General features: G+C 45.8%; 2 protein-coding genes across 2 annotated transcripts; one reads left to right on the top strand and one right to left on the bottom strand.

Annotated features, from left to right (window-relative positions):
- Positions 1-33,300: 33,300 nt before the first annotated feature.
- LOC123065233 (uncharacterized) lies at positions 33,301-36,691 on the top strand. Its single transcript, XM_044488574.1, has 3 exons — positions 33,301-34,697; positions 36,199-36,307; positions 36,466-36,691. Exons 1-2 carry the CDS (start codon positions 33,503-33,505, stop codon positions 36,273-36,275), a joined length of 1,272 nt encoding a protein of 423 aa, XP_044344509.1. The 5' UTR covers positions 33,301-33,502; the 3' UTR covers positions 36,276-36,307; positions 36,466-36,691.
- A 3,973-nt stretch (positions 36,692-40,664) lies between these two features.
- LOC123069373 (tRNase Z TRZ3, mitochondrial) lies at positions 40,665-56,931 on the bottom strand. The gene is made up of 16 exons (XM_044492221.1): positions 56,540-56,931; positions 55,654-55,743; positions 55,119-55,163; positions 53,217-53,271; positions 53,074-53,117; positions 52,564-52,950; positions 52,094-52,359; positions 51,363-51,501; positions 51,224-51,274; positions 50,006-50,514; positions 49,319-49,922; positions 48,749-49,036; positions 45,761-46,513; positions 43,985-44,140; positions 42,875-43,777; positions 40,665-41,111 (listed from the first exon to the last, which is right to left on the bottom strand). Exons 1-16 carry the CDS (start codon positions 56,912-56,914, stop codon positions 41,076-41,078), a joined length of 4,701 nt encoding a protein of 1,566 aa, XP_044348156.1. The 5' UTR covers positions 56,915-56,931; the 3' UTR covers positions 40,665-41,075.
- Between the last annotated feature and the right edge of the window lie 15,158 nt (positions 56,932-72,089).

Raw genomic sequence — 72,089 nt, 5'->3', positions numbered from 1 at the left:
ATCGTGTTGGTTGCGAGGTTCTTGCTGTTTGTGTAGGTACGATGGACTTGCATGGAGCCTTCTACTGGATTGATACCTTGGTTCTCAAAACTGAGGGAAATACTTAAGCTACTTTGTTGCATCACCCTTTCCTCTTCAAGGGAAAACCAATGCAGTGCTCAAGAGGTAGCACTAGCGTACCGCAGAACAGAGGAAACGGCCTTGTGTTCGACAGGCCACGGTCGAAACGGGATCCTGTTCATCGGGAGGGGTCTGGCATATCGCAAAATGGAGGAAATGGACTTCTGTTGGACCTCCTATGGTTGAAACGGGGTCCTGTTGATCGGGAGGGGTGTTGCGTACCGCAAAATGGAGGAAATGGACTTGTGTTGGAGCGCTACGGTCGAAACGCGGGTCCTGTTCATCGGGAGGGGTGTGGCGTACCACAAAACGGGACTCCACGGGATACTGCTCATCTCCAGCGTCGACCTCCTCTAGCCTCCACGGGCTACTGTTCATCCACCGTTGACCTCCTCCAGCCTCCATCTGCGACTGTTCATCCACGGGCTCCTGTTCATCCAGCCTCCACCACGCGCTCCTCCACCGGCTACTATTCAACCAGCCCTCTCCATGGGGTCCTGTTCAACCACCCCTCCACCGGCTACTGTTCAACTAGCCCTCCATCGGCTACTGTTCAACCTTCCCTCCACGTGGTCCTGTTCATCCAGCCCTCCATGGGGTCATGTTCATCCACGCCCAACCGGCTCGATCGATCAGGGTCCTGTTCATCCAGCGGCAACACCACGGGGTCCTATTCATCCAACCCCCACCGGGAACTGTTCATCCAACCCCCTTAGCAACACTCACTATTCATCTAGAGGCAACATCGATCGGCTTCAGTTAGCAGCAGTAGCGAAGAAATTGCTCGATGGCTCGGGTTTAGTAACGCGTAGCCTGTAGTGCAATCGCTCGGGTTCAGTTAGCGACGCCTCGCTCGGGTTTAGTTAGAGCCCAACGCCTCTCACCCACGCGCGTACGTGTACGAGGGAAACACGCATCACTCGGCCCCTGACCACCCACCGTGACTGGGAACTCCCCGATATTTTCCTCGCCCTCGCTTCTACCATAGTTTTTTCCGTCATGGACGACCCAAAGAATGTCATGCAGCTGCATCTCCGGCCCGCCCAGGATGAAAAGCCCATTTTCTATCATGATTTTTTGTCATAGAAGTAGGAGCCCACCACATCTATGATGATACCGGGTTTTGTCACAATTATCGTCATAGAAGTGTCATAAGTATGACAGAAAAAAAATTGTTCGACCCAAAATGTCATGGATGTGTCTTTTTTTGTAGTGAATTAGCTAGGAGTTTATAATGGTTTACCTTGCGTGCCAACATGCTATTAAAATGGTTGTGATGTGGTATGATAGGGTGGTATCCTCCTTTGAATGATTCTAGTGACTTGACTTGGCACATGTTCACGCATGTAGTTGAAACAAAATCAACATAGCCTCCACGATATTTATGTTCATGGTGATTTATATCCCACTCATACTCGCACTCATTGTTTATTAATCTTAATGCATGTTCATGACTGTTGTCGCTCTCTAGTTGGTCGCTTCTGAGTCTCTTTCTAGCCTTCATTTGTACTAAGCGGGAATACTGCTTGTGCATCCACTTCCATAAACCCTAAAGTTATTCCATTTGAGTCCACCATACCTTCCTATATGCGGTATTTACCTGCCGTTCCAAGTAAATTTGCATGTGCCAAACTCTAAACCTTCAAATGAAATTCTATTTTGTATGCTCGAATAGCTCATGTATCAACTAGGGCTATCTAATCTTCCATGCTAGGTGGGTTGTTCTCACGATGAGTGGACTCCGCTCAACATCAAGAGAAAGTGGCCGGTAACCGGGATGCCCAGTCCCATGATCAAATCAAATAAAAATAATTGCAAACAAAACTCCCCCAGGATTGTTGTTAGTTGTACGGTACCCATTGTTTTGGGCCAGCCATGGATTGATGCTCATTGGTGGTGGGGGAGTATAAACTTTACCATTCTGTTTGGGAACCGCCTATAATGTATGTAGCATGGAAGATATCGAGATCTCTTGGTTTTTATGTTGACAACAAAGTATGCCACTCAAAATATTATTTATCTCAATTTCAAAACTTGAGCTCTGACACCTCTGCAAATCCCTGCTTCCCTCTGCGAAGGGCCTATCTATTTACTTTTATGTTGATTCATCATCCTCTTATTAAAAAGCACCAGTTGGAGAGCACCGTTGTCATTTGTATGCATTGCTATTAATTTGCATTGAGTATGACTATGACTGGATCTTTTTTGCCATGAATTACAATGTTTAGTCAGTCCTTGATCTTCAGCGGTGCTCTGCATTTATTTTTTGCGTTCTCAGAAAGGGCAAGCGAGGTACCATCTTGTTATATCATATTATGATTGTTTTGACAAAATGTTGTCATCCGAGATTTATTATTATTGCTCGCTAGTTGATTAAGGCATTGATATGAGTAAACATGAGACCTAAGTGTTATTGTGAATATGGTTAGTTCATAATCTTTGCTGAAAACTTGAATGCTGGCTTTACATATTTGCAACAACAAGATCAAACAGAGTTTGTAAAAGTTTTTCTTTATCACTTTCAGTTTGTCAACTGAATTGCTTGAGGACAAGCAAAGGTTTAAGCTTGGGGGAGTTGATACGTCTCCAACGTATCTACTTTTCCAAACTCTTTTGCCCTTGTTTTGGACTATAACTTGCATGATTTGAATGGAACTAACCCAGACTGATGCTGTTTTCAGCAGAATTGACATGGTGTTATTTTTGTGCAGAAATAAAAGTTCTCGGAATGACCTGAAAATCCACGAAGACACGTTTTCGAATTAATAAAAAATATTGGCGAAAGAATCAACGTAAGGGGGCCCACACCCTGTCCACGAGGGTACAGGGTGCGCCCACCCCCTGGGGCGCGCCCCCCTGCCTCGTGGGCCCCCTGGACCTCCACCAACCTCAACTCCAACTCCATATATTCACGTTCGGGGAGAAAAAATAAGAGAGAAGGATTCATCGCTTTTTATGATACGGAGCCGCCGCCAAGCCCTAATGTTCCTCGGGAGGGCTGATCTGGAGTCCGTTCGGGGCTCCGGAGAGGGGAATCCGTCGCCATCGTCATCATCAACCATCCTCCATCACCAATTTCATGATGCTCACCGCCATGCGTGAGTAATCCCATCGTAGGCTTGCTGGACGGTGATGGGTTGGCTGAGATTTACCATGTAATCGAGTTAGTTTTGTTAGGGTTTGATCCCTAGTATCCATTATGTTCTAAGATTGATGTTGCTATCACTTTGCCATGCTTAATGCTTGTCAGTAGGGCTCGAGTGCCATGATTTCAGATTTGAACCTATTATGTTTTCATGAATATATGTGAGTTCTTGATCCTATCTTGCAAGTCAACATTCACCTACTATGTGTTATGATCCGGCAACCCCGAAGTGACAATAATCAGGAGCACTCCCGGTGATGACCGTAGTTTGAGGAGTTCATGTATTCACTAAGTGCTAATGCTTTGGTCTGGTACTCTATTAAAAGGAGGCCTTAATATCCCTTAGTTTACAATAGGACCCCGCTGCCACGGGAGGGTAGGACAAAAGATGTCATGCAAGTTCTTCTCCATAAGCACGTATGACTATATTCGGAATACATGCCTACATTACATTGATGAACTGGAGCTAGTTTTGTGTCACCCTATGTTATAACTGTTGCATGATGAATTGCAGCCGACATAATTATCCATCATTGATCCATTGCCTATGATCTTTTCACATATTTTGATCTTTGCTTAGTTATTTCTCCGTTGCCATTATTACGATTGCTACAAAACCGCTACCGTTACTTTTGCCACTGTTACCGTTACCTCCATACTACTTTGCTACTAAATACTTTGCTGCAGAAATTAAGTCTTTCGGTGTGGTTGAATTGACAACTCAGCTGCTAATACTTGAGAATATACTTTGGCTCCCCTTGTGTCGAATCAATAAATTTGGGTTGAATACTCTACCCTCGAAAACGGTTGCGATCCCCTATACTTGTGGGTTATCAGTGTCCCAAATAGTGGGCGGGAGCGATTTTGGCCTCACGCATGTGTGCTTAGGCGGCCATTGTGTATGAATGTTTTTCGTAGGCGGTTGCATGGCGTCCAGATGAAGCTACAAACCTACCCCAGTTTAGACCTTTGGACGTCTGATTACCCACAAGTATAGGGGTTCGCAACAGTTTTCGATGGTAGAGTATTCAACCCAAATTTATAGATTCGACACATGGGGAGCCAAAGAATAATTGAAGGTATTAGCAGCTGAGTTGTCAATTCAACCACACCTGGAGATTAATTATCTGCAGCAAAGTGATTAGTAGCATAGTAGTATGATAGTTTTGATGATAGTAGCAGCAGCAATAGTAATGGTAACAGTGATGACAGTGATATTGTAGCAGCAAGTATAGCAGTAGCAGTAGTAACTTAGCAAGAACTGAAGGAAATATGCCCTAGAGGCAATAATAAAGTTATTATTTATTTCCTTATTTCATGATAAATGTTTATTATTCATGCTATGTATTAACCGGAAACATAATACATGTGTGAATACATAGACAAACATAGTGTCACTAATATGCCTCTACTTGACTAGCTCGTTTATCAGAGATGGTTATGTTTCCTAGCCATGGACAAAAGAGTTGTCATTTGATTAACGGGATCACATCATTAGGAGAATGATGTGATTGACTTGACCCATTCCGTTAGCTTAGCACTTGATCGTTTAGTATGTTGCTATTGCTTTCTTCATGACTTATACATGTTCCTGTAACTATGAGATTATGCAACTCCCGTTTACCGGAGGAACACTTTGGGTACTACCAAACGTCACAACGTAACTGGGTGATTATAAAGGAGTACTACAGGTGTCTCTGGAGGTACATGTTGAGTTGGCGTATTTCGAGATTAGGATTTGTCACTCCGATTGTCGAAGAGGTATCTCTGGGCCCTCTCGGTAATGCACATCATTATAAGCCTTGCAAGCAATGTGACCAATGAGTTGGTTACGGGATGATGCATTAAAGAACGAGTAAAGAGACATGCCGGTGACAAGATTGAACTAGGTATTGGATACCGACGATCGAATCTCGGGCAAGTAACATACCAATGACAAAGGGAACAACGTATGTTGTTATGCGGTTTGACCGATAAAGATCTTCGTAGAATATGTAGGAGCCAATATGGGCATCCAGGTCCCGCTATTGGTTATTGACCAAGAATAGTTCTAGGTCATGTCTACATAGTTCTCGAACCCGTAGGGTCTGCACGCTTAAGGTTTCGATGACAGTTATATTATGAGTTTATGAGTTTTGATGTACCGAAGGAGTTCGGAGTCCCGGATGAGATCGGGGACATGACTAGGAGTCTCGAAATGGTCGAGACGTAAAGATCGATATATTGGACGACTATATTAGGAGTTCGGAAAGGTTCCGAGTGATTCGGGTATTTTTCGGAGTACCGGAGAGTTACGGGAATTCGCCGGGGAGTATATGGGCCTTATTGGGCCATACGGGATTAGAGGAGAGAGGCCGAAAGGAAGGAGGCGCGCAGCCCCCCTTTGGTCCGAATTGGACAAGGGGTGCGGCCCCCTTTTCCTTCCTTCTCTCCCCCTCTTTCCCCCTTCTCCTACTCCAACAAGGAAGGAGGGAGTCCTACTCCCGGTGGGAGTAGGACTCCCCATGGCGCGCCCCCTCCTAGGCCGACCACCCCCTCCCCCTTGCTCCTTTATATACGGGGGCAGGGGGCACCCCATGACACACAAGTTGATCTTCGTGATCGTTCCTTAGCCGTGTGCGGTGCCCCCCTCCACCATATTCCACTTCGGTCATATCGTTGCGGTGCTTAGGCGAAGCCCTGCGTCGGTAGAACATCATCATCGTCACCACGCCGTCGTGCTGACGGAACTCATGCCCGACACCCTGCTGGATCGGAGTCCGGGGATCGTCATCGAGCTGAACGTGTGCTGAACTCAGAGGTGCCGTACGTTCGGTACTTGGATCGGTCGGATCGTGAAGACATACGACTACATCAACCGCGTTGTCATAACGCTTCCGCTTACGGTCTACGAAGGTACGTGGACGAACACTCTCCCCTCTCGTTGCTATGCCATCACCATGATCTTGCGTGTGCATAGGAAATTTTTTGAAATTACTACGTTCCCCAACAGTGGCATCCGAGCCTAGGTTTTATGCGTTGATGTTATATGCACGAGTAGAACACAAGTGAGTTGTGGGCGATACAAGTCATACTGCTTACCAGCATGTCATACTTTGGTTCGGCGGTATTGTGAGATGAAGCGGCCCGGACCGACATTACGCGTATGCTTACGCGAGACTGGTTTCACCGTTACGAGCACTCGTGCTTAAAGGTGGCTGGCGGGTGTCTGTGTCTCTCACTTTAGCTGAATCGAGTATGGCTACGCCCGGTCCTTGCGAAGGTTAAAACAGCACCAACTTGACGAACTATCGTTGTGGTTTTTGATGCGTAGGTAAGAACGGTTCTTGCTAAGCCCGTAGCAGCCACGTAAAATTTGCAACAACAAAGTAGAGGACGTCTAACTTTTTTTTGCAGGGCATGTTGTGATGTGATATGGTCAAGACGTGATGAGATATAAATTGTTGTATGAGATGATCATGTTTTGTTGAAGTTATCGGCAACTGGCAGAAGCCCTATGGTTGTCTCTTTGTTGCATAAAGATGCAAGTGCCAAATAATTGCTTTACTTTATCGCTATGCGATAGCAATAGTTGCAAGAGCAATAGTTGGTGAGACAACCATGTGATGACACATTGATATAGATCAAGATGATGAAGATCATGGTGTCGTGCCGGTGACGATAGAGATCATGACAGTACTTTGGAGATGGAGATCAAAGGCGCAAGATGATCATGGCCATATCATGTCACATATTTTGATTGCATATGATGTTTATCTATTATACATCTTATTCTTGCTTTAATTGACGGTAGCATTTTAAGATGATCTCTCACTAATTATCAAGAAGTGTTCCCCCTGAGTATGCACCGTTGCCAAAGTTCGTCGTGCCCAGACACCACGTGATGATCGGGTGTGATAAGCTCTACGTCCATCTACAACGGGCGCAAGCCAGTTTTGCACACGCGGAATACTCAGGTTAAACTTGACGAGCCTAGCATATGCAGATATGGCCTCGGAACACGGAGACCGAAAGGTCGAGCGTGAATCATATAGTAGATATGATCAACATAGTGATGTTCACCATTGAAAACTACTCCATCTCATGTGATGATCGGTTATGGTTTAGTTGATTTGGATCACGTGATCACTTAGATGACTGGAGAGATGTCTGTCTAAGTGGGAGTTCTTAAGTAATATGATTAATTGAACTTAATTTATCATGAACTTAGTCCTGGTAGTATTTTGCAAATTATGTTGTAAGATCAATAGCTTGCGTTGTTGCTTTCATATGTTTATTTTGATATGTTCCTAGAGAAAATTGTGTTGAAAAATGTTAGTAGCAATGCTGCGGATTGGATCCGTGATCTGAGGTTTATCCTCATTGCTGCACAGAAGAATTATGTCCTGGATGCACCGCTAGGTGACAGACCTATTGCAGGAGCAGATGCAGACGTTATGAATGTTTGGCTAGCTCAATATGATGATTACTTGATAGTTTAAGTGCACCATGCTTAACGGCTTAGAATCGGGACTTCAAAGATGTTTTGAACATCATGGACCATATGAGATGTTCCAGGAGTTGAAGTTAATATTTCCAGCAAATGCCCGAGTTGAGAGATATGAAGTCTCCAACAAGTCCTATAGCTAAAAGATGGAGGAGAATCGCTCAACTAGTGAGCATGTGCTCAGATTGTCTGGGTACTTCAATCGCTTGAATCAAGTGGGAGTTAATCTTCCAGATAAGATAGTGATTGACAGAATTCTCTAGTCACCACCACTAAGTTACTAGAACTTCGTGATGAACTATAGTATGCAAGGGATGACGAAAACGATTCCCGAGCTCTTCGTGATGTTGAAATCGACGAAGGTAGAAATCAAGAAAGAGCATCAAGTGTTGATGGTTAACAAGACCACTAGTTTCAAGTAAAGGGCAAAGGGAAAGAAAGGGAACTTCAAGTGGAAAGACAAGCAAGTTGTCACTCCCGTGAAGAAGACCAAAGCTGGACCAAAACCTGAAACTGAGTGCTTACACTGCAAAAGGAAATGGTCACTGGAAGCGGAAATGCCCCAAGTATTTGGCGAATAAGAAGGATGGCAAAATGAACATAAGTATATTTGATATACATATTATTGATGTGTACTTTACTAGTGTTTATAGCAACCCCTCAGTATTTGATACTAGTTCAGTTGCTAAGATTAGTAACTCGAAACGGGAGTTGCAGAATAAACAGAGACTAGTTAAGGGTGAAGTGACGATGTGTGTTGGAAATAGTTCCAAGATTGATATGACCATCATCGCACACTCCCTATACTTTCGGGATTAGTGTTGAAACTAAATAAATGTTATTTGGTGTTTGCGTTGTGCATGAATATGATTTGATCATGTTTATTGCAATACATTCATTTAAGTTAGAGAACAATTGTTGTTCTGTTTACATGAATAAAACCTCCAATGGTCATACACCCAATGAAAATAGTTTATTGGATCTCGATCGTAGTGATACACATATTCATAATATTGATGCCAAAAGATGCAAAGTTAATAATGATAGTGCAACTTATTTGTGGCACTGCCGTTTGGGTCATATCGGAGTAAAGCGCATGAAGAAACTCCATAAAGATGGATTTTCGGAATCACTTGGTTATGAATCATTTGATGCTTGCGAACTGTGCCTTTGGGCAAGATGACTAAAACTTCATTCTTCGGAACAATGGAACGAGCAACAAACTTATTGGAAATAATACATACTGATGTATGCGATCCGATGAGTGTTGAGGCTCGCGGCGGGTATCGTTATTTTCTGACCTTCGCAGATGATTTGAGCAGATATAGGTATATCTACTTGATGAAACATAAGTCTGAAATAGTTGAAAGGTTCAAAAATTTCAGAGTGAAGTGGAAAATCATCATAACAAGAAAATAAAGTTTCTGCGATCTGATCATGGAGATGAATATTTGAGTTACGAGTTTGGTCTTCAATTAAAACAATGTGGAATAGTTTCACAGCTCACGCCACCTGGAACACCACAATGTTATGGTCTGTCCGAACATCGTAACCGCACTTTATTTGATATGGTGCGATCAATGATGTCTCTTACCGATTTACCAATATCGTTTTGGGGTTATGCATTAGAGACAGCTGCATTCACATTAAATAGGGCACCATCTAAATCCGTTGAGACGACACCGTATGAACTATTGTTTAGCATTAAACCTAAGCTGTCGTTTCTTAAAGTTTGGGGCTGCGATGCTTATGTGAAAAAGTTTCATCCTGATAAGCTCGAACCCAAATCGGAGAAGTGCGTCTTCATAGAATACCCAAAGGAAAGTGTTGGGTACACCTTCTATCACAGATCCGAAGGCAAGATATTCGTTGCTAAAAATGGATCCTTTCTAGAGAAGGAGTTTCTCTCGAAAGAAGTGAGTGGGAGGAAAGTAGAGCTTGATAAGGTAATTTGTACCTTCTCCCGAATTGGAAAGTAGTTCATCATGAAAATCAGTTCCAGTGATTCCTACACCAATTAGTGAGGAAGCTAATGATGATGATCATGAAACTTCAGATCAAGTTACTACAAAACCTCGTAGGTCTTCCAGAGTAAGATCCGCACCAGAGTGGTACGGTTATCATGTTCTGGAAGACATGTTACTAGACCATGATGAACCTACGAACTATGAGGAAGCGATGATGAGCCCAGATTCCGCGAAATGGCTTGAGGCCATAAAATCTGAGATATGATCCATGTATGAGAACAAAGTATGGACTTTGATTGACTTGCTCGATGATCAGCAAGCCATGTTAAATAAATGGATCTTCAAGAGGAAGACGGACACTGATAGTAGTGTTACTATCTACCAAGCTCGACTTGTTGCGAAAGGTTTTCAACAAGTTCAAGGTGTTGAATACGATGAGATTTTCTCACTCGTATCAATGCTTAAGTCTGTCTGAATCATGTTAGCAATTGCCACATTTTATGAAATCTGGCAAATGGATGTCAAAACTGCATTCTTTAATGGATTTATTAAAGAAGAGTTGTATATGATGCAACCAGAAGGTTTTGTCAATCCTAAAGGTGCTAACAAAATGTGCAAGCTCCAGCGATCCATCTATGGACTGGTGCAAGCATCTCGGAGTTGGAATATATGCTTTGATAAGTTGATCAAAGCATATGGTTTTATATGGACTTACGATGAAGCCTGTATTTACAATAAAGTGAGTGGGAGCACTAAAGCCTTTCTGATTAGTATGTGTGAGTGACATATTGTTGATCAGAAATGATGTAGAATTTTTCTGCAAAGCATAAAGGAGTGTTTTAAAGGAGTTCTTTAAAAAGAAAAGACCTCAGTAAAAGCTACTTACATATTGAGCATCAAGATCTATTGAGATAGATCAAGACGCTTGATAAGATTTTCAATGAGTACATACCTTGGCAAGATTTTGAAATAGTTCAAAATGGAACAATCAAAGAAAGAGTTCTTGCCTGTGTTGCAAAGGTATGAAATTGAGTAAGACTCAAATCCCGACCACAGCAGAAAATAGAAAGAGAATGAAAAGTCATTCCCTATGCCTCAGTCATAGGTTCTATAAAGTATGCTATGCTATGTACCAGACCTATTGTATACCTTGCTCTGAATTTGGCAAGGGAGTACAATAGTGATCTAGGAGTAGATCACTGGACATTGGTAAAGAATATCCTTAGTAAGGACTAAGGAGATGTTTCTCGATTATGGAGGTGATAAAAGAGTTTGTTGTGAAAGTTACATCAGTGCAAACTTTTACACTAATCCAGATGACTCTAAGTCTCAACCTGGATACATATTGAAAGTGGGAGCAATTAGCTAGAGTAGCTCCGTGCAGAGCATTGTGGACATAAAATATTTACAAAATACATACGGCTCTGAATGTGACAGACCCGTTGACTAAGCTTCTCTCACGAGCAAAACATGATCACACCTTAGTACTCTTTGGGTGATAATCACATAGCGATGTGAACTAGATTATTGACTCTAGTAAACCCTTTGGATGTTGGTCACATGATGATGTGAACTATGGGTCTTAATCATATACAGATATGAATATTGGTGTTAAATCACACGGCGATGTGAACTAGATTATTGACTCTAGTGCAAGTGGGAGACTGAAGGAAATATGCCCTAGAGGCAATAATAAAGTTATTATTTATTTCCTTATTTCATGATAAATGTTTATTATTCATGCTAGAATTGTATTAACCGGAAACATAATACATGTGTGAATACATAGACGAACATAGTGTCACCAGTATGCCTCTACTTGACTAGCTCGTTTATCAGAGATGGTTATGTTTCCTAGCCATGGACAAAAGAGTTGTCATTTGATTAACGGGATCACATCATTAGGAGAATGATGTGATTGACTTGACCCATTCTGTTAGCTTAGCACTTGATCGTTTAGTATGTTGCTATTGCTTTCTTCATGACTTATACATGTTCCTGTAACTATGAGATTATGCAACTCCCGTTTACCGGAGGAACACTTTGGGTACTACCAAACGTCACAACGTAACTGGGTGATTATAAAGGAGTACTACAGGTGTCTCCGAAGATACATGTTGAGTTGGCGTATTTCGAGATTAGGTTTTGTCACTCCGATTGTCGGAGAGGTATCTCTGGGCCCTCTCGGTAATGCACATCATTATAAGCCTTGCAAGCAATGTGACCAATGAGTTGGTTACGGTATGATGCATTAAAGAACGAGTAAAGAGACTTGCTGGTGACGAGATTGAACTAGGTATTGGATACCGACGATCGAATCTCGGGCAAGTAACATACCGATGACAAAGGGAACAACGTATGTTGTTATGCGGTTTGACCGATAAAGATCTTCGTAGAATATGTAGGAGCCAATATGGGCATCCAGGTCCCGCTATTGGTTATTGACCAAGAATAGTTCTAGGTCATGTCTACATAGTTCTCGAACCCGTAGGGTCCGCACGCTTAAGGTTTCGATGACAGTTATATTATGAGTTTATGAGTTTTGATGTACCGAAGGAGTTCGGAGTCCTTGATGAGATCGGGGACATGACTAGGAGTCTCGAAATGGTCGAGACATAAAGATCGATATATTGGACGACTATATTCGGAGTTCGGAAAGGTTCCGAGTGATTCGGGTATTTTTCGGAGTACCGGAGAGTTACGGGAATTCGCCGGGGAGTATATGGGCCTTATTGGGCCATACGGGATTAGAGGAGAGAGGCCGAAAGGAAGGAGGTGCGCAGCCCCCCTTTGGTCCGAATTGGACAAGGGGTGCGGCCCCCTTTTCCTTCCTCCTCTCCCCCTCTTTCCCCCTTCTCCTACTCCAACAAGGAAGGAGGGAGTCCTACTCCCGGTGGGAGTAGGACTCCCCATGGCGCGCCCCCTCCTAGGCCGGCCGCCCCCTCCCCCTTGCTCCTTTATATACGGGGGCAGGGGGGCACCCCATGACACACAAGTTGATCTTCGTGATCATTCCTTAGCCGTGTGCGGTGCCCCCCTCCACCATATTCCACCTCGGTCATATCGTTGCGGTGCTTAGGTGAAGCCCTGCGTCGGTAGAACATCATCATCGTCACCATGCTGTCGTGCTGACGGAACTCATCCCCGACACCCTGCTGGATCGGAGTCCGGGGATCGTCATCGAGCTGAACGTGTGCTGAACTCGGAGGTGCCGTACGTTCGGTACTTGGATCGGTCGGATCGTGAAGACGTACGACTACATCAACCGTGTTGTCATAACGCTTCCGCTTACGGTCTACGAAGGTACGTGGACGAACACTCTCCCCTCTCATTGCTATGCCATCACCATGATCTTGTGTGTGCGTAGGAAATTTTTTGAAATTACTACGTTCCCCAACAAGAACAATATATGATAAATTCGTAGGCATTGGATCAGTGACTCGTTTGATGATTTTCATCATGAGACAGTTATAACCTAGGGCGACACGGCACTAGCTCCAGTTCATAAATATAATGTAGGCATGTATTCTGTAAATAGTCATACGTGCTTATGGAAAGAACTTGCATGACATCTTTTGTCCTACCCTCCCGTGGCAGAGGGGTCCTATTGAAAACTAAGGGATATTAAGGCCTCCTTTTAATAGAGAACCGGAATAAAGCATTAGCACACAGTGAATACATGAACTCCTCAAACTACGGTCATCACCGGGGGTGGTCCCGACTATTGTCACTCCGGGGTTGCCGGATCATAACACGTAGTAAGTGACTATAACTTGCAAGATCGGATCTAGAACATGGATATAAAGGTGATAACATAAACTGTTCAGATCTAAAATCATGGCACCCGGGCCCATAGTGACAAGCATTCAGCATGGGAAAGTCATAGCAACATCAATCTCAGAACATAGTGGATACTAGGGATCAGGTCCTAACAAAACTAACTCGATTACATGATGAATCTCATCCAACTCCTCATCGATCAGCGAGCCTACGAAGGAATTACTCACTACCGGTGGGGAGCATCATGGAATTAGCGATGGAGATGTGTTGGTGATGACGAAGATCGAAGATCCCCCTCTCCGGAGCCCCAAACGGACTCTAGATCTGGCCTCGCAATGAAGAACAGGAGACGGCGGTGGCTCCGTCTCATGAAACACGATAAATTTTTCTCCCCGGTTTTTTTTCTAGAATAATGGGATTTTATAGTGGCGGTTTCAGCGTCAGCAGGGCCACCAGGTGGGCAGCACCCACCTGGGCGCGCCTGGGGGGGGGGGGGCAGGCGCGCCCTCGTGGGTTGTGCCCACCAAGGTGCTCCCCTCAGGTACCTCCTGGCTCTAGAAATTCTCTTACTTTATATAAAAAAAATCCTCGCAAAGTTTCATTCCATTCCGAGAACTTTTATTTCTGCACAAAAACAACACCATGGAAGTTCTGCTGAAAACAACGTCAGTCCGGGGTTAGTTTCATTCAAATCATGCAAATTAGTGTCCAAAACAAGAGGAAAATCATTGGGAAAAGTAGATATGTTGGAGACGTATCAACTCCCCCAAGCTTAAACCTTTGCTTGTCCTCGGCAATTCAGTTGATAAACTGAAAGTGAAAAAGAAAAACTTTTACGAACACTTTTGCTCTTGTTTCATACATAAGCTTAAATATCACCCAGGTTTTCAGCAAGGATTATAACTAACCATGTCGACAATAACTCTTAAAAATTATATTCACTCATATCAATGACATAATCAACTAGAGAGCAATAACAAGATATCTTAATAGCAACACGTTGTCAAAACAACCATGATATAATATGACAATAGTGGTATCTTGCTAGCCCTTTCTGAGACCGCAAAACATAAATGCAGAGCACCCCCAAAGTTCAAGCAGCGACTAAACATTTTAATTCATGGTAGAAAAGATCCAATCATGATGCACCCAACATTAGCTATACACAATGCGTCAGCATGAGAGCAGTGCTCTCAGGTTCTGGCGCTTATTTGAGAAGGTGATGTCACAACATAAAAGTAAATAGATAGTCCCTTCGCAGAGGGAAGCAGTTATTTGCATAGAGGTAAATGATATTTTGAGACATGCACCCTTCTGATTTACTTTTCACGACTATCAGTTATCGGTATCTTCCATGCTAAACATGCTAGTGGCGGTTCCCAAGCAGAAATGTAAAGGTTATGACTCCAGTGGGAGTTTTTGTTTGATCGTTTTTAAGCTCTTTTCTCTTTGCAGTTTGGGACTGGGCATCCCTATTACCGCCCTTTCCTCGTGCTATGGCAAGTGAATAAACACTCGACCTAAGAATAACCCGCTTACCATGGAAGATACCGACTACCTCCTATCGTTCCATGAACAATCCAGGCACACAAAAAGGATATTTATTTGAAGTTTTTAGAGATGCACATGCAAATTTACTTAGGACGGCAGGGTAATACCGCATATAGGTAGGTATGGTGGACTCGTCTAAAATAACTTGGGTTTTAGGTTTTTGATGTACAAGCAGAGTTCCCACTTAGTACAGGCGAAGGCTAGAAGATAGGTTGAGAAGCGACCAACTAGAGAGCAACAACGGTCATGAACATGCATTATGCATAAGTAACATTGGATACTAGCATGAGTAGGATATGAACACCATGAACATAAATATCATAGAGGCTATGTTGGTTTTGATTCAACTACATGCATGAACATGTGCCAACTCAACCCACTCCAACATTCAGAGGAGGATACCATATCATCATACTACATCATAATCATTTTAACGCAATGCTGATATCCAAGATAAGTCATTATTCACTCCTAGCTACTTATGCATGGCATGAGAAACTATAATCTCTAATTGTCATTGCAAACATGTTTGATCATAATAGACTGAAGCATGGATACTAGGTTAAACATATTTACAAAAACAGAACAAGTCGAGTTCATACCCGTTTCTCTCTGCCATGGCTAGTTCATCTAATATCGTCCTTATTGCCTTTCACTTGCACGACCGAACGATTTGAAAATGATAATAGTGCAAGAGTGTCGTGGACTAAGCTTGAATATGCAAACATTTTATTCAAGAGGAGAAGACAAGGTAATATTTGCTCTTTGTTAGATCAACAATAATGCAAATGAGAGCTACTCAACCTTTTCATCGTGGTCTTCTCCTTGGTATGATTCGATAAAGAAAAAGAAGTTCAGAGAAACACACTGAAATATTTTTGGAGTTTTTGGTTTTTCGAAAGTAGGCAAATGAGAAAGGGAAAAGCAAAAACGAGAAAAACTATTTACACGGGAAAGCTCCCAACAAATAAAAGAACATGGAAATCTTTTTGGGTTTTCTTTTTAGTGCTACAAAAAATTGAACTAGGAAGAAAAATAAAAAATAAGCAAGAAACATACTTTTGGGATTTTCTCAAAGTTTTCCAAACACTCAAGAAGAAAGCAAGACAAAATAATTTAAGCTTTTGGCCTAACTTGGTAAGCAGTCAATAGCCTAGATGTTAGTCGGCGTGTGGTGGCTCACGGAGGCTCTCGGTGCTGATGCCTCGGCCTGTCGTGCTGCCTCCATTATTGCGTTGTGAGCTCGAGCCTCGCTCTCAAGAACAAAATGTCTTCCTTTGTTGTGATAGTCAAAAAGAGCAGGCACAGGAAAATATTTGTGCACAACAGATGTTTGGTTAAACAACAAATTGAAAGTAAAGTTATGAACTTTTTTCTTTGAGGATCTTATGGCTTTTTAAAGCATCAAAGTCTAAATACTGCGTGGGTAGGATAGGGTCAAAGGGCAAAGGTGAAACACCCAGCCCTCGTGCTAAAAGCGTGGCATAAATTCCGCCATAGAAATAGCCACTGTTAGCGTTATGATGCAGTATGCGTGCAACGATCGCTCCAAGGTTATAGCTCCTTTCACCGGTGAGAGCAGTGCATATGAGGCTCAAGTCTGGAGCACAAAGCGTACTACAGTCTTGCTTGCCTACTATGCATTTTCCATTAAATAATGCAAAGTACTGAATTGCAGGAAAATGTATGCTTTTTATTCTACCTTGCGTAACTCCCCTAGTTTCACCAAAGCAAAGACTAGTCAAGAATACTTCAAACTCAACCCTAGGTGGCTCATCGAGCGAACCCTGGAATGGGATTTTGCAGAGGTGAGCAAACCTTTCTAGAGAAATGGTAAATGGATTGTCATAAAGTTTAAAAGACACCCTAGACTCATGGGGAAAGAATTTAAATTCTTTGACAAATGATTCGGAGAGGATGAGGTGTTGGTCGCACTTATCTGAAATGTAGGGACCGAGCTCGGCATTGTGAACATATTGCTCAAATTCCTCCTTAATACCCACTCTCACTATATAATTGTTGCATGGCCATAAGCATGTTTTGGTGGTGGCACTTCGAATGGAACTTTCACTTGGTTCAGCATAGGAGCGACGAACGGAGCTACTGCTAGAAGATGCCTCCGAGGATCTCCTCCTCGAAGAACTCCCTCCAAAGAAGTTCATAATGTTCGTGTACAATTTTCTGAAATTTTTTGGTCATGAAAAATTTATTAACAAAAACTTCACAAGAATGATAGCAACTACTCATAGGGATGTATAGAGGCCATAGCAAGCATTCAAACTACTTAGAACTCTAAGAATTCAACATGCAAGCTCATCTACAGCAGCACCAAGAGTAGCTAATTATTCTAAATATAAACCACTAGAACAAAAACTAATTGGACACATGGATGAGTCACATACTAAGCAACAAATCCCCAAAACAGTTTCGGAAACGGCGCTTCGAGCAAAGAGATCGAAGTCCGCGGTTTCAGAGGCAAGAACACGAGAGAGAGAGAGAGTGGTAGTGATTTTTTCTGGGTGAATGGAGTGATGTGGGAAGAAGAAGTAAGTGAGGGGGCCCACCGGGTGGCAAGCACCCACCAGGGCGCGCCTGGGGGTCCTGGCGCGCCCAGCTGGGTTGTGCCCACCTGGTGCACCTTCCTCTGATATTATTTGCACCAGAAATTCAGAAAAAATCATATCAGATTTTCAGAGCATTCTGAGAACTTTTATTTTTGGGTCATTTTTTTATTGCACGAAAAAAGCAGAAAACAGACAAAGCATGGCATTTTATTTTATTTAACTAATAAAAACAGAAAACAAAGGGTAGGGACAGAAGGTAGTGCTCACTAAATTCATCAACTTCATACCTCTCAAAAATGATCCATTAATAAGGTTGATCAAGTCTTATCAACAACCACTTTCGATTACCATGAAACCGAAGAACTTTCATAAATCACTAACTTACCTCAATGGGGATATGAATGTCCCCAACAATGAGCATTTCATATTTCCTTTTAACATTAGGTAGAGGTAGTTGAAAACTTCCAATAGTGATTGTTGGAGATTTTTCAATAACATTAATACCATTCACTTGGAATTGTTTCTTCGAAAAGTGCATCATATGCTCATTACCATTGATATGAAAAGTGACATTGCTTTTATTGCAATTAATAACAGCCCCTGCAGTATTCAAGAAGGGTCTACCAAGGATAATCGACATGTTGTCGTCCTCGGGCATCTCAAGTATAACAAAGTCAGTCAAAATAGTAACATTAGCAATAACAATGGGCACATCCTCACAAATACCGATAGGTATGCAGTCGATTTGTCAGCCATTTGCAAAGATATTTCAGTAGGTGTGAGTTTATTCAAATCAAGTCTTTTATATAAAGAGAAAGGCATAACACTAACACCAGCTCCCAAATCACACAAGGCAGTTTTTTAACATAATTTCTTTTGATGGAGCAAGGTATAGTTGGTATTCCCGGATCTTCAAGTTTTTTAGGTACTCCATCTTTAAAAGTATAATAGCAAGCATAGTGGAGATTTCAGCTTCCGGTATTTTTCTCTTATTAGTGATGATGTCTTTCATATACTTTGCATAAGGAGGCATTTTTAAGATATCAGTTAAGCAAGTTTGCAGAAAAACTGGCCTCAATGTTTCAGCAAAGCATTCAAATTCTTCATCATCTTTCTTTTTATTTGACTTAGGTGGAAAGGGTATAGGCTTCTGAACCCATGGTTCTTTTTCCTTTCCATATTTTCTAGCAACAAAGTCTCTTTTGTCATATCTTTTATTCTTAGGTTGTGGGTTATCAAGATCAACATCTGGTTCTATCTCAACATCATTATCTGGTTCTTTATCATTAGGTTGAGTATCTTCATGAACCTCATCATTATCTTTTTCGTTATCAGAAGGTGAGTGTTCATTATAAGATTGAGTTTCAGCATCAGAGATAGAAACTTCATTATCATTATCAGGAGGTTTTTCTATTTCAGGTTCACTAGAGGCATGCAAAGTCCTATCATTTTTCTTCTTCTTTTTCTTTCTAGAAGGACTAGGTGTACTAAGCAATCATCGAGAGTGAGGGCTCTCTGGGAGGAAGTAGTTATGAGAACCTAGAGTCGGTGTTAGTAAAATCATTTAACCCGAATAGAGGAGAGATCAGAGTCCCAGAGTAGGTCAAGGAATAAAAGATCCTAATACCACCCAATGGCGACGTGGGCCCGTAAGCCACACAGCCATGTTAGTAAAAGTTTTGAAATGACTAGACTCGACTTCGTCCAAGGAGTTTGGAAGGGGGATTCCTACAGGCAGTCGGCTCTGATACCAACTTGTGATGCCACCGATTCAATCATACACTAATCATGCACGCAAATGTGTACGATCAAGATCAGGGACTCACGGGAAGATATCACAACACAACTTTAAAAGTAAAATAAGTCATATAAGCATCATATTACAAGCCAGGGGCCTCGAGGGCTCGAATACAAGTGCTCGATCACAAACGAGTTAGCGGAAGCAACAATATCTGAGTACAGGCATAAGTTAAACAAGTTGCCATAAGATGGCTAGCACAAACGGGGATACAGATCGAAAGAGGCACATGCCTCCTGCCTGGGATCATCCTAAACACCTCCTCGTTGTTGGTGGCCTGAACATAGTAGTAGGCACCATCAATGTAGTAGGGGTCGTCGTTGACGGTGGCGTCTGGCTCTTGGGATCCAGCATCTGGTTGCGACGTCCGAGAAGAAGAGGAAAAGGGGGGAAGAGGGAGCAAAGCAACCATGAGTACTCATCCAAAGTACTCGCAAGCAAGGATCTATACTACATATGCATGGGTATATGTGTAAAGAGGCAATATCGGTGGACTGAACTGTAGAATGCCAGAATAAGAGGGGGATAGCTAGTCCTATCGAAGACTACGCTTCTGGCAGCCTCCATCTTGCAACATGTAGAAGAGAGTACATTGAAGTTCACCAAGTAGCATCGAATAGCATAATCCTACCTGGCGATCCTCCCCTCGTCGCCCTGTGGGAAAGCGATCACCGGGTTGTCTCTGGAACGTGTCTTGGTGTGTTTTATTAAGTATCCGGTTCTAGTTGTCATAAGGTCAAGGTACAACTCTGTGTCGTCCTTTTACCGAGGGACACGGCTATTCGAATAGATAAACTTCCCTGCAGGGGTGCACCAAATTTCCCAACACGCTCGATCCCTTTGGCCGGACACACTTTCCTGGGTCATGCCGGCCTCGGAAGATCAACACGTCGTCGCCCTACCTAGACACAACAAAGAGGTCAGCACGCCGGTCTAAATCCTATGCGCAGGGGTCTGCGCCCATTGCACACATGCACATTGCGTACGCGGCACGTGAGCAGACCTAGCCTCCCTTATACAAGGGCAAGCATTCCAGTCCAACCCGGCGCGTGCCGCTTAGTCACTGACGTCAAGAAGGCTTCGGCTGATACCACGACGTCGAGTGCCCATAACTATTCCAGCGTAGTTGGTTAGTGCGTATAGGACAGTGGCCAGACTTAGATCAAATATGAAGATCTCGTTAAGCGTATTATTATGAATTAACCGCGGACGCTGACCAGGGGCCAGGCCCACCTCTCTCCTAGGTGGCCTCAACCTGCCATGTTGCTCCGCCACAAAGTAACCATCAAGGGGCTGTCGGGAACCCAGGCCCATCACTACCTACATGGAACCACCTGCCCCTTCAGCCCCCATCTCCGAAACACTTGCGGGTACTCTACGAGCCGACTCGACTTTAGTCACCATCTAAATATTATGTATGATATGTATATATGTGTATACCCGTGATCACCTCCCGAGTGATCACAGCCCGATAGTATAGCATGGTAGATGGACAAGAATGTAGGGCCACAGATGATAAACTAGCATCCTATAGTAAGCATTTAGGATTGCAGGTAACGTATCAACAACTGTAGCAATAATGACAGGCTCTACAATAGAATAGGGTTAACCGAAACAGTAACATGCTACACTACTCTAATGCAAGCAGTAGAGGGAAGAATAGGCGATATCTGGTGATCAAGGGGAGGGGCTTGCCTGGTTGCCCTGGTAAGAAGGAAGGTCATCGTCGATGTAGTCGATCACAGGGGTATCGGCAGCGGTCTCGAGGTCTACTGGAAAGAAGTAACAGAGGGGGGAACACAATAAATAACAGAGCAATCAAAGCATCACAAAGCATAACATGGCAATATGCGGGGCTAGGGGTGACCTAACACAGTACTAGGTGCTACCGGTGAAGGGGGGAAACATCCGGGAAAGTATTCCTGGTGTTTCGTGTTTTCGGACAGACGGACCGGAGGGGAAAGGTTGCAGGTTCACTATGCTAGGGACGTGTGGCAGACGAACGGACTTTGTATTCAAATTTGCCTTGTCGTTATGAGCAACTTTCATGTATAAAGTTTTTCCATCCGAACTACGGTTTATTTTCTATAATTTTTCGAAGTTTAATAAATATTATGGAAATTCCTGAAAATTGGCCGTCTGAGAATTGTTCAGTTTTTGAACACCACTTAGCTGTTTTCAGAGGCTATAGCTAGTGTTATGTACATCCTATGAAGTAGTGCCTTTTACCAAAAAAATTCATCTTCTGTGATCTACATGACAGTATCATTGACATCCATGTTAGAGTTCAGTTGCTTGATCGAAACTGTATTTGAAAAGTGACACTTGAAGTTAATTCCAGAAACTATTAAAATATACGAACATAGGATTTTGTGATTTTCATCAGATTTAATTCTTACATATTTTGAATTTGGACCAATGGGATAAAACGGAGTTTGTCAAGTGTACTATCTACTTGTATTATCTTTACCCACATTAGAAGTCGTTTTGTTGTTGTTTTGCTGCAATATAGAGGGGTAGTCGGTGTAATTGTAGCAAAGCTAGCTAATGCTACAGTAACTGAACATTACTGTAGCAGAGCAGCAGCAGAATTCAGCGATGGGTGGATATGATGCGGCACGCACGGGGGCGAGGACTCCGGTGGACGGCCGGGCGAGTGACGAGGGAGGGCTGCGGCGGGCGGCGAGGCAGCGAATGGGACCACCGACCCGTTCAGGGGGTGGCCGGAGTAGCAGCTACGGCAACGACAAGCTGAGCGGCGGCCAGCGCTCGGGCATAAGCGGGCGCGGCGGGTGCGGGTGGATGGGCGCGCGTGGGCACGCGCTAGGTTGAGGCCAGGTGAGCAGGGCATGGCCCCGGGCGGCAGCAGGCGTGCGCGGGCTTGAAGCTCCGGGCGCTGACACGGGAGGTCGTGGAAAACGCGTGCGGAGCAGGGTTCGGCGTGCAGATTGTAGCATCCGAATGCTCGCGACGAGAGCGTCGATGGGCGGCAACAGCTCATTCGGGGGCGACGGGAATCGGCACCGGCGACGAGCCAAGGCGGAAGTTGCAACGGGAGCTCGTCGGGGACGGGGTTGCAGGGCACGGTAGCAGGCGTTGGAGGGCTCTTAGGCCTCCGGGAAGTGCCAGGAGCACGATGCCATGCTCGGAAGCGAGCGGAATGTGTTGTGGCAGCGATGGGCAACGGCAAGGTGAGCGGCGGAAGTAACCTTTGGCAATGGCGGACGGAGCATCTAGGAGCGACATAGCGGAGGAAAACAAGGGGGATGGACGCGATGCTCACCGGGTAAGCACACGGAGGCTCGGCGTGGGTTTAGGAGTAGTAGGGCTGGCGGATTCGATGAGGAATGTCGTTGGCAGCAGGAGGAAGAAGGCCTCGATCCGGCGTAGCAGGGGCTTCCCGGGTTGATCTGCTCCGTGTAGTCGAAGTAGAGGTGGCCGTAGGAGTCCCAGGCGTTGGCTTAGCCTGCAGGGACGACGGTGGCCGAAAGAACAAACTTGGCCATGGCGATGGTGGTGGTTGTAGCTTCTGTGGAGGAGGTGAGCGAGAGGGAGAGGGGGAAAGTGACGGGGTCTAGGGTTTGGAGGGGGGTCGGGGTGGCTTTATCCTCGCAGGGGCATCACCAGATGGTCGCCGTGTGGCCATCCACGGCATGGACGCCGCACGCGCGTCTAGTGCACCCCTGTGAATAGGAGGTTGAGGATGAAAGTGGTGATGGGCTGGGCCTGTACTACTCCAACGGGACGAAGTGCACACTACTGTGTTGGTATTTTACTTTTCCTTTTCTACCAAACAATTTAGTCATTACTTTGCATTAGTTTGAGGTACTAAATGATTTTTGTAAATGATGAAACTTGACACATAACTCAAGCACAACACTACTAGGTAGCACAAGAAGTTCGGGGCTAATTGGAACGGTTCAAATCTAGTTTTTGAATTTAAATGGGCTTACTTAACGTTGTTGGTCCACTATTTTAATAACCAGGAGCATTTTTTTATATTTTGAAAAATATTAGTTCTTATAGGAAAATTAGATAGTGATTATTTTCAACCCATCGAACATTTTTGCTTTCCGGTTTGAAGAAATTATAATTTGAGTTGTTTACGGATTTTGAATTTGAATCGGTTTCGAATCAACATGAGTTTATCAATAGTAACCAAGGTGATGTGGCATCATTAGCAGAGATTCACTGTAGCTTAATTATCCGAACGTCATAACCGTAGAGGCATGCTTTCCTACACCTCTAACATCATTTGAGATTCTAAATAACAAGTCACTTAAGCGAGCAATCATATCAGAGTTGTATTTCAATTGTTTCATAACATTTGCATTGACGTGATTTTGCTTTCTAATGTAATTATCAAACTCATAAAGGCATTGGGTAGGATGTTTATTACGAGGGTCATCACTATCATTGGATTTCATTAAAGATTTTAACAAGGGCCTCCGGTTCTCTGAGCCGGGGTGTCACATTTGACAAACCCCAAAGCACATCGTCCCGTATGAAGATACTTAATACTCTCACAGTCTAAGAAATTATGCATCGTTAACTTTCTTTGTGTTATAAATCATTAACTTGAGACAAAAGGATCTCATAGTATAACCGTCAATTGGGTCTGTTCAACACAAGTGTTCTTCTAACATTGTGTACTCAAAGTTGTCGGCATTCTTGTGCCCATGATCAGGAAAACGGAACCATCATGCAACACTTGGCTAGTCTTCGAGGTGTGACTAGAAATCTATTCTATCGTTTATTATTCCACATATGCACATGGGTTTCCCTCTGAGCCTCTTGGATATACACACTTGAAAACCATTACAATTATAGCACATAATATAAACGTAATTACGAACATGGAAATAAGTAATAATATTTATTATTGCCTCTAGGGCATATTTCCTTCAGAAGGAACATGCGGTGTCTATACCGCGTGTGTCGAAAAGTTGGAAGTCGCCGACCAACAGTCTTTCAAAAATTAATATTGATGCTTGTTGGAAATATGCCCTAGAGGCAATCATGTATGATAATATTTCCTATGTGTTTATGAATAAATATAGTCCTTGGACATTATCAATGATGTGTATCAACAAGTACGTGACTTGTTTGTGGGACTATGCATTGTATGATGATTGTCCTAAAAGATCCCTAGTCGAAAGGGCTGTGTGGACGCGCAGCCAACTAGACTAGCATATGACACGGTCGATGGCTTGGTCTCACTAGCTATGGAGCATTGGATGCTAACCGAATAATATGGACTTGGAAAGATCTGGTCGGATTCGACGTAGTCGGATCCGAATCGAGATAAGGTCCAAGTCAGATAGACCAAACTACGAGACGCAGCGATATGTCATCTGTGAGTCTCTAGTACAACATACGTTCTATGTCCTAAGACCTGAGCTGACGCATGTACTCGGGATGGTGACAGGCCTGCTTTGGGCCACCAAAGGCTACTCCATGACTGGGTAGTTACAAAGGTAGGCTCGGGCTTGTCCAGGCCCATGCTGTGAGACGTGGTCGAGCAAGATGGGATTTGCCCCTCCAATCAGGAGAGATATACTCTGGGCCCCTCATGTGATCCGACCAAGAGAACATGGCCATGCGACAAGGATTATGCGATAATCCGGATAGTGGTCCGCATCACTGGAACGAGAAAGAGGTCGGGCTAGCACAAGGATGACAATCTCGCCTTGAGCCCGACAACATATATCGTGTGGCAAAGGGAACAGAAGTGTGACATGTTGTACAGGTTCGCCTAACCAGCTTGATAGTCTACTTTGTGTTCGGCATGCCTTGCTAGAGGCCGCTACCAGCCGTGCAGTTCGGAGGTGATCTGAACTGCGACCAAGCCGACTTGAACCTAAGGGGTCGCACGCTTAAGGGAAGGAATCTACAAGGTCGGATCCAAGGACACTGGTTGGATGTGATCCGAGCTATATTCGGATTGTGGCCGAGTACACTTGTGGGCTTTAGGGTCCGTGCGAGGCCCAAGTGTTGAGCCCACGACTGACGCCTATATAAAGTGGAGGTGCGGCACACTCATGCGGTTAATCGCGTCGGCACTGTCACTAGGGTTTGCATGTGTTGCGAATAGCCACATCCACTCGCTGCCGGTTGTGTGATCGGACCTAGCAGTCCGCCGCACGATGTTCCTCCTGCACGCGGGGATACCGTTAGAGTCGGTGCACTTGCCCCGCTCCGGCAAACTTGTTTGCGGGATCCGATCGGCTACTGGGATACCGGCAAGGAGGAGGACTCCGGGAATGCGATGCGACTCCTGGAATGCGCTACCTCAACTCTACTTCCGCTACACGGCACTGCGTGTCTAGTGGTAACAATCTATGATCCATCTCCCGTAGCATGTTCCTGGTTGTTCTGCGCGTAGGAAAAAATTTATTTGCAGTCGACGCACCCTACCGTAGAACCCAACAGTGGTATCGGAGCCTCTGCTATAGGATTTGGATTCAGATCATATGCATATTAGATATGTGGAGGCGGCAGATGAGATCTGTTGTCGTTGATGAGATCGGCTGTGTGCACGGTTGATGAGATCAACTGCACATGAGGATTTATGAGGCTATGTTTTCTGATCATCAGAGTCGATGAGGTCGTGACACAACCTACCCCTATCGGTCGGTATCCGCCATCGGGACTACCGTGTGTGTAGCGCCTTGTATTTCATACACGATCACTCAAACTGGTAGAATGCGATTCTATGCATAACTTGTTTTGCAGGTTTGATGTGAATAGTATGGCTCATGTGTATGTGATGCATGTGTGTAAATTATACATGGCCTGCGTGTCATGTTTGTCAGCCGGCAGGAGCCAAAGTACTGTCATTATAATGTATAACGACCTGTGTGTTGACTTGTGATTCTCTATGTAAAATTCATTACTAGTTGTAGTAGTTGGATAATAGAGATCAGGTTGGTGGTTTGGCGTCTCGGCGTGACAAACAAGATGGAGTTCCTAGATGGTCATCGGAGTCGAAGCCGACCTGGAAAAACATCCATGAAGGAGCCATACTATTTCACAATATGTGTTTATTTATGATTGTTATGCTTCTTTGTTTCTATGCATGTTAGAATGGTAGAATGATCCCTCATGAATATCAAGCGAATTGCCATCCCTGATGTTGCACCTTTGCACGTCAAGTACGTCTAGTAGTGAGCTCATAAAACTAGGGTGCTGCTGGGTGTCCTTGAACTGAAGGGTTCGTGTCGGACACGGACATGCACTATATCAGGTTAACTTGACAAGGCTATCAAAATGGTTTTGGGCCTTGTGCCAAAGAAGGTTGGGAGCCGGGGTATAAGATACCTTCCCGACCAACAGGAGTCGTATAGAGATACGATTAGCAAGGAGTTGCCTACCTGATAGGTATGTTGGCTAGCAATGATGCTAAAGCTCACTAGTCGCGTGCACTAGTCGGATCCTGAATCACTGAGAGTTTGCGGAGGGATGCTGACTTCAGTGGGAGTATTTCTTTTTTTTGAGCATCAGTGGGAGTATTTCTGTTTAGGCTTGAATTACTCTACATAAACACATTGCTTAGTGATTGCATATTTTCTGTTGTAGATCAATGGCACCACCTGCTCAACCCAACTTTGCATTGAAATCAATTCTGGAAAAGGATAAACTGAATGGAACAAACTTTACCACCTGGTATAGAAATCTAAGAATTGTTCTCAAGCATGATAAAAAGGAACATGTTCTAGAGGATCCACTTCCAGATGAACCTGCCGATAATGCTAATACCACAACCAAGAATGCCTACCAGAAACTCGCTGATGAATCAACGAGGTCAGCTGCCTCATGCTGGCTTGTATGGAGCCCGATTTGCAGCATCATTTCGAAGATGTTGGGGTTTTTGATATGATCGAGAGTCTCAAGAGCATGTTTAAGGTGCAGGCTAGGACCGAAAGGTTCAACGTCTAGCGATCCTTGATGGATTGTAAGCTGAAGGAAGGTGATCCACTGAGCCCACATGTGATCAATATGATCGGATATGTGCAAGCTTTGGATCGGTTGGGCTTCCCGCTCTTGGATGAGCTGGCTACTGATGCAGTTCTGGGTTCTCTTCCGCCCAGCTATGGGACGTTCATCTCGAACTATCATATGCAAGGCATGGATAAGAAGCTCACTGAATTGCATGGGATGCTCAAAGTGGCAGAGCAGGATATTAAGAAAGCCACACATCAAGTGTTGATGGTGCAGAAATTGGGTAAGTTCAAGAAGAGTTGGTCCAAGAAAAAGGCTAAGGCAAAGGGCACGGAGATGGTAACCTCCGCTGTTGCGCTGAAGCCTGGACCGGACTTGGAGACTGTTTGCTATCACTGTAAGGAGACCAGTCACTGGAAGAGGAACTGTAGCAAGTGGCTTGCAGAGCATGGAAAGAAGGCCGGAAATGTTTCTTCGGGCAAAGGTACACTTGTTGCATATGTTATAGACATTTACCTTGCTGACATACCTAGTAGCTCTTGGGTATTTGATACCGGATCGGTTGTTCATATTTGCAACTCGATGCAGGGGCTGGTAAGAACTAGGCTTGTGGCACAAGGGGAGATTGACATCAGGGTCGGCAACAAAGCAAGAGTTGCTGGGTTGGAGGTTGGCACGATGCAGCTCCAGCTTCCTTCCGGATTTATTATGGAATTGAATAATTGTTATTACATTCCTGCACTTAGTCGGAACATTATTTCTGCCTCATGTTTGATGAGTCAAGGTTATGAATTCAATTTAAAGGACAATGGTTGTTTGATATTTTTGAATGATATGTTCCACGGCTATGCACCCATTGTTGATGGACTATTCATTTTGAATCTGGAAACAAACCTGTCTATAATATGATGTCAAGAGGCATAAGCCTAATGAGATAAATCCGACATACTTCTGGCATTGCCGGCTTGGACACATTAGTCTGAAACGCATGAAGAAGCTCCATGATGATGGGCTCCTGACTTTGTCCAACTTCGGGTTGTTCGAGACATGTGAATCATGCTTGCTCGACAAGATGACTAAGTCTTCTTTCACAAAGAGTTGCGAGAGGAAGTCTGAGCTGTTGGAACTTATACGTAGTGATGTGTGTGGTCCAATGAGCACAACTACCAGAGGCGGCTATCAGTACTTCGTGACTTTTATCGACGACTTGAGTAGATATGCATATATCTATTTGATGAGGCACAAGTCGGAAACTTTTGAAAAGTTCAAAGAGTTTCAGAACGAGGTTGAGAATCAGCTCGGCAAGACTATAAAGCTTCTGCAATCTGATCGTGAAGGTGAGTACATGATCCAGGAGTTTGATGATCATCTGAAAAGTCGAGGTATAGTACCTCAGCTCACACATCCGGGTACGCCACAGAGAAACGGCATGTCTGAACGGAGGAATAGGACCTTGTTGGACATGGTCCGGTCTATGATGAGCAAATCGGATTTACCCTTGTTATTCTGGGGATATGCTCTAGAAACTACAGCTTTCACACTTAACAGGGTACCATCAAAATCCGTAGACAAGACACCACATGAGATGTGGACCAGGAAGAGTCCCAGTTTGTCTTTTCTAAAGATTTGGGGTTGTGAAGCATTTGTCAAGCGGCTTATGTCAGACAAGCTTACACCCAAGTTGGATAAATGCATATTCGTGGGATATCTGAGGGAAACCTTGGGATATAGCTTCTACAACCGGGAAGAGAACAAAGTGTTTGTTGCTCGGAACGGGGTTTTCCTTGAGAAAGAGTTTCTCAGTCGGGAGGCCAGTGGGAGGACAGTACGACTCAAAGAAATTCGAGGACCACTCGGGGGCGACTCGGCTGGTGATGAGATCATATCGGAGTCAGTCAGGGAACCCGTAGTGGAAGCGGCACCGGAACCACGGAGGTCGGAAAGATTGCGCAGAGTGCGTGATGTATTGTTGCTAGAAAGCGACGAGCCGGCCACGTATGCGGAAGCGATGGTGAGCCTAGATTCCGAGGCATGGCTGGAGGCCATGAGATCTGAGTTAAAGTCCATGGATGAGAATCAAGTCTGGGATTTGGTTGATACGCCACCTGGCGTAACAGCCATTGGTTGCAAATGGGTCTTTAAGATGAAAACCGATGTGGATGGAAATGTTCAGATCCACAAAGCCCGGCTTGTCGCTAAGGGTTATGGACAAGTTCAAGGAATTGACTACAATGAGACTTACTCGCCGATAGCGATGCTGAAGTCGGTGAGGATCGTACTAGCTATAGTCACATATTTCGATTACGAGATATGGCATATGAATGCCAAGATGGCTTTCCTTCACGAAAATTTAACCGAGGACATGTATATGATACAGCCCAAGGGTTTTGTCGATCCGACTAGCGCTAGTAAGGTATGCAAGCTCAAGAGATCCATTTATGGGTTGAGGCAAGCATCTCGGAGCTGGAACATTCGTTTTGATGAGGTTGTCACTGGTCTCGGTTTCATCAAAAGCAAAGAGGACGCTTGTTTATACAAGAAGTTAAGTGGGAGCTCGATAGTGTTTTTGATCTTGTATGTGGATGACATATTGTTGATCGGGAATGATGTTCCGATGCTGAACTCTGTCAAGGAGTCATTGAATGGCATGTTTTCAATGAAGGACCTTGGTGAGGCAGTGTATATTTTAGGCATTAAGATCTATAGAGATAGATCGAGGAGGCTGCTCGGCTTAAGCCAGAGCACGTACATTCATAAAGTGTTGAAGCGGTTCAACATGAGTGAGCGAATAAAGGGTTCTTGCCACTCTCACATGGTATAAGGCTAAGCGAGACTCAGAGTCCTTCGACATCTGATGAGCGAAACAGGATGAGTAGGATTCCGTATGCCTCGGCAATCAGATCCATCATGTATGCCATGATATGTACAAGGCCTGATGTTGCTTTTGCAATAAGCCTAACAAGCAGGTACCAGGAAAACCCCAGTGAGAGTCACTGGGCAGCGGTAAATACTATTTTGAAGTATCTGAAAAGGATTAAAGAGATGTTCCTAGTTTATGGAGGTGAGGAAGAGCTCGTCATAAGGGGTTACGCCAATGCTAGTTTCCAAACCGACAGAGATGATTGTCGATCACAGTCCGGATTCGTGTACGTCATGAACGGAGAAGCAGTGAGCTGGATGAGTTCCAAGCAAGATACGGTGGCCGATTCTACCACAGAAGCCGAATACATTGCGGCTTGTGAAGCAGCAAAGGAAGGTGTTTGGATCCGGAACTTTCTGGATGATCTTGGTATTTTCCCGGCCTCGGTAAAACCGTTGGACCTTTATTGTGATAATTCTGGTGTCATCGCACAAGCCAAGAAGCCGAGGAATCACCACAAGGTCAGACACATAGATCGGAAACATCACCTGATACGAAAGATCATAAAGAATGGTGATGTAGAGTTATACAAAATTCACACGGATGCAAATGTTGCAGATCCTTGAGTAAGCTGCTTCCATAACCCAAGCGTAAGGGCCACGTTAGAGCTATGGGCATTCGATGTCTATTTGATTGACTCTAGTGCAAGTGGAAGACTGTTGGAGATATGCCCTAGAGGCAATCATGTATGATGATATTTCCTATGTGTTTATGAATAAAAATAGTCCTTGGACATTATCAATAATGTGTATCAGCAGGTACGTGACTTGTTTGTGGGACTATGCATTTTATGATGACTGTCCTAAAAGATCCATAGTCGAAAGGGTTGTGTGGACGTGCATCCAACTAGACTAGCATATGACACGGACGATGGCTTGGTCTCACTAGCCATGGAGCATTGTATGCTAACCGGATAATATGGACTTGGAAAGGTCTGGTCGGATATGACGTGGTCAGATCCGAGTCGAGATAAGGTCCGAGTCGGACAGACCCAACTATGAGACACATCAATATGTCATATGTGAGTCTCTAGTACTCCCTCTATTTTTATTTACTCTGCATATTAGGTTTGACCGAAGTCAAACTTCATAAACTTTGACCAATTTTATAGAAAAAAGTATGAAACAATAGCAAATCTATACAATGTGAAAGTGTATTGAACAATGAATCTAATTAATGTGATTGATTTGTTATTGTATATGTTAATATTTTTGTCTAATAACTTTGTCAAAGTTTACAAAGGTTGACTTTGACCAAAGCTAATATGCGGAGTAAATAAAAATGGAGGGAGTACAACATACGTTCTATGCCCTAAGATCTAAGCGGACGCATGTACTCGGGATGGTGGCAGGCCTGCTTTGGGCCGACCAAACGCTACTCCGTGACTGGGTAGTTACAAAGGTAGGTTTCGGGCTTGTCCAGACCCATGCTGCGAGACGTGGTCGAGCAAGATGGGGTTTGCCCCTCCGATCAGGAGAGATATACTCTGGGCCCCTCGTGTGATCCAACGAAGAGAAGCATGGCCATGCGACAAGGATTATGAGATAATCCGGATAGTGGTCGACATCACTGGAACGAGAAAGAAGTCGGGCTAGCACAAGGATGGCAATCTCGCCTTGAGCCCGACAACATATATCGTGTGGCAAAGGGAACAGAAGTGTGACATGTTGTACAGGTTCGCCTAACCAGCTTCATAGTCTGCTTGGTGTTCGGCATGCCTTGCTAGAGGCCGCTACCAACCGTGCAGTTCGGAGGTGATCCGAACTGCGACCAAGCCGACTTGAACCTAAGGGGTCGCGCGCTTAAGGAAAGGAACCTACGAGGTCGGATCCGATCGAGGACACTGGTTGGATGATGTGATCCGAGCTGTATTCGGATTGTGGCCGAGTAGACTTGTGGGCTTTAAGGTCCGTGCAAGGCCCAAGTGTTGAGCCCGTGACTGACGCCTATATAAAATGGAGGTGCGGCACACTCATACGGTTAATCACTTCGGCGCACCCTATCGTAGAACCCAACAATGCTCGGTTCCTGGAAGTCTTGGGCCTTGAGGAACTGGACTTATTGTGCATGATCACATGGAAACCTTGTACGAGCTCAAGCATGTTGGTATGAATATGCAGGATCTCTCAACGATGGAGGCGATAGCAAATCCGAGATGCAATAATGACATGGGCTAGAGACAAATTACCATTGAAAATGATGCTTAGCGGTTGTCAATTCAAATAGACATCTCGGGTGTTTGCAAAAGCTGATATAACTTGTCCTGTTCAGAGGTTAAGAAGCTATTCAGAAATATCATCAGCTTCGTAGTATTTCTTTTGTTAGGCGAGAGGCCAATATGGTCCATCACCTAAGTGTCAAACAGACTAGTGAGGTTTTTTGGATGTGTCTCTGGATGAACTATGTTTAAGAATTCCTTCATGGTTGTATTACCCGCGAACGTATTTCATGTGAGTAATCAATAAAGCTCCTAAATTAGAAAGAAAGAAAAAGGCATTGCGATGTATATTGACGTGCCAAACCGCGCATTCCACAATCAAATTTGTTGCTCGACTCTAAACCCGAGCAAACGTCGGCCGGGCTTGTAAAGGCCTGACCATCATTTCTCAAGCATGAGCCCAGCTCAAAGCCCGAAATACTCTCTATTTTCAAGCCCAAAAACAGATCGAAATTAAGCCCAAAGCCCGAAAGTGCAGCCTGAACGTTGTTTTTAGTGTACGCACGTGCAAGCCCGACCCAAAATACAAAAGAAGAGAAGCCCGAGCCCGGCCCGAACAATCTTCCAGGCTGCAAAACAAGGCTCAAGCCTGGCCCGGGTTGTCCATGCCCGGTTTACTCGACTCTGGAGCGCACCTTGGGTAGACCTATATGGTGTACAAAGATACTCCTTGCGAGATTAAAAAAACTGGCTCGTGGACAAAAGCAGCATGCAGGAAGGAGTCATCTGCCAGTTCTTCGCACCGTACCCGTAGCTACTCTGCTTTCAGGTCAGGCTGGTCGTCAGGCCCTGGCCTTGCGCCAGCGCTCTCCACAATCGGCCACCACCTTTTTCTTCTTCCTTTGCCACCATCTTTCCGGACGGCAGAGGCAGAGTTCAAATCCCACCATAGTCTACACGCCCCTGTTCCCTCTGGTTAAATTGATAGCCCAAAACCCCCGTCGCCCACGCTTCTGTCACAGGCACAGCCACGCTCGAGCGAGAGCCACCCAAGCCAAGCCGGTCGGTCGAGATGGCGTCGGCGTCGTCGCCGTCGTGGATCATCCTGGGCAGCGTGGCGCGGGTGTCCGGCACGGACGCCGCGGCCGAGGACCTCCCGCCGGGCGCCGACCTCGCGCTCGCCCTCGCCGCGCCCCCGCGCGTCACCCTGCTCACCGTGCCCCTGCGCGTCTCGCCCGGCCCGGACGAGTACCCCATGGTCCTCGCCGTCGACCCCTCCGGCCTCCTCCTCCTCTCCACGCCCCCGGCCCCGAGCCCTCCCCCGTCGCCGCCCTCCAGCCCCGACGCGGACGGTTTCGTCACGCTCAACATCACCGACCGCACGCCCCCCGGCTACTACGTCTGCGACGCCTCCTCCGCCGCCGCCACCCGCCTCCCCGACCACGGCTTCGGCTTCCTCGACGCCCGCTCCGCCGGCCTCCTCGCGTCCCCGGCGGGCGGCGGCCACTACATGGTCGTCGAGCTCCAGCCGCTCATCGGCAGCGACGAGGCCACGCTGCTCTGCTTCTCGTCCGTGACGGGGCGGTGGAAGGAGAAGGACGTGTTCTACCCCGTGCGCTACGGGATCTGGAACACCGACGCCGCGATCACCAACGCCGGGAAGCTCTGCTGGGTGGACCTCTCCTCCGGCATCCTCTCCTGCGACCCGTTCGCCAAGAAGCCGGTCCTGGACTTCGTCGAGCTCCCGGAGGGCAGGCTGCGGCAGAACATCCACTGCCTCCACTGCGCCGGGAGAGAGCTGAGCACGCGCCGCTGCGTGCAGGTCAGCGCTGGCATGTTCCGCCTGGTGGAGCTGACCTGCGGCGACCACAGCTCTCGGCCCAGGGGCGTCGTGCTCGCCTCTTGGATGAGGCTCCAGCAGGCGCAGTCCCGGAGCCACCGCAAAGCACCTCGGGTGGTCATGTGGACGCTGGCCGATCCGGGTACCGGGGAGTGGAAGGTGGAGCACAGGGTGAACTTCGCGGATGTCTGGGCGGATGAGAGCTACAAGGCCACCGGGGTGCCCAAGAAAACACCTGTGCTCGCGCTCGTCCACCCCAAGAACCCAGATGTGGTGTACTTCTTCCTGGGCAAGAACCTCTTCGGCATCAACCTGCGCACGAGGAAGGTGGTGGAGTGTGAGGTCTACGAGCTGGTCGGACCGAGCAGGAAACATGTCTCCTCCCGCTGCCTTCACTCATGGGAGCTGCCGGCAACGCTTTGTGCAGGTAATCAACAATAATCCACATTGTCTCATCTGTGCTGTTGCTTTGATGCTGTTGATATGGTTCAGAACACTGAGAAAGACTCTCCTTTTCACGCTGATACGCCTTCTACTGTGGTGATCCTGTATGCTGCACGTGATTATGCCTCAAATATGTGGTTTTGGTAGCTAGGAACCTATAATGATCTGATCCTGATTCATGTTTGGACTGTGAGATAGTTTGCTCTATGCATATTCCCTGGTTGTAACTGTGATCACACATATTACTGTCACCTGAGAATTTTATTGGAATGAAAAATTCCGTTGTAATCGATGGTTAACGTGTACATCCTCGTATAAATGAGGCTGTAGTTCCCCGGCAGAAAATAGATAGACGCTGTAGAGTAAGCAGCTACATTCTTCAGTAGATATACTTACACAGCTCCTGCCCATGCTAAGGTGTCAATTAACAAAGCTTCAGTGCTAGCCATTTCGTCAGAATTTGCGTAAGCATGTGTTTCATTATCATTTTGGACCGATCGTCACCAGTAAATGCATTGAAAATGATTTAGTTATTGGTTATCCTTGCATCGTCGGTCCATCTTTTTATATCTAACTTATTTTAGATGTTCAATTCACCGTTGATGCAGATTTTGTAGAATTCATTGTAGACAACAACTTGTGTGCAGTTCTACCAGCCTGTTGAAACTATGAGATTAATAAGGTTCTATTATAGAAAAGAATTCACCCATGCAGTACAACATACTGTAATATGGATGTGAATTGGTTTTGCCTATTCCTGTAGTCTGTTGGTGGCAGTGGTACTGCTATAGACAAGAACTACTGAAGTATTCCAGTTTACGATAGTACGAATGTTTATCTTCATCGTCTTATAAGTATGCTTCTAAATCAATTTCTGAAGTGTTACAATTTAGGCTGTGTATAAGAAAATAGGCTAATGTTACAGCTAGGAGTTTCAACTGTATATGACCTCTGTAGACTAGTATACTTCATAGTTGCTACTTCCATGAATTTCCTTAATAAAGTTCACCTAAAACAACCAGTGTAAGAATTTGATATGACTGAACTTGCTCCATGTTCCTGAGGATGCTCTCAGTTATCATTCACTGTATGCATATTTCAGAATTGGAAATGCTATCTCTGCATCCATGGCAAAATGGGATTCCGCTTCTCTGGACATATGCTATATTTACCTCTTTACGTTAGGGGCTGTAATCAGATACCATAGCGGATCTACCTGCTTCTATGTTATGTTGTTATGTAATTTCGAATGACAAGAGTAAGGTAGATATTGTATCTGTATATATAGTACGTAGTATCTTTCAACAACAACAAAAGAGGGTTTGCATGGTATATCTAGCTGACTAGCTGTAGTGGTAACTGGTAAGGGTTGTTTTCTTTTCGGAAGCAACCAAAGTTAATTCTGCACCACGTTAGTTTTTGTTTCACTTAACTTAACATTCTTTAATCCAAATTAGCATGCTATTCTTCTTTCAACATTGAAGGTGTTCCTGGTCAGACCGACAGTCGCGTGAACGAAGGCTCTGCTTCTGTGGCTTCTATTGAGAGGGGCCGAGATTGAGGAACAGAATTACCATGGTGGCCTTTTCGCAGGTGCGGTTATCCACATTGCCTCTGCATTCCATCTTGTTTGGAGATGAGTCTGTCTTCCATTTTTTCTTGAGCCGCTGTCCTTCATTCCTACTACAGCTTGTAATAGTGTTTTTTTTAGAATCTACACACCTTGTAACAGTTGTGTCCTCCTTCCACAGTTTGGTTCAGATAAGGCCCTGGAAGTAGCACATCAAGTTATTGCAAGGTGGCTAGAATTAAGACAGCTCCTAGGTGAAGACCAGCCTTGGCGGACAATGGTTGCATCAACAGCCTCCGGATTGTCATGTTTCAAATGTTAACTTCATGTTTTTATCTACTCTTTGTGTCTGTTGGCACTTCAGGTGTAACGAATTAGCTCGGTTACTCACTTGCTTGCATGGAATTGTGCACTCTGCTCAGTAATTTACCGTTGCATGCTGTAGTATCAACTGCTTATGCTTTCCTTGGTTCTGATCAAATGGAAGTGAGGATACACTTTGTGCTTCATCAGATTCCAAAGTTACAAACTTTCTCCAACGGAACCTCTTCCTCACACATTGATGTAACTGGTTGATAACTAGGCGCGCGCCGGCCGCCTCCGCGACCATCCAATTAGCCTTTGATCGTGCGGTGCTCAATAACCCCCCACCACACACACAGGCACTTTGCAACGTGAGCCATGTTGCAAGACGGCCGATCGCAACACATGCTGTTTTGTGGACCGGCCAGATTGAGGGAGAGCGGTGGGGGCTGGATCTCGCATCGAAGACAACACATGCGTGATGCTACAAGGTCGACTGACACTGCAAGGCTGGTCACCTGGTGCTGCAATCCAGATTTTTTTCGAAAAGGAGGAATACTCCCGGCCTCTGCATCTGGTCGATGCATACGGCCACTTTATTAATTATTAGCGCAAAACCTTACAAAGTCGTACAACAGTAAGACCAAAGCCACCATCTTCGCAACCTCTGTCGCTACTCCTATCTAACTGATGAAGGGGCGCTGATGGTCTGGGCCTAATACCAAACAGACCTCGCAGCCAAACCTAACATCTAAGACCTGAGGTCCCAACCTGGACGCCTGCCAGGTATGGGCACCCACCAGTCCGGCGTGCTCCTCAACCAGGCCGCCCGCCGGGTATGAGGCCGCCACAACCACCTACCACATATCCATCTTCAGAGTTGTACTGTTGTAACGGCCTTGCCCGGTCTCGCTGCCGCCGACGCCACCACGACGCCAGACAGCATCGACCTCCTACGCGTGTCCGTCACCACACATCTGACGCCAAGCCTCCGCTGCTCCATGCCGCCAAGAGCCGCCGCCAAGAATATGTAGAACGAAACACCGCTCCACCGAAGGGAGGCAGCACACCCCCACCCCTCACCTGCAGACCCTTCCATCCGATCCCAATGTCCTTGGTGTCGCCTCCAGGAAGGTTACGGTGCACAGAGCGCCGCCGACGCCCGATCCGCATCGGATCTTGGGCTTTCACCCGGACATGGGTTGGAGAGGAGAGATGGTGCCCTCAGCAACGCCCCCAAGGAGGAAAGCGGCGCCAAAAATCGGCGTCGCCGCTGCCGGTCAGCCTAAGGCAGCCAAGGTTTCCCCCGGACACCGATCTGCTCCACCAGAACACACCGGAGGTGGATCCGGCAAGATCCAAACCGAACCGGGGACTGGGAAGGGATGCATGGAAGGGAGAGGGGCAATACCTCCAGATCTGGCACGCCTACGGCTCGCCGTCCTCACGGCCGAACCCACGGGCACGCCGCACGCCACCAGATGCGCCGCACCAGATCGATGATGGCCAGCCTCAGCGCCGCCCCCCACTCTCCCGACGAGGGAGAGGAGGAAACAGCGCCGCCGCCGAGCCCGGGGCCGCCGCCCCGACTTGCCCGCGCCTGGCTAGACGCAGCCGCCGCCGGATGCAGGCCTTCGTCCAGGGCCGAAGACTTGCGGCGTGCGACGAGGGTGCCCCGCCACCGCCGTCCGCCGAGTGGGCTTTGCCCGTCGGCCTCCTCCGGCGGTGGCAGGCGGAGCGAGGGAGGAAAGGGGAGCGGGGGCGGCGGCGGCTAGGTCGCCCGAGCCGCCCCCCAGGGAGCGACGCGAGCGATACCCTTTTCTATCTCGAGGAAAAAGCTTGGTCGCTGCTACAAGCGAGACGCTGCAAGGCCAGCCACCCGCGCATAGGCCTCCGCTGATGTACGCTGGCTACTGATGTGATCTATATGCTGCAAAGCCGGATGCCCAAGCTAAAAATCAAGATTCAGGATATATCGCGACAACACAGTAAGTTATACATCTATGCGACAAGGACTTCACAGTGAGCACACACACAACATGCTTGGACACTAGGCGAAGTATACGACAATTTTACTGTGTGATATCAGTAACTCAACATAAGTGTTGTGTGTATGATTTTTTTATCATCAATACGATGGTTAATTTACTGGTGAGATGTGTGTTGTCACTATATACTGACGGTCTAATCCACAATGTCACATTGAAGTCATACGGTCATACAAAAACATCATGTGTGCTCTTACTTCGAAAATCCTTTGAATTAGTAACTGAACTCTTAAAGAATGTGCTTCAAAGTCGAGAAAAACGCACTCGGCGGAAGTCCTTCGTGCACCACCCTCTCTTCAACCATTGCCCATCCATCCCGTAGCAACGCACGGGCATGTTTCCTAGTGTACATACAAAAAATTAAGTTTCTCTTCCTACTACACAATGAAATCTTCTTTGTAATTATCCTTTCCTTGGTTTCAGGTAGGGGAAGCAATACATCGAGTTCACTGGCCACCGGCTGGCAATGGCTAAACCGTGTTTGCTTGCTTTTCTTGTCACTGAAGTTGTGACTTTAGTAGTGCTGGTATTTACAATTTAGCCTATGCTTGATCCACCCTATTGCCTCTGAAGTCAGAACTGAATTCAGCACTGCAAGTACTTCATAGGATTAGGGCTGGCACCGCGGCAGTAATTGAGGCAGTATTCTTATTGTGTTTCTATCCTTTGTTAACTTTGTCTGTCCAATGAGTACTTCGAAGTTGGACGCAAGTGAGGTTGTGCCGTTCTGTTCCAGAGTTTAGATGTCGTGTCTTCAAATTTTCATCTGAGTCTTTGTTTTAACTCCGCATCAGCAATCCGATGGATGCCAGAGCCCATTACCAATTTCCGCTACTTGCTTGTTGTGACAAGTTTTGACGTGGGAGTTCTTGAGTGCCATGCTTGTTTGCCGTGTTTTCTTATCTTGGATGATACTATATGTCAAAAAGGGACTCACATCTCCCCACACAAAAAAAAATGGGGGGACTCACATCTGAGATCTTTCTAGAAGATCCAATTTACAAACTCTATCATAAATAAATAAAAACATCATGTTACTGAGACTCTTTGATAGGGTGGAGACTCGCGGACGAGGAAAATGATCCCTATGAAAGAATCCACTGAGAGGCAGAGAAAATTCGAGACATATGCAAGCAACAATGTTAAGGACCTTGAGAGAGAAAAACAATACAAACAGGCCCCGTAGAACTTCACCATGAGACCTTGTCATGGCCCAACGCCTTCCTCCATAGTCGATGGAGTGCTCATCGAAGGGGAAACCGAGCATCCTACACATCAGGAAGGTGAGGTGGATCTTCACTTGTCTGTCTGCTCTTGGAGGCCTCAAGAGTGGCTCAAAGGGTTTCTGCTTTGTGGAATGCGGTAGCAGTACTCTATCACCGCCCAAGAACCAAAAAATGAGCTAAGAGTTGTAGATGCAGAATATAATATCAGCCGGTAGTATTGGCAGTTGGTGCATCGACAACCATTGAAGAATAAAACAGTAGTTGTAGAAATGGTACTATGGTATTGTGTATTTCAGTTGTAGCAGAGCTTACATTCCTCTTGAGAGGAAGACGTCCTTTGTACATTCATGGCTTATAATACTGAGTTTGTAATTTTGGATATGCAATGTTTCTGTTTTCTGTTGTACTACTCCACGGGATTGTAATATTTTTGAAAATGCGTTTTGTGGCCTCACTGGCAGACCTAGGCAAGGATCCTTTGCAAATACGAATGTTTGAGGGCCACAAGACTATTTTCCTAATCAACCCTAAAAAAAGTTAATCATGTATTTCATCAAGGATTCAAGGCTGGGTCATGGCCCCTGCTCGACTCAATATAGCTCCGTCCTCAAGACGGGGGTGGGAAGCAGATGCACTTTCCACATGCGAGTATGGAATAATATCTTTTGAGAGTACAAACAATATTAAGACTCAGCATGCAAGGTTGCCAAACAGCACAAAGGATTAACAGAATAGCTGACTCGATAGCCCTGCTTTTTTTAAGGAAAAATGAAAGAAAGCTCCCGCCTTCCCCAAAAATATGATTATTCTTCTAACATTTCACCTTTCTTAAATTAACAAACTTTACAATTCCCATGAAAAGAACAAAAATGTATTTGTAAAGTAACAAAAGATAAAATCCCGCAGCATATTTGAATATACAATGTCTGACTCTTTCAGGAGGACAAGAAATTGGGGAAAAAGGGAAAAGAAAATGGAACTCACAATTTATTTTTTAACTTAAACCAGCCTTCTTCTAAATACACAATACAACACAATACCCAGTCTGGGAACCTTGAGCGAGAATCTTCAACATCTGCTGAAGCATGCTAAGCAAAACCAGCCGTGTGACCCAGGCAGCTATCAGTCAATCCTCGATGATATGTACGCCAATCCCATGAAGCCTGACATTTCTGTTCTTGTCAAAATTCTGAACATGCCGTTTCTCTTGGGGTCTACTTCTTTGAACCACGAGCTGCTGCAAGGTGATCCTGAAAAACCAGCGAAGTTGTTAAACAACAGAGGCAGATGCTTTGAGTGTCAGAACGGCAACAATACATTCTTATGCAATAATGCCAGGCACTAAGTACTGAGGTCCCAAATTAGTCGATTAAACTTAACATGATCTACTGTATTAGGTTTCGAAGTGGAGTATATATCATTTAACATGGGCACTGGAATATGATGCAGCATCCATCTTAAAAAAAAGGAATATGATGCAGCTAACATGCATGGGCAGAAGCTGCAAGCACCCTTATGATTATGAACAGAATCAAAATGAGTGTCGCAGTTAGCTCAACCATGATGTTCCTTGTCACATCATTAGCAACTTACAGTTCAACATAAAACTAAATATCTTATTTACTTTACTCCCATTATTCTGTCCACACACTTGTAGCTCTTGTAATTGCAATATCCCAAGGCATACGAGCTTCTGAAGGACAAAGTTCAATATTTATATAGGCAAGGCAAAATCAAGTACTCCAATTCTGTAAAATGTTAAGGTGGTTCACTGAGAAACTAGCTGAATACAAAATGAGGCACATGAGAATGACACATCATCATATCCTCTCTGTACCATATTGCAATCCCACCAACATAAATGCAGGCATAAAAACACTCAAATCAATGATGCAATCTGGAGCATGCTAAATACCATTAAATCCATACAAGCTACAGAAACAACATACCAAAATTGCAAGTACATTTGCGATCCTAATTTTCAAACTATATTGCAAAAAGAGAAGAAATACCTCAACAACGTGCATGTTCAATTTAAGTTTATTACTTAGATAGAATGTGCAACAAAAACTAAATAAATATTGAATATTCTCCCTAAGGGTAAAGGTAAAATCCTAGAATGTGTCCAATGTATTACTTCAACTCAACTTAACAGTTAGATAAACCATTTGAAAATCATGTGAGTAGATGTATCATAAGATAATTGCATTTGATTTTATAAACATGTTATCCATATCCATATCAATATATCAATGTATACCAATATAAAAACATGAGTTGATTGGGATACTTTTTATCTAAGCCGTCCAAATATTTAATCCAATTTCATAAATTCCAATCCAACTGTTTTGCATATACCTTCCTTAATTGCTCCTATAGTAATAGCTTCTTAAATGTACTTAGTGACTCATAATTAGTTACTCCCTAATTATATTTGTATTAATATAAAAAGTCTTGTGCATTTTTTACGCAATATTTCTTTAAGAAAAGATTAGCTATTTTACTTTCTTCTACATCAATGATACTGAGGGTAAAAAACATGCCACGAGAACTGTATTTTCTTGCATGTTTTAATTATGTTAGCCGAACATGGTTCGCAAATGCACTACTACTATTTTTTACTAACTGTTCACAATTTAAGTTGGATAAAATAATCGCTTAATTATTCACACATGGCTTATTTAATTTCTACTGACTATCATTTCATTGCGTGCTAATGTCCAGCATGTTTTCCTTAAGGTATTTTTGCAAGGGAAACACTTCTAACGAGTAAATTTACAGATATGCTTTTCTACATATATTGGTACATAAGTTCCTCATGCAATCAAGCAACGTGCATTGCGCGTGTACGATTGCTAGTGATAAAAAATGGTGGTCAAAGCTATGTTTGGGAGTTGGAACTCGGAGGACTGTCCATGTCTAAAATATTGCTTTTTTTTACCAGACTGCAAACAGCAACTAATGTCTGCAAGAAATGAAGCATGACAAATAGGCACTAGATGGAAATGCATACCGACACAAAATCAAAAGCCTTAGTTTCATCTTTCTTAGAGTTGCTCATCACAGCTACTTGATGTGGAGGTTGATTACTTGAATTGAAAATATCTGGCATCCCAGATGCATTTCCGACACTCATTGAATTGAAAGCAGGATGCCCAAGTCCAGCATTGAAATTTCCCAAGTTCTGTAGTAACTGCTGCTGCTGAGCAAGAAGAGCTTCCATAGCACCATAGTTTAATTGCTGCCCAGCAAATGATTGACCAAACATTTGTGGTGACAAGCTGTACTGCATAGGAACCTGTTGATAGAAGGAGCTTTGACCAAGGATACCATTTAGTGCTGCACCACTTGCCACATGGCTATTCTGACTGTTCATGTCAAAGAACTGTGAACCATTGAGATTACTGTTAGTTTCTGCTTTTAGTCCAGGCTGAGCTTGGGCAGTGCCATTAAGGTTCAAACCAGCCATTAAATCACTGACAGTTCCTTTATCATCAACTCTTTCTTGGAACAATGGCTCCGGGCTGCTGCCAAATATATCTTGCTCGATCAGAGAGTTATCATGCACGGAGGCTGAGGATTTTTCCTCTACTGTCATGCCTGAGAATAGGTCATTAGTCTCCTTAATCTCTTCCTCATGGAATGATACATCTGCAAACAGATCACTTCCATTACCATTGCTAGTGGCACTGGTATTACCAATAGTTTCACCACCAAGCAAATCATCAACTGAAGAAACATAATTACTGTTCCCCATTATCTGCTCGCTGCTTTCTTGAGCTGAACTCTGAGTTACCAGATCATCCTGATCCCCTGTATCAATCAAATCAGGCATCTGAACAGGAGTGGGTGTAGTTCTTGATTCTGAAAGATGTTTGCTTCCGGTAGGTTGTTCCCCAACCAGCAGATTTAATACCTGAGAAAATCGATACAACTTATTACATCTTTGGCAATGGCTGGTACAAAAAAGGCTTTGGTCATTCAAGATTAGAGAAAGATACACATACTGCAGATAGTGATTTACAGAAAACAGAGCATGACTTATTATTTCAAAATTCTCTTTCATCGATGGAATATGTACAATTTTTTATTTTAAGAGACTCAGCTTTGTAAGTTGACTCACTTTTGAAGCCTTTTCTCTGAGAGAAACTTGTGGCAGTTCACAACATCTGACAACACAAGCACTGTTCTCACTGAAATATGAAGCAACGATGGAATAAGGATCAGTATCCTGTTTCCTTACAACCGCTTCCAGTACGCAGATAGCCTTCATGCAAACCTGAGTAGTAAACAAACATATTCAGTATTTATCAGAACAAGACGAAAAGCATCAAAATGCTGCGATCAATCAAGCTAAAAAATACACCCATGTGACCTAACCAATAGAATCAACGATGTGAATAAATGGTGTACCAAATTTATTCAAATAAGATCAACAAACGTCCCAAAAAAAAAAGAATGCTCACTATCACTAACCCCTGCCAGATATAAATCCGTTTTAATTCAACAAAAGTTGGTATATATTGACAAAGAAGGCTAAACATCACAAATCCAGACAATTGAGAGACTGCTGCTAGCTGCTTCACAGTAGTATCAGGACTGCTGGGTACACATGCTCAAGCATATCATGGACTGCAATATCACTGATACTTGTATGCGTTCCTTGGGCAAAGCCTTTTTTATGCAACTTATGTACAGCTTATGTGCATATTTAATATACTGTATTGCTCTACAGTATGGTAAGTACAATGGAAAATTCTAATTACATCTATTGATGTTGAGCAGTCCTTTTATAAATCAAACCCCCACTTCATACAGTTCTGAACTTCTAATTATCTACAAGATGTAAATATCTAGTGATGGTAACAATGTAAATGTGGCAAGAAATGAAATCAGTATGCATCAAAGATACCAAATATTTTTCTTATATACTAATGCCTTGCTTGCAATGTTTTCGAGTCGATGAGTCGATGGGTCGCTCGGAGGGGGCGACTCTAGACTAGTCGTGACTAGTCTAGACTCATGGTCGACGAGTCGACATGGCGACGAGTCGACGTGAGTTAAGCAGCAGGCAGTCAGGGGAGGAGCACAAGTGCACAGCAGCAGCAGCAACCAGGGGAGGAGGGGAGGAGCACACCACCAGCAGCAGTAACCAGGGCCAACTGAGAGATGGGCCACTAGTTATGCACTTCCCTGTGGCCCAAAAGCCCATCTAGTAGCTATATACTCCTCCCGTGACCTAATCCACCATCCACACTCCCTCCTCCCTCACCACAGCCGCCATACATTCTGCTGCCACTCTCTTGCCACCAGTCCACCACTTCTCCTCCCAGCGATGGATCTCTCAACTCCCCTGCAGCAGCTCTCTTGCCACCGCTCCTCCTCCCAGCCTGTTCCTCTTGCCGCTGCAGCTTCAGCAGCAGCGGCGGCGGCGGCCAGCGCTACAGCGGGGGCGCAGAAGCAGCAGCAGCAGCGAGGCAGCACAGCAGCAGCAGCAGCAGCATGGCGGCAGGAGAGTGCTCCAGATCCAGCGATGCCTCGAGTCGTTCGACCCAAAAACCACGACTAGTCGTGACTAGTCGAGACTAGTCGCGCGAGTCGCTCGACTCATCCCAGGAGTCGAGTCGAGAGGCTGAGTCGGCCCTGGAACTGCGACTCGTCGACTAGTCGACGACTAGTCGCGACTAGTCGAGCGACTCGAAATCCATGCTTGCTTGATATCAAAGTGTCTATGTGTAAACTAGAATAAACAAGACTAAATAAATTGATTTGTCTCCAAAATATGCACTCGTCACTGTCACTTGTCAGAGGAGCTAAGAGACATAATTCACAGTTATTTTTATATGATCTAAAGTCCAAAGGTTAAAATAGACCCAAAAAGGGGTTATCCTAAACTCACCTGCCACAATGGAGAGTTCAGTTTGCTCTCAAGGGCACGGCTCAAAGCAACTGCATCCAGTTTGGAGGCTTCTGTTAGAAATATCTGCAGAGCATCTCGAGTGGGTTGCAACCGCACACCGCTTGCAGTAACAATTGTTTCCAAAAGTCTCTCCTCACGAGTCTTAATTCCTGGTTGACTTGATTCAGTATCACTGGCTGATGCTGAACTTGAGGGGCTTGGACCCCAAGAACCAGAACTCACATTCTTTGAAGCACCAGATGTAGCACGGCTCTCACCTTGGATTTCACTTGGATCATACCTGCCATATCTATCAGTTTCTGTGGTCAGAGACCTGCGAATTGGGTTCTTGTACATACCACCATTATCATTTGGCATCATTGAATGTGTAGCAGCAAAGTTGCTCAAACCCTGTTTAATGGAAGCACCACCAATGCCCACTACTTCACTTAGTTCGCTGAGGAAAGACTTCTTGTCATCTCTTGATGGCTCATAATTAGTGTTTCCAAAGCCCTGTATGCGCTTGCCTAGACCTTCTGTCACAACAACTGCTTTAGGATCCTCAGTGGAGAAAATAGCAGCAATGGCCTCGTTTGCAGTTTCACGGACAGCCTTATTAAGGGCATCCCCTTTTAAGGGGTCAGGGTGTCCTTTGTAGTGAACAAGCTGACGCATAGCCACTGAGTGTCGTTGCATTTCCCGCTTGAAATCCGTGCCAGATTTTCCAACAGCATATTTAATCAACCGCAAAGCCTGGAAAGCAGGAAAGGAGGTAAAAGATTATGTTACTGAATCGGAGAAACTCAAGCCTAGGGCTCCATCAGATTATTAAACAAACTAATGCCTTGAACTTGGACATAAGGTAATGTAATTACAAAAATTACACCACAGGTGCTAAGCATTTCCTCTGAAAATATACAGCAGGTCACTCATGATTGAAAGATGACATTTTGGGTTGAGGATTACAGAAAACCTAATTTCATACGATTCAATAAATACATTCTGGAGCATTCTGTACAAACGCTCAGCAAAGCAGTACTGCATCCTTGAGCAAAATTTGGTTACAAACGCTCAGCAAAGCAGTACTAAATCCTTGAGCAAAATTTGGTTCACCTGGAGAGGAGCTACTCATAAGTTTAGTATATTTTAGAAATCTTGATATATGATGGGTGGCAGTAGCTACATACAGGTTCTTAGCCTTCAAGCCCACCTACCATGAACTCATGCTTAGTCAAAAAACACATACGGAGCGGCAACCAGTTTTTTGGCCAGACATAGTGCTGATTGCCACACCTCACCGCGAGTAGGTACAGCAACATGTGGTAGCCATCCATACCTATGGCTTGGTATACACTACCCAAATTCTCTATATCCATTCTTTCAACACTTGAAATCGCCTATTTCCCTGCAAACCACACTGACTAATAAACAGTGTTCACTGGAAAATCCCTGTAACTGCTACAACATTCAGATCAGAATGCTCCAGGCATCACAAATTCATAACCACGACCGCGAAACTAATCAGCAGGAACACTAAAACAGTGTCCACTGCCAGTCCTATACTGAACGATCGTCGTCCTCGTCACCGCCGCAACCAATCCTCGTCCCCCCGTCGGGTCAACACGACATGATCCCAAATCATCAGAGGCCATAGGTAACGGACCTTCTGCTTGACGAGGGGGCTCTTGTTGTCGAGGCGCTTGAGGACGAAGTCGGCGACCTCCTTGACGATGCCGGCGTCGGAGGCGCGCAGCAGCTCGCAGATCTCCTCGAGCTTGTAGACGGGGGCGACCTTGTCGTCCTCCGCCGTGACGCCGTCCACCATCCGCGACCGCCAGTAGGACTCCACCGCCCGCCGGCTCTGATCCATGGCGCCCCTCGTCGACCGAAACCCTAAGGGAGGGCGGGAGGGGAGGGAGGCTACCGCCACGGCAGCGCGGCACCACCGGGGAGGTCGAGATCTGGGAGGGGGCGGTGGACCGGGTGTACGGGGGAGGAGGAGGGGAGGGGGGGTTGCGGGTCGGGCGGCACGTGCGGCCGGAGGGGAGGAGGGCGAGGAGGCGTGACCCACGCGGCGTGTGTGGAAGCTTCGAGTGGCGGGTCAGGCCGGGGAGTTTTAAGGCTTTAACCGTTTTGCTTTCTTCTCTGTCGCGGGAGGAAGAAGCACCAGCACCAGCCACAGCCAGGAGAGATGAAGTGGAAAGTGTCCCCAAAAGTTTCAGTATATCACGTGGTTGAGATGAGATGCTACACCGCTCCAGTAGGACAGGGGCAATATTCCAGTAGGAAACACTTAGGCCTTCTTTGGTTCATAGGATAGGATAGGAATATTGTAGGAATAGAAACTTCATAGAAAGTGGGATGACATGCAGCTTCATTCTTATAAAAAAAAGTGATGTCATTTGATGTATAGGATAGAAATTTTTTCATTGAGTCTAGACTAATGTTTTTTTTTCCTTTAAAATGTGAAGGATTGGATCTTATCCTACACAGGAATAGAAATCCATTCCTACAAACCAAAGGGCTCCATAGAAATTTTTCCTTTAAAAATCATATCCTATGAAATTCCTACAAGAATCCTACAAACCAAAGGAGGACTTGCATATAACCAGTCTACTCCAATTCTAGCTCATACTCGTAGTATCTTTCTATAAAGAAAATCTTCATGTCAGGAACGAAAATAACTCTGAAAAATAATGAGTTTAAGTTTGGTATACTATAATACTAATATATCACAGATTTGCAGTACTTCAGAGGACATATAACTCGCACAAGGCGTGTCAAAAACTGAAGGTATGACAGCGAGAGCCGAACTGTATTCTATTCTATCTGACCTCACGGTCGGTGGCAATGTATCAGGTCTACAAGGGCTACAGCTGAGAATCCTCGGGTTAAAAATCATATGCCAATTGCCGAGCGAGAAAAGAAATACAATGTGCATCGTTGTGTCTACTACTATCTCCCTCGCTACACCACGGCCTCCAGGACCTCATCGGACTCTTCGACGACCATCTCATCCTTGAAGAGGAGCTTCAGGTGAGGCAGGACCTTTGGCAGCACGGGCAAATCGGCGAGGTTTACGCTCATGAGGTCGAAAGCGATGCAGGTTTTGTGCATGTCCTCCTCGTCAAAGACTGGGATTTTAGGATATCTCTGGCTAAAGTGGGTCAGGATTATGCGGTACGCTCCAGCCGATGTGCCTACTGCTATGGCTTCCTTCGTTGTGCTGTGGTTCCGCGCGATCGCTTCGTCCTTCATGCTGTCCTCAAACGTCGCCTGAAGCAAAACAAGAATCAAGACAGTTTATTAGACAGGCAACATGACAACCTAACGCCTTTTAGCATGCTAAAATAATTGGAAGAGAACAGTACTCAGTTAACAGTATTATACAATTTCTGCAAGATCTAATTTAGTGCTGTTGCTAGCGGTCCACATTAATTAAACGTGAAGAATGCCCGACACTACGGACAGAGGTCAAGAGAAATAGGAGAAAAATGGGTAATTATTGTGCGCACTCAAGTCGATATATGCAATTGAATAAATAAAAAATCAGCGTACCTCGTGTATCAGCACGGTGGCATCTCTGGACGCATCTACAAGAGCTGGGCACGGCCGCGTGTCGCCTGAATATACAACCTTCCATCCTGGAATTGCCTTCCCAGCACTACTCACCTTCTCCTTGGCTCTCAAAACAACTCCAAACGCCTGTGCACAATGTACGACAGGGACACTGTACAGAATCTCCAAACCTGATTCATGTAGAACTTCTTTCAAATTAGCGAGAGCTGTAGTATCCTTCGGACTTGAAGGCTTCTTGTTGTAGTTCTCCATTCTGCTTCCAGGGGCAAACATGGTATTTTCAAGTTGAGTTGTTGCCGATTCGGTGGCATTATCACCAAGAAGTTCCTCAACACTAGGCTTCAAAGTTTGTCTGCAGTCTAGGAACTGCATATCAAGATCTTCAAGTGTTGAATATGCATTTAGAAATCTCAGGAGTTGTTTTGGTCCAATCACGAGCAAGGGTTTGTGAGGAACACCGTTTAGCAATTTTGACCTCAAGGCAAGAACTCTAGCGAGACCCGTGTGGTGATCAGCGTGAATATGGGAAATCCAGATGCACCTCAAGTTTTTTACAGCTTCATCAGCACCACTTACACCAAACCTGTTACACACAAAAAAAGTATTATGAATATAACTGGCATGAAGTGTTCTGCAATCTTCTAATGAAGTCTTGTTGGAACAAACCTCCTTTTCAGCTGTCCTAACGTTCCTTCACCACAATCAAGAAGCATACCTCCTCGTGCAAACAGGTTAATATATATGGAACTAACATTACGATATTTTGAAGGCTGGGAAGAACCCGTACCCAAAAACGTAATTTCCATATCTTCTCTCGTAGCATTCTCCACGCAGCAGGGGGTCTCTGAATTGCCCTTTGGGCGCTTTCTCCAGACACTTTCTCTCAAACTACTGTCATCTTGAAACTTACCTGAATTCCCCTGTTCATCTAAAATATCAGGAAGACAGGAGTCTTTACTAATCCATGGCTCTTCAACCATCAGCATATGTTTCCCTGCTGGTGCCAATGCATTTTTTTGGTCTACACTACTTTGCCAGAACTTGCTAATCTGCTCAGGAACTTCTTTAATCTCAGGAATCTCAGAAATAAGTTCATCTACAATTTCTTCATAACTAAACAAGCTTGGAATAGAAGCTCTATCCAACCCCAGTTGAGCATATGGACGCAGACGAAACTGCAGGACAACAAAAGACAAACATTGATACTCCTATTTTGCACTAACAAAAATAAGTTGAACCTGCAAAATAAATAGTACTCCCTCCAATCCAAATTAAGTGACGATTGTTTAGTATGAAGTTAGTACAACTTTGTACTAAACCAGCGTTAATTAATATGGATCGGAGGGAGTACTTATTTTGCAGTTAACCAACCAAGTTTTCCTTTCCAGGTAATAGATCATCAATTATTACATCCATACATGGAACAATATTTTTATGCATGCAAGAACTTAGTGTATCTCATCGCAACAACAACCATAAATAGGACATCTACAATGTTGTGATGCCAACCTTCTCTTAGAGGTACCACATAGGATTTTTGCCTGAGTTCGAGGATAAAAATAAAAGAGCGAAGGTTGTCTTCTCTTGGCAAGGGGATAAACCCTTCACGCCTAAGTGATCACTATTTTTTCCATTGTACATGATGTTTTCACTTCACCATGTGTTTTCCCATCTAATACTAAATTCTTAATCACAACATATTTTTATATTAACGCAAGCATTAAATTGCCAGAGAAGACACTAAGGGATAACCTGTTGTATAACTAGTTTTTATAGTCTTCTACAGACAGCCTTATTTACCATTGGAGATGCCTTAGAATATAGAAACTGTCAAATATCAAGTAATTAGCACATTGATACAACATAGACTCTACTTGGACATACCTTCAGCAAGTTTGCTGCTGTCACACTTTCACAGGCTTGGAATGAAGTACTCTGAAAGGACAATAAGATGGTTTCTGTTAACACGAAGGAAGTATTTCAACATTCAACCTCTGCTGTTTCGTATATCACTGAGGTTTACCTTATTCTTCTCTAAATCAATACCATTTGCAGGTTCCACAGGCCAAAACCCAGAGGATGGGAAGAGCTGAGGGCATACAAAATTAAGACGTGAAGATATCCTTGCACTACCTTTCAGGATAGGAACTTCCATGTTTTTACTGCGAGTGTCACAAAGGAGGGAAATCGTCACCATAAAGTATGGCACTGTCACTGATTTATATCTCTAGCTACTTGAGTCTGAGAGTGAAAATAAAGTTCAAGATCATACATATCCGTACAAGAATGTTACTCAGGTAATAAGAGTGTAAGACGCAGTTAATGCTGAGTTGATGACACTAAACGTCACAAATTTTAGAGAACACAAAAAGTGGATAGCATGAGATGAATGAACATCCACAAGATGTCAGTCACCGAAAGAGTCATGTACGACATAAGGAATTTGGAGAAAAAAAATCACAAAATAGAAACAAATTATAAAAGAATGTTATGATAGAAATAAACAAGAGGATAGCATGGATGAATAAACATTCACAAGATGCAGTCATTGGAAAAATGTAACACATCTACACCATCTGAATCTAACATTTCAACCTTGAGAAACTCGTTGCTTTTATCGTTAAGTATAACTAACTTCTGATTTTTATAGTGGGATCAATGAAGTTCAAACCTAAATAGTAAAATCTATTTATTTTAAATGCATGAGAACAAATTAAACCATAGATGAAAAAGGTAAATGAAACTGAAACTTACTTTTCATGCCCTGCCATGATATGCTGTGTGGTGCCAAAAGATTTCATCCAGTTCTGATAATCAACAGTGTTTGTCACAGAAGATGGACCTAAGTGGATTATGCAATTTACTTTCTTGGCATTCTCTGTTTGGCAGGAAGAATCTTCATAAAAGCGGCTAAGTGATTGCAGCAAAAACAGTTCATGCATGTGATATTGTGTAGGGCAATCCACTAGAAGTACGATTGGTCCAGGAATTGGTGGGTTGAGAACCTCATTTGGATGAACCTATGAATGAAATGTCCAAAGAAACTTAAAAAACAAAATTTATGAGATATGACAAAAAAATGAAAATGTTTTTTGCAACCAGAGATAGGTTGTGAGTGGATGGAGACCCATTAAGCAACATATGTGCTAGTAAGGAAACGCCATGAGCCTGTGAAAGTTCATGTTGAGAAAATTAAGTTCAATAGTTTAGCAATCAGCACTAACCATTCTACCAGCTTCAGTCTTCACAGAGTTCCCAAGTTGAAGTTCACGATACTTTGGCCCACGCTCAAGACCAAGGGCCTGAGCTTTATGAGGGTCAAATTTTCCTTTAATTTCTGCCAATTCACATGAGTAGACTATAGCAGTATCACCAGGCTTTGAGTTGATATCTGTTGAATTCCTCGCTTCATTGTTGTACCTCGGTTTGACAAACATTGCTGATATACGAACTACTTCATCATCAATAATAACAGTAGCTTCTGTAGGTTGTGAAGAAGATGCACTGTGTTCCACACCAAAGCTGTGTGTATGAAGCATTGCCCTATTTGGGATAAAAGATTTCATCGCGCCTGCTAGAAAATCAAGGTCCGAAGGGCCCCATATGTTCACCTGTATTAAGGTTAAGAGGAATAACATTATAATCAATTGTTCAAAATAGATTAACTGAACACATGAGCATCAACAACAAGACAGTACTAGAAAGAATGCAAGCAACAATTATTTCCATCTCACCGACATGCCCTCATCTCCCATCCCAGCAAGAGTTAGCACGAGACCTACATTAAGAAAAGAAAAATCAAAATAGCATCAGTGCATCAAACGAACCTACTAATTCAGTACATGGACAATCGCGTGAAAGGACCAAATTTTAATACCTGGAAGGCCCCCTGCAGTTTCTGAGCACACGCGAGTGAAAAAGATGTGGTCAATCTGGTAAAGTACAGAATATAGCATGTTACTAATTTACATTGCCCATATCAAGACATAAGAAACGAGAGTGGGTGCACGTGGAGTTGCAAAGCTGATGATGATTGATGAGGGAGTAAAATACATGCGCGGTCCTAATTCTTTTGCAGAAATGTCAAGTAAGTCCCAAATCTATGAAAATGCACATCGCAGTCCTAAATCTTTTGTAAGTGGTTCATGGGAGGTCCTAATGACCTCTGACCCTGTTGACCGACTGGTGTGGCGCTTTGACCACTGCCATGTAAGCACTATTTTGCACAGAACCCCCTGCGAAGTCATATCTTCTAAGTTCATGGCCCTCTTCATGCAACTCGGCACTGCAGTAAACCAATCAATGCATGGAGCTCGCAGTGCTGCTCCCGCTTGTTCCCTTCGCCGGCCTTCTCTACCTCGGGCTCTGAAAGAAGAACGGCGAAGACGACAGGGACTTGGCACGGCGCCTCTCCCTTTGGCTCCTCGGCCGGATCACCGCGCTCTGCCAAGTTGATGTGCGTGCATGGCGCACTAGCCCAGTTTACGCAGGAGCAATTAGTGTCGGCCGCCGCGAGGTAGTGGGCCCGTCGTCCTCGGGGTCCACTGCTCGAGCGCCCAGCTGCTAGCACCGCTCCCGCCGTGCCATGGTCGCTGCGTGCACGGTGGCCGAGCACACAACAGCTCCGTCACTGGGACTGGGTCACGCCGACCATTCTCGAGACCTGTTCCTCCCTATTCGAGCTCTGCCCCTTCTTCAGGATCCTCCCACCGCGGCCTCCTCATTCATCGTCTCCGGCGAGGTAAGCCACCACGGCGAGCGACGGCCAAATTGAGGACTCGCGTGCCGGTGAGTTCAGTCACAGCGATGGCCGGCAGGAGGTGCGCGAGGCTGTGTGCGTGTACTGGTGTACACCCGAGACCAGACAGACGAGCCCGCCTGCAGCTTGACTGCGTGGTGCGTGCTCAAGTTCCCTCCGCAGTAACATCACTAGCTAGCTACGTGGTGCGGCGCGACATGAACCTGGTGACCAAGGTCACCAAGCTGGCTTTAAGCAGGCAGGCAGGTGGATGGATTTTCAGGGAGCTAGCTCACGTACGTACGTCGCAGCTTACACGCCTTCTAGCTTGATCGATCTACGTCGGCTTCGGGGTCTCGCACATGTGCCCATGGCTGGCGGGATGGCACACGTGGCGTGGCATGGGTCCTCGGCACACACACCTGGCCGGCGGCACGACACCTGGGAACGTCGGGGCATGCCCTAGAGTTTGGTACGCACCGCAGTGCCGGCTACTGCAGCCTGCAGGTGCTTGCAACGAGGGGAGCATCTATCGCCGTCGCGGTGGACATGAGCAGGGCGTTTTACCGGTTTAGTGAAAGACGTGATCTACCGGGTGGTCTGATCTAAGAGGCTGCCGACAGAGGAAGAGGGCGTCGGGGACTACTTCCCGGCGCTGGTGTGGGCGGACGTGATGCTGTCCAGCGGGCGGCACGAGGAGGTGCGTCGAACTGCTGGAGTGTCGTTGAACACGGGGGAAGAGGAGCGGGCAGGAGAGATGGCGGTGGCAGCCTAGCAGCACGGAGGAGGCCGGAGGTCCATGACATTAGAGGATACATCTTCGCAGGGGTTTTTGTGCAAAATATACTGCCTACATGGCGGTGGTCAAAGGGCCACGTCAGCCGGTCAAGAGGGTCAGAGGTCAATAGGACCTCCAATGAACCACTTATGAAAGATTTGGGACTGCGATGTGCATTTCCATAGATTTAGGACCCACTTGACATTTCTGCAAAAGAATTAGGACCGCGCATGCATTTTACTCTTGATGAGGCCATCACATACCTTTGACAACTTTATCTTGTGTTCAGTGCAGAAACGCTGAAGACCCTGTTAGATTGCAAGAAATTGGTGTGGTAAGCTCAAAAGCAAGTTAAGAATTATATTTGCTAATGATAGCAAAGAAATAACACGATTCTAGTCACCTACATATTCAGTCCTACGTGGGGAAACCATAGCTCATGCATCTAAGGGTTTAAGCGTCCCAATCAACCACTTAAGCACATTAGGCACAAATGATTGTACCGCTCAGAGAAGAAGGGTGCATCTGATATACTCCATTGAGTGTATGCATCTATCAACAGATAAAACTTAAAATTAACCTATTAGGATACTACATTTTAGCGATGAAGGATTAAAACTGCATAAACTTTTCTAAAGTTTGACGATGCAACATGCCCAACGGATGCAGTGATTATTAAACATACACCTTTGTTAAGCCTCAGAATACAAAAGGAAGTAAAAGTTAATTCGAGCTTCTTGTGTAAGCTGTTTAGCATGTTAAATAGACACAAGGACATCTTGACACAGAAGATCATACCTCGCCAGCATTAAATATAAATCTTTGTTTGTCAAAGAATAGTAAAATTGAAGGAGCGGTATCTTGAGTGTCCATTCCTGTACCGAGTATCTGCACAAAAAGAATGAAAAAGGTCAAATCACTAATAAGATAACACGATAATGTTGCTGCTTTCAAGTTCTAAATCAAATGTTGTGATGGTTTAGTGGTTGAAGCTTGAAAACATTAACATTGTGTCCTTGCGGAATTGACAACATTCAACAACACGGCTAAAAGAATGAGACCAGCAACACTTTGTTCCTAAAAATTACAGATAGACCAAGTGTGTAAAGTTTGGCGAGTGATCCATCTACAGGGATGGCAGGAAAAATATGGCATAATCTATTAGTACACTTGTTGCATAAAACAGATAAAATGCTCCGTTTTCTCCAAAAGAACATCGTGATTTTTGCATGATTATTACTATCGCCCATTACAACCAGTTGGGGACAACAAAAGATGTTTCTTAAACCAAAGGCAGATCCCCAAACTCCTAAAGCAAGCATGTTACGATCTCCCAACAACAAATTCACTGATACCACGCTCGTAATATACACGAGGAATGTATAAATTCCGCCAAAATTAGTGATCTCAGTTGAGCACTACATGTTCCCTGACACCGACATTATATCATGCAGCCAGTATCCCAACTGTGCTTGATTTACACGGAGCAGTATATGCTACACAGTGCAGGAAAGGGATTGCACCCTGCTACAATAATGTGCATTATTCATCTCCACTTCTTAGGCAGAATGCCAAAGCGCCACCGGGGGAGGAATGTCTACCTAAACCGAGCTGAATCTAGGCGAAACAAGCCCCACACATCTACTGAATCCGTCGAAGTATATAAGGCAATAATTTCGCACACCTGCACGTAGGAGGTTGTGCTGATGGGGTTGGCCCTACGGTTCTTGAGCTCCATGCTCCTGTCCTTCCTGACGTCCCTCCCCTCCGCACGCATCTTATTGAACGCCACCCCCGCGTCTTTGCCACCGCCACCGCCGCCGCTAGCCATCCCCTCGGGTTCCTTCCTGGCCGTGCTGCTCCCGGGGCGGAGGTGATGGCGGCTGGCCTGGCCGCGGCACACGAGGGGGCGGATGCCGGCGGCCCGGGTGAAGGGGGGCCGGGGAGCGGAAACGGAAGAGAAGAAGAGGCGGCGCGAGAGGTAGAGGAGCGGGGCCGGAGCTAGGGTTTGGGAGAGAGGGAGGAGGCGGCGGAGAGAGGAAGGCACTTGCGGCGGCATGACGGAGGACTTTTATTGGGTCGGGTTTTATCCCGGTCTCGGGGGTTTTAGAACGGATAGCCGATCACCGGAGCCGGGGTGCACATCGGACATGCAGATGCGGACAACGATAGGTCGGACATATTCTTTGCATGTTTCTTCTCTTTTTCGGAAATGTTAACGCCCACACGTGTGGGTGTTCACCACCCCGACCACACGCAAGCATCTCCGTTGGCAACTGTGTGCACGAATCTTGGAACAAACCGGCCGGTTTTCTGCGCCACGGAGACGAGGCGCGTGTGCGGTGTGCGAGTCAGTTCGTCCGCACGTTGGTTGCCATCCCGTGGTCAGCGGTTGTCACTCAGAGGCGTGCGGTGGAACTGCCATGCGCCCGCACGACACGCTCCAACCGCGGTTGACGTCAAACACGTCGCACACCCCTCCACCCTCTCCCTCACGGTTCCATTTACTCACCCGCGGCGCAGTTACTGGCACAACCCACTCGCACTTCAAACCACTGGAGGAGAAGCGAGGGGAGAAGGTGACGGCAGAGGCGGAACAATCGACGGTGTTCGCGGCCGTCGGTGGTGCTCGCCGGAACGGAGCGGCTTCGCCGGAACGCGTGCGGGTTGAAGGTAATGCTCGCTACATCTCTCGCAACCCCTTCCTGCATTTTTCCCCTTCCCTCCCTGTTCGATTCCTAGATCGATTCGTAGAGATTCTGGTGATTCGGCGGTGCGTTGGCGTTCCCGCCGGCGCCGAAGTTGTCTGCTAGCCGTTTTTGGTGGCACTGGGCAGTTTCGTCGCCGCCGCGGCGACGGCATCGTCGGTGTGGTTATGCCTGTTCGGAGGCACGCACTAGTCTTGCGTATGGATTTGGCAGGCGTCCCCCAGTTTGTTTAATGCGCATTGGTTCGAATTTGTGTTTGCAGTCAGTTCGTGGGAGGATTTTGAGGGTGAATTTGAAGTCGAAGTAGTTGCCATTGAACCCTAGATCTAGTTAGTTTGGTTTTGGAACTGTAGTATGAGGCGAACTTGGTAAATTGATTAACTATCATGATTGTGTGGCAACTAACTCCCTGAACAAATGTGATAGTTGCCACAAACGTGTTTTCCTTTGTGGCAACAAATTGCTGAAAATGACTGTCATAGTTGCCACATATATAGCTTTCGCATGGGGCAACTAATTTTATTGAATGACTATGATAGTTGCCACACACACGCTCTTCCATATGGCAACTGAATTTGCTGAATTACTATGATAGTAACCACAAACATGCTTTTTCATTGTGACATCTAATTTTTTCAGAATTATTTTGTGATAGTTACCACACTGTGATAGTTGCCACAATCGGTAGTCAATGCAGTTTCAGCAGCCAGCTGCACTGGACGGCAACTAATATGCACATCAAGTGTGCCTGTTTGCCACTTGGATTGTATAATCATGTGGCAAATAGAATGTGAACACACTGTCTGTTGCCATACTGCAGATATGACAGTGTGGCAAATTGGCTGCATAATATGGCAACCACATTTGCGTACCAATTATGTCAGATGCCATACATATGTTTTTGCATGTGGCAAGTTTTTTGGCTGACCACATCATGTTTGTTGCCATGTTACAGTCAGTACAATGTGGCAACTTCATTGTACTGCGGACGCAATTTTTTTGTTTGCCACAATGACTTTGTGATATCTGAACACACTGTGCCAGTTTCCAGATTATTGATTCAATGTGGTTTCATTGCTTTTTTGTAGTATGTGTTGCATTTCAGCATGGCAATTTCACCCTAGCACTTTTGCGCCGCTGAACAGGTGGCATTTGATTGGTGTATTTTTAGGACAGTGTGTGAGCTGCCACAACATAGTTTATGTGATGTGGAGGATTTTTTGTGACTTTCTATCGTACTATCTTGGGCTAATATGGCAACTTCAACATTTTGTTTTCAAGTGCATTTACCATATGTACTCTTTTTTTTACTTGATAGTGCAACCAACGTGCTTGCTTGCCACGTTTATGTTCTCGACAATCATAGGAGGGCCGTGTGTGTGTTCATGCTATATTTTTGCATTCACTAGTTGACATTTTCTGTTAGGTGGCAACTGCTTACCTCTTGCATTTACATTTCCACCATGACAATTTGGTCTGTTCCTATCTCAGCAGAATGGCTCGTGGCGATCATCAAAATGATGACGATGATTTCATGGATCCACCACAGCGTAATCGGGCAACTGGATGGAGAAAAGAGGGTGATGAGGTAACTGTCCACACACCCCCCTCCCGATTTATGTTACTGGTTGGCACCTCGATCTTTTGCAGTCGTCTGTCATGAACTAAAATTTCATGACATTGCAAAACATGGCAACAACTGATCACTTCTTGTCTGTTTTTCGCAGAAGAAGAAACGTATTCGCAACAGAGCCTCCCAAGAACGTCTGACTGTGTTGATTGACAAATTCACCGACGATCAAAAGGGAGCTGCTGCTGAGATGGGTATGCAGGCTCTGATGGATGTCCGGTGCATGAACCTTGTCAACCCTGTATGCGACTCGCTTGGTGAGATCTACCACCCCGCCTCCAGGGAATTCGTGATTCCGGGACGTGGAAGACTACCATTGAACGAGGAATCTGTGTTCTGCACTTTGGGTGTGCCTCGTGGACATATCAAAGTCCCGTACGAGGTCAATAATGAGATCGAGGAAGCGTTGTTCGCCCGTTTGTTTCCTGGATTGGAATCCATGCCGAACACGTCTGCACTGGCAGATTCGCTGCAGGCCATGACGACGCATGGAGATGTTTTCAAGATGAAGCTACTCATGTACCTCATCTCAGCTGTTTTCGCGCCGACCACTTCTCTTCGCCCAAGCAACAAATGCTTTCCCATCCTGGTGAATGATCCATCTTTACTACTTTATTTTCCTTCAATCTTTTTGGCTCCGATGTCATGTGTAAAGCTAATGACTGCCAGTGTTTTTGATGTTTTTTTCCGTTTGATTTCTGATGCGGCAAACCTTTTGCCCTAAAATTTTGTGTGGTGCAGGCGAATCTGAAAAATGTGAAGAACATGAACTGGTGTAAGTTTATTGCTGACTTCCTCCACGATGCATTCTCAAGCAAGATGTACCAAAAGGGTTGTCACTGCATTTAATGGTATTTTTTTACCAGTTCTTTCTGTGAACACTGTTTTTTAACACACTTTTTATTCATGCATGACAACCTGATCATAACAAGATGGCAACTGCCATAATGACAATATGGCAACTGTCATAATAACAATATGGCAACTGCCATCATATTAGCATGGCAATTGTTATCACACTACGATGGCAACTGCCATCTTAGCAACATGGCAATTGCCATCACACTATGATGGCAACTAGCACATACAGAAGGCAACTTCTTCCTTTTACTCCATTCTTTTCATGCACATCAACCTGATTATCATGGGAACATAGATTATCCTGTTTTTTTCCAACTACGAAGTACCCATGATGGCAACTGACATTTCTTTCTTTGTAAAATTGTTTTAAATCAGCTCATGTATGTCGAATGTCTTGATCTGTCCACCGTGGATTTCACTAGGGTAGGAGGCCCGCCGCCCACGCACAAGTTTGTTGTTTCTGCGTGGACTATCAACGCTGTCAACGCTGTGCTTTCCGCAGACAGGGTAACTGATACCCAATATGGAAAACTGCAGGTTAGTTTTGGTTTCTCTCTCCACACGGCATGCTTACAAATTTGACATGAGGCAACCGTCCCGTGGTTTATAAGGGATGACTACATTTTGTTATCCATAGCTGTCTGCGTATTGTATCCATGTTTCACTCCACATGGGAACTCTTTTCATCCGTGCTGAAACTTACCTACTATCTCTTACATCCTTGCTATTTCTTTTTGTTTTTCCTAGCTGATGGCCAAGCATGCTATAGACTACAGCGTGTTTGGGGGGCCTCAAAACTTTGGAAAGTGGATGGACGTGCACTCAGCTCCGTCTTGCCCTACTGAGGTAATCAAAATATCTACATCTATGGTTTGCCGTGGATTACTTGTTGATGTCGCGCAAGAGACTGCAATATGGGTGGTTGTTGATGCTTCTTGTTTTCGTGCACAGGCGAGGGCACCTATTGAGCATCTAATTGGGCAGTTTGCATCCGGAATGATCGGCTTGCTCGAGAAGTTGGTTGAGGGGTGGACGTCCCTCAGTGCCTCTAACAGCGACGCGGTTACAAGGCAGTTCACTTCATTTGTCCCAGAACATACACATCGGCCAACCGGTTGCCGTGGCCGATATGACTACAACAGTTCCCAAGAGCCCGGTGACACACAAGATGATGTAGATGGAGACGCTGGCCTCAGCAAGGATGACGATGATGACATGGATAATGTGCAACAGGACACCGATGACGATGAACATGCTGAAGTTCGCACAGGCGGTAACAAGGGCAAGGATGCAACAGATGTCCCCCCACCGGAGAAAGTGAAAGAACATACGGCTGCGAGAGGCGAGGGGGTGTTACCATCAAGGAGGGGGAGGGCTCCAGAGGATGTTGGGCAGGGTTCTCCTGGCAAGAGGTCTAGGACCGATACCGTAGCTGCCAAGAGGAGGTTCGACTTTTAATTTTAGTTTTTTGTTGTGTCTATTTTCTTGGAACAGTCTCATCCATTTCTTGCACTTGTTTTTTGTCAAGCGCGGCAATGAGTTTGTTGTCTGACAATTGCCACATTTTCCCCCCTCAATCTGTTACATGCAGTGAGACGACCGCTGGTGGACGAGCAGTTACGAAGAAACAGGCGCCAACGCCAACCCGTGTTTCTGCTCGCTTGAACAAAGGTGCCCCCATTGCCGGTGACACCCCTTCCACCAGGTCTTCTCCTCGTACGACGACGACCAACACCGGGGATCCTGTCGTGTTGCCAGACCTGAGGAAGCCAGTCAAGAAGTAGGTTTCTCCATGTGCTTTCATTTACATAGTGGTATTTTTTCTTGAATTTCCAATGCAACTGTTCAGCTTGTCACATGTTCTTCTGTTATCGTCCCCCACGCGGCAACTGCTGTTTTTCCAAATGATTTCTTCCTTCATTTTTTTTAGTTTATGGCAACTCCTATTGGTCTTTACATGGCAACTGGCATCTAGGCCAAATGGCAACTATTACTGTACCTAATGGCAACTGCCATCTTTATCGTTGGCTTTGTGAGCTCATCCCACACCTAGGTTTCAAATTGCATTCCTGACAGATCAGACATTTCTATCATTCTTCAAATTGGCTAACATGGCAACTGCTGCTGGATGGCAACTGCTAACTATGACACTTGGCAACTCATGTTCCCATTACATGGCAACTACCAGCTTTTCCACTTGTTTTTCATTCTTTTAAGATTTCTACCATTGCAAACATATTTTTGTTCATTTTTGATACCTTTTTCATGTGATTTTTTTTTCTTTGCAGGGTGAAGAAGACTACTACGCGCGGGGCCAAGCATATCAGTAAGGACCCGCTCGAACGCCTACATTCAAAGTTGTCAACGGGGGGCAACTCAGATGTACATGAGGCACCAGGCGACAATACTGCTGCTGCACCGTTGACCGCTACCACCAACTCTGATGCAAGTGGCCGACCATCTCCGCCGGCTGCAGATGTCCAGGCTAGAACAACAGGCATCCCGAACATCGGGGAGTGACGAGTCGGTATCTACCAGGGCAGCTGAAATATTTCCAACTCTTCTGGCAATGAAGGATGCTGCTGTGAGCCATGCCACCCCATCAGCAAGCGTTGAAGTGGACGCTCCCGAGATGAACCTAGGCAAGGAAGATTCCCGCTCTTCTGACACTGAATCCAAGCGCGTGCGTGGTGGCACACGTGTGTCCACGACAGAAGCGGCTGAGGCGGCAGTTCACAAGGATATGCCATCTACAGGTGAGAGTCCTGGCACAACAGCTCCAGCCCCTGTCGGTGCAGATACTGCTAAGGCGACCGTGCCGCGTGCTGGTCTTCCACCTAGGCGTCGTAGCCCCCGCAAGCAACCAACAGTCATACCCAACGCACCGACTGTAGCTAGGAGTAGGAGAGACGAGTCTGGTTATGTTCCTGCATCCACACTGTTCCTGCCACCTGCCAAAAGCAATGTGATGGAGAAACCGCAAGACTGGAGCACAACTGATGCAGGTGTCAAGCCGGGCACGAGTGACGCAGGTGAACGGCCGGAGCAGACTGCACCTTTACCCGCAGTGGAAATCCCCAGCATAAATCTGCGCACTTCCAGGCTCCCAGTCAATGTTGGTGTCCCCTACAGCCCAAACAAGAAGATTGTCATGAAAGCAGCGGCTGATACCGCTGACAACACGCCCCGCCCTGCAAATAAGCCCGATCATTCTGTAGCGGCCGATTCAGATATGTTTGTCGATCTTTCACCCTTGGATTCTGCCCCGCAAATCGTTCGTGGTCTGGCCAGTAGGAATGAGAGGCACCCAATGGCATTTACCCCACCGAGCTTCAGCCTTGGCATTAGTCAGGATCAACCGGTGGTGCAAGATCCTTTGCCAGTTGCCTTTTCTTTCCCAGGAGGCATGCCCGCAATGATGGCGCAGCCAATGGTCGAGGGCAGGAAGGCTGTCAAGTTCGCGGAGCCGATTGTGCAAGGTACACTTGTCATGTCCTTATGATTTTCTTGTATACATCTTTGTAGTTTGACTTTTGTCCCAATCATATTTTTTGGGTGTTCTCACTTGTGATGGCAACTGACATGTGATGACATGGCAACTGGATTTGATGCACCATGTCACCTACATTTTTTTTGCTGCCATGCTGCATTTGACATTTGGGCAACCACGTGGCAATTGAAGTTGATTCAACATGGCAACTGTATTTGCTGTCACATGGCAAATATAGTTCATTACACATGGCAACTGGATTTGCCACACCATGTCACCTGCATTTTTTTGTTACCATGCTGATTTTTTCTATACGGCAATCACATGGCAAGTGGAGTTGACACAACATGGCAACTGTAGTTGCTATGACATGGCAACTACAATCCATCTAGATGGTAACTACATCGCAACTACATGGCAACTGTAGTTGCCATGACATGGCCACTATAGTTGGACCACACATGGCAACTGCCCCACTTTTTCTACCTACATCTCCTCACAATCCATCTGTTTTCTGATTTTCTAGGTATCCTAACACACTTTTTATTTTTTAAATCATTGCAGGCACCCCTGAGGAGATTTCACCATCACTTGACGAAGCTTACCGCAAGATTGAGGAGGCAGCATTGCAGAGGAGGACCTCACGAGGGCAAGGGCAATCAAGTTCCAACGTGCCTGCAGATACGACATATGAGGATACCATTAGGAGTGCCACCCCTGGTTCTGTGAGGCAGCAGAGGGTAGTTCACCCACCTCCCGCGGAAGACTACGAGCCCGAATTCAGGGCCACTAAGGAACAGACCTAGCTGTACGATATCATCAAGCGGTTTGGAAATGCGAGGGCCAGCAGCAAGCACATGAAGGAGCTGAAAGCGTAAATGACCACACCCCATAATCTCTCATTTTGCTTTGCTCCTTTTTTACCATTCATCTTCTTCGTACTTTCTATACATGATCCGCTTACGTTTTAGTTCTTTCATATATTTTTTACTTAGTAGGCATGATTCTTCCATGTTATGTTGTTTTCATACAACTCATGTTTGGACAGAACCAAAGTCATTCAATGCGGAGCGACGTACGTCGACCTGGGTGATCTTGCCGAGTCCGTGAGGCCAAACGGTAAAATGTCGATGAATGTAGTTGCATGCGGGATCGACTACATCAACAATCACATCGATGTGTGTGCCGACAAGATAATCATGCATTACAGTGTGACCTGCAAAATATGGGATGGTGACTTCCACCACAAAATCCTGAGGAAGAATTTTGCTCAACACGGTGAATTCAAGCTCACACTAAAGAAATATGTGAGTACTCCTTCCCTGTCTGCACTGTTCTTTCACATGGTGTGGTTTTTTGCCATCTTCTGCACTTGTGATTATGTGGCAGATGTTTTCATGTGGCAAGAGCTGCCGTGCACATTGACATCTTTGATTTTTTCATCCCGTGAGAACTATGTGGCAACTTGATAGTAAAATACACGACACGTTTTGTTCATACATGGATGGCAATTTTCTTTCAACTACCCCCACCCATAACCAAACATTCTATGTGATTCTATTTTTTTGTCCCTCTGATGTTCTTTTTGTGTAGTCTGCTTCTCATTTATTCACTTTCAAATGCAGGTCATGTTCCCCATGTTCCAGGATCTTGCACCACATGACACACACGACAAGTGTGGTCACCACTATGCGATCTGTCTTGACCTAAAGAACCAACGTTTTGAGGTGCTTGATTCAATCCGTTCGGAAGCTGATTCAGACCTTACTACGCATGCCGAATTCTTCATCAACAACCTCAAAGAGACATGGAACCGTCACTACGAACATTCAACAGTTCAGATCAGACATTTCCCGACTGAGTATGTGGCGACTGTGAAGCAAGGGAACACGTAATTTCTTAACCCCCTCCTTCATGTGCCGTTTACATCAATGCAACCCCTCTTTTTGTTGTCACATCTGAATTGAAGTCCATCTTTGCTACGTCTGTCCTTTTTGCGTGTTCATCTGAATCTTTTTCTCGTGCAGGATGGACTGTGGCTTTCACGCGCTGGAATACTTTGCAAAGTGGGAAGGCAGAGTTGTCCCCGCTATCACAGCTGCAACGGTCGTTGAGCTCCGGAAAATCCACACATGGAACTGGTTGACGAATGAAGATTTCAACAAGCGGTCCGGAGTACGCGAGTTCGTGGAGGAAGTTGTCAAGAAAATCAGCAAGAAGTACAAGTGATCACGTGGTGTTACACACCGGACGCATACCTTACATTCTGTTGCTGAGGAATGTAAGGTACTATCTCTTTTGTTATCGTCGAAAACTATGTTTGTGTGCTATGTTACGACTGCAACCCCGCGTAGCCTACTATGTAGTGGTGGTGTGTGAGCGACATTTGAGTAGTTTCTGTAATATATGTGTGGACGTGAACCTATTTTAGGCGTTAATGCACATATGTTTTTATGTTTATCATTATTACAATGGTTTCATCGTTTATAGCACTGGTTTGCTGTTTCGATTGCGTCTATGATGTTTTAAAACAGATGGCAAATGTAGTTCAACATACATGGGTAGTGAAAGTCATCGTCGTTTTTCATTTTGTCTGTTTTGCTTCTTCTTTTTAATCGCTAAGTGCACCGGCTAGCATGGGGTTGGTTGATCATGTAGCCACAACCTTGGCTGCGGTTTATGCACGTTACGCCTTTTCCAACTTGTTTCCCATACATTGCCCACAACACACTATGTTTCTCTAAACCGCGTCGTATTTGTCATGGAAATATATGTCATGCAGAGTCATTTCAAATACCATGGCATATTTTCAGTACAGCTAACATGGCAGATGCAATACAAACAACATGGCAGATCCAGCATAATTAACATGGCAGATACAGTACAACCAACATGGCAGATCCAGTACAACTAAAATGGCAGATCCAGTACAACTAGCATGGCATATTTAGTATAAAATAGCATGGCATATATTTAGTATAAAATAGCATGGCAGACTAACTACACATAACATGGCAGCTTAACTACACATAACATGGCAGATTAAGTACCCATAACATAGCAACTGCATTTATCCACTCAATGAATTTTCCTTCCACTTCTGATGCCCCTTGTCGGTGTCAAAACCGGCGGATCTCGGGTAGGGGGTCCCGAACTGTGCGTCTAGGCGGATGGTAACAGGAGACAAGGGACACGAAGTTTTTACCCAGGTTTGGGCCCTCTCGATAGAGGTAAAACCCTACTCCTGCTTGATTGATATTTGATGATATGGGTAGTACAAGAGTGGATCTACCACAAGATCAAGGAGGCTAAACCCTAGAAGCTAGCCTATGGTATGATTGTTGTAATGGTCGTCCGTCCTACGGACTAAAGCCCTCCGGTTTATATAGACACCGGAGAGGGCTAGGGTTACTCAGAGTCGGTTACAATGGTAGGAGATCTACATATCCGTATTGCCAAGCTTGCCTTCCACGCCAAGGAAAGTCCCATCCGGACACGGGACGGAGTCTTCAATCTTGTATCTTCGTAGTCTTGGAGTCCGGCTGACGATGATAGTCCGGCTGTCCGGACACCCCCTAGTCCAGGACTCCCTCAGTAGCCCCTGAACCAGGCTTCAATGACGATGAGTCCGGCGCGCATATTGTTCGGCATTGCAAGGCGGGTTCCTCCTCCGAATAATTCATAGAAGATTGTGAACACCAGGATAGTGTCCGGCTCTGCAAAATAAATTCCACATTCCATCGTAGAGAGAATAATATGTACACAAGTTCAATCTGCTGACGTATTTCGTGGCCTAACGTCACGCCACTACCAAGCCTTTACTTGAATCGTTTTTTTATTATACCACCTCAGCGCGTTTAGCGAAGCGGTTTCCTTGGCACGTCTTGTCGAAGCAGAGATCGTGTTCCCCTAATTCCGGGATTCTCATCAATACGGACGTGGGTAACCCAACCGCGCCCGTCGCCACGCCCCCTCTATCGAAGGCGAGTCCCGAACGGTCACGGAGACAACTCTTGGTATTCTTCCTCTTTATAACAGGACCAAGGCTCGTTTCTTTTCTTCAATCCTCCATCGAATCTTCTCCTTGCCCCGAGTTCCAACACCCAGAGCCCCAGATTCGAGCGCCTCGGACCTTCAACAATGTCTGGCTCTGACCTCCAGGGCCGGTGGATGCCCTCCTCCGTCACGGGGGAGGACGTGCTAAAGCCGCGAGAGGCCAAGTACCTGTCTTACTAGATTTCGCACAGGTTGCCCGCCGAAGGGCAGGCCATCCCCACCCCTGAGCCCGGCGAGTACGTCGTCTTTGTGTCCCACCTCCGTCGGGGTTTAGGCTTCCTGATGGATCCTTTTGTGAGAGGGCTCATGTTTTACTATGGGTTGGAATTCCACGACTTGGCTCCGGAGTCCATCCTCCATATCTCCGCATTTATCGTCGTCTACGAAGCCTTCCTCCGCGTCACCCCCCACTTCGGCCTATGGCTGAAGACCTTCAATGTGGAGCCGAAGATGATCGGGGGGCGTCAAGCAGAGTGCAGCGGGGCGGCCGTAAGCAGGAGGGCCGATGCCCCGTGGCCCGAGGGCTCCTTCCAAGAGGAGCTTGGCTTGTGGCAGCAGGAGTGGTTCTATATCACCGCTCCAAAGGGCAGTAGGCAGAAGCCGCCGCCCTTATTCCGCTCGGGACCTCCACGACGGTTGACGTCGTGGGTCAACCAAGGGCTCAACTGGGGGCCGTCAAAAGACGTGCCCCTATTGCAGCGCCGGATTCGAGACCTCTAGGCAAGGGAGATCGATATGGTCGTAGTGATGCAGGTTATGCTGATTAGGCGTCTCCTGCCCTGCAAGCGCCGTCCTCTCCGGCTATGGGAGTTCAATCCGGAGGGACCACGGATTCTCCAACACTTTATGGGTACGACACCCGTGGAGATGTACGAGTTGTTCTTCGGATCACAGGCAGTGTGTCCGGAATTGACCGAGGACGCCGGCCTAAGCTGCAATCGCCCGGATACTCAAGTAAGTAGCTCAGTGTTCGGAAGTACCATTTGCTTGCCTTTCTACAATTCGCCTTTTAACCCGTTATCCTTCAATAGGAGTGGATAGCGCAAGCAAAGCTGATACGGTGTCCGGCCTCCCTCCCAGAGACCGCGCCGGATCCCGTGCTGGTCAAGATGCTAGAGGTTGCGCCTTCAGAAGAAAGCGAAGGGGAAAGTAGAGGAGCTACTGCCTCGTCCAAGGAGGCTCTTGAAAGGGGGGGTCAAGAATCCCACCCTCCAGGGGGAGAAGAGGACCGCCTCCGAAGACCCGGAGGCCAAAGCCCCTAAGCGGGGGAAGAAATCTTCGCCAGAGGGTCCTGCGTCCGGGGAGGCCCCGGCCGCACAGTCTCCCTTAAAGGATCAGCCCTCCAGCGAGCCGTAAGTAGAAAAAAGAGAGCTCGGTAATAAGAGAAATCCCTATTTGTGCTTTTGAGGATAACCGGAATTTTTACCTTGTAGTTCGGATCTCCGACCTTCTCAGATGAGCTCGTCTTCGGGGGACCTTCGTCCGAAGATGGTGGAGAGCGAGACGCCTCCGTCTGCTGCGCCGTCGGATAGGGCGGACGAGCCTGAAGTGTCATCATGGAGGGTATCCCCGAGCCCGGCAGAGCCGAAGAGTTCGGCGCCGACTAGTGTTCGGTCGGGGGAGCTGAGGGATCTGCTTGAGAGGGCGTCCGTCTCAGAAGATCACCGTGCATTGATGAGCATGGTGATTGGAAGGATTTCGTCCGCCGAAAGCGGATTGCATAATGCCGTCAGAAGTTTGCTGGCGGGGTTTGAGGTATGTAAAAATGACACCCCTTTTTGACAGTTTTGCACATAAGGTGCGCCCTGTATAGATAGTAGCCCCTGAGACTCGGTAGGTTGTCGAAAGCGACAACGTGCCGAGGATCAAAATCGCAGGTATTGAGTGTCGCCTTTCCTATGCAGGTGGCGGATAGTCCGGGGGCTAGCCGGACTGATGGAGTTGCTGAATTAAAGCGGCAACTCGATGTTGCGGATGCGGACATTGCGCTAATCAACAAGCGACTTGACGAGTCGCAAGGTAAGTTGTTTCTCTGCAGTCACCTATTAAGGGAGCCAAAGCCCACCTCTTACAATATTTATGCTTGATGCAGATGGTGTTGCTGCTGTGGAGAACCTTCGGGCAGAACTTGCTCAAGCCAAGGAGCAAGCCAGAAGGAGTGATGCGACTGCCTCGAGGGTGGTCGAAGAGTTAGAAGCCGAAAGGGCTGCACACTGCCGAAGCAGGGAAGAGATGGCCGAACTGGCCGTTAAATTGAAGGATGCTACCGACCGCAATGAGGCTCTTGAAAAGGAGCGCCTATCGGAGCGAGAAGACCTGGGGAAGGCCACCTCCGAAGCCAAGGATGCCCGTTCTACAATGCGGGCGATAAAGGAGGAGCTGCGTCAGGCCGGAGACATTGTGGCTGGCAAGCCTTTTCTGCTGCGCCGCAGGTTTACGGATCCAAAGTATGCCCAGCTTGGCCAGCTGTGGGGTCCGGAGGATCCATATATGGACTTAGCGGCGAGTGCGGCGGATGCCGTTGTGCACTTCCGAAGTCAGAAGGATCACAAGACGGAAGAGCTGTTTTGGTCTCAATTCCATAGTCCGGATCATTCACTTCCGCTGACCGATCGGTTGGCCGAATGGGCTGAGCTGAATAGGTTGTCCGGACTTGCCGTGACGGATATCGTGACTCATGTCTGGCCGGATAGGCCCAAGCCGAAGAGCTATTTTGGCTTATTGCAGCAATTTCTTGGGGCGGTGCCGCATATCAAGGCGATGAAGCAGTCGGCCTGCATAGAGGGTGCACGGATGGCGCTCGCTCGTGTGAAGACACATTAGATGGAGATGGATGCCACCGCTATTGCGACCCAGGGTTCGGACGATAGCCGGTTACCCGCCGAGCACTATTTTGGGGAAGTTCTGCGTGGTGCTCGTGTAATAGAGTCGCAGTGCTCGAAAAATGTCACGTTCGAATGAACGTTTAATTTTATAAAACAATGTTTATGATGTAGGCGCTTTTTGTACTTGTGCGTTCAAGTATTGAAATATCTCCTGTGCGGCCGTTTATGTATACGTATGTATAACCTGAAAGAAGGCAGTTGTCGGCTTCAGCCCCCACGCACAAGGTGCGGGGGTGTTCGCAAAAATAGCGCATTTTCACACTTAATCCGACGTCTCGATCCTGTTAAGGAGGTGGTAGCGTAGCAAACGAGGCAACCGGACTATAATGCTTTATTACTTTCACTTAGCCATTGGAGTTCGAGGGTGGGGCTAAGATATAGCCCCTGGGGGCACCGCGCTCTCCGAATTCGAGGCGCGTATGTGCCTGACTGGGAAACGGTCCTTCGTCAAAGCGGAGGAATTCTAAACATTCCAGTGGTCGATCGAGTGGTTGACCAGTCTCTCACTGTATCATGACAGTCAGTTTTCGGCTTTCTCTACTGAGGTGCTCGCCCAGCCGAACTGGGGCACAATCGCAGTAGTTCTCCTGGTGCCGCGTTAGCCGATGATACGGAACGTAAGGCAGCAAAACACAGGAGCCGGGCAAACCCAACATTTGGCCAAAGACATGATTCGGAGCTGATGCATATAAGGCCTAACTCGAGACGCCGAACACTCCCTAAGGTGTTCGGTCTTTATAATAATGGGCAAAACAATGCCCTGAGCCCCTAGTGTCCAGGTATAGGCGAGGTCCTCTGACGCGGCCGATGCCAAAACGTTAGTCTCCACTCTGGTTATAATGAGAAACCAGGGGACTATAGCAACAAGAGACAGTAAAAAAAGGTTTACGCAGGGTCTTAATCTGAAAAGAATCCTTGCAACGGGTCCCTACTGCATGTCTGCGCCTGTGTCTCCGTTGTGCCGTTATCCTGGACGGGTGTGCATGTTGTTCATCTATAAAAAGAGAGGAACTTAGTTTGAAAGGAAATCGTGCGAAAAAAGTGCATAAAAATATTAATAAATAAATGAAGCTGAGTCTATATTAGCTCATTATTGCTTATATGCACAGCCCCTTGTGAAGGGGTGTGCGGCTAGGGAGCCCCTAGCTTATTTATGCCGGACTCGTCTAGCCGTGTCCGGGGTCTTTGAATGACCCTCTTAATGAAATGATGCCACGTGGACCGGGCATTTTAAGTGTAAGAGACGCGTAATGCGGTATTGCGTTAAAGCGGACAAAAGCTTCACGTCCCAATAGTCCTTGATAGCTACTTTTGAATGGGGTGACATGAAAGATTAGCTTTTCGCGTCGGAAGGTTTCCGGTGACCCGAACACAACTTCTAGTAGTAAGGAGCCTGTGCACTTGGCGTAAGGGCCTGGCGTCACTCCTTTAAAGGAAGTGCGGCTATGTCGAATTTTAGTAAGGTCTATCCCCAACTTGCGGATTGTGTTCGGATATAGCAGGTTTAAATCGCTGCCGCCGTCCATCAGGACTTGTGTAAATTGTAGTCCGTCGATTATAGGATCCAATATCAGAGCAGTCCATCCTGCATTTCGAACACTCCT

This window comes from Triticum aestivum, chromosome 3B (genome assembly GCF_018294505.1).
Source record: "Triticum aestivum cultivar Chinese Spring chromosome 3B, IWGSC CS RefSeq v2.1, whole genome shotgun sequence".
NCBI lineage: Eukaryota > Viridiplantae > Streptophyta > Magnoliopsida > Poales > Poaceae > Triticum > Triticum aestivum.
Note: the sequence above shows the minus strand (reverse complement) of the source record. Positions and strands in the feature narration are given on the sequence as shown.

What these genes read in the sequence shown, in the direction of transcription:
- LOC123065233 (XM_044488574.1), top strand. Translation starts at nt 33,503, where the DNA reads ATGGCGTCGGCGTCGTCGCCGTCGTGGATCATCCTGGGCAGCGTGGCG. An exon ending in GCCGGCAACGCTTTGTGCAG is followed by an intron (nt 34,698 to 36,198) that starts GTAATCAACAAT and finishes TCAACATTGAAG; the next exon opens with GTGTTCCTGGTCAGACCGAC.
- LOC123069373 (XM_044492221.1), bottom strand. Translation starts at nt 56,914, where the DNA reads ATGCCGCCGCAAGTGCCTTCCTCTCTCCGCCGCCTCCTCCCTCTCTCC. An exon ending in TTAGGACAGCTGAAAAGGAG is followed by an intron (nt 49,923 to 50,005) that starts GTTTGTTCCAAC and finishes TGTGTGTAACAG; the next exon opens with GTTTGGTGTAAGTGGTGCTG. An exon ending in TCGTCGAAGAGTCCGATGAG is followed by an intron (nt 46,514 to 48,748) that starts GTCCTGGAGGCC and finishes CCTGCTTTCCAG; the next exon opens with GCTTTGCGGTTGATTAAATA.